The 72,089-nt window shown below is 39.8% G+C and overlaps 1 protein-coding gene and 1 non-coding gene across 2 annotated transcripts; both read right to left on the bottom strand.

Annotated features, from left to right (window-relative positions):
- Positions 1 to 45,497: 45,497 nt before the first annotated feature.
- LOC131536656 (GTPase IMAP family member 9-like) lies at positions 45,498 to 51,966 on the bottom strand. Its single transcript, XM_058769703.1, has 4 exons — positions 51,809 to 51,966; positions 50,445 to 51,149; positions 49,772 to 49,918; positions 45,498 to 46,526 (listed from the first exon to the last, which is right to left on the bottom strand). The coding sequence occupies exons 1-4, from the start codon at positions 51,816 to 51,818 to the stop codon at positions 46,438 to 46,440; spliced, it is 951 nt and encodes a 316-aa protein (XP_058625686.1). The 5' UTR covers positions 51,819 to 51,966; the 3' UTR covers positions 45,498 to 46,437.
- An 18,524-nt stretch (positions 51,967 to 70,490) lies between these two features.
- On the bottom strand, positions 70,491 to 70,562 carry trnaw-cca (transfer RNA tryptophan (anticodon CCA)). The gene has a single exon. It is a non-coding gene; the product is annotated as a tRNA-Trp (tRNA).
- Between the last annotated feature and the right edge of the window lie 1,527 nt (positions 70,563 to 72,089).

Raw genomic sequence — 72,089 nt, 5'->3', positions numbered from 1 at the left:
ATAAACCATTAAAATACAAAGGACAAAAAACACTGACCAGTGTTGCCAACTGCTTTCAACTGAAAGTAGCTAAAACTGGTCACTTAATGTTGCTAGATGACCTCATAAAGGTGAGTTCACTGATATATAGTTATATTTATATAAAATATTAACTCGCCTTTACGACGTCATGGGAGAGTCTCAGGATATAGATAAGGTTTGTCCTAGAAATTGATTTTGTTGCTAAGCTTTTGAAAAAAGTCTCTAAAGGGGTGAGGAAGTCATTAAATCTAGAGATAAAATCACTAAATTGGTAACACTGGCACACCGACTACAACATAAGTTATTAATATTTCATTGGTCCTCTTGTTTCTGCATGTGTTCATAATTTGTTTGTATGACAGCATGGCCAAAAATTATGAGCGCACAATTTGGCATGTTTCATTGCATTATTATCACAAATAAAACAACTGACTCTAAGCAACTATACAATAAGCTTACAAAATCGGCACTTCTTTAAATCTTGCACATTTAAAAAAAAAATTAATTAAGGGTGAAGGCCGGACATCACTTTGGCCACTACTAAATGCCAGGTTATTGACTCTCCAACTGACCGCCAAACCATGCTGCAAAAACAAGCCACTTTTATGAGGATTAAGGGCTTTCCTGGAGTTATTGTTACTCATGTTCACATCATTGCTCCAACTGTAAACCAGGAGACACACCAATAGAAACAAAGCATCAGTCATAATTTGTGATCATTTTGCACAATGAAAAGCATTTTTTTTAAATAATATATTAAAATATTTGTGTCTAAATGATTTTACTGTAGTTACATTAAATGATTGGTGTAGTGCTGCTGTGACTTCACATGAGCAGGCTCACTATTGGCTGATTCAGAGGTCGAGGGCGGCCATTTTGTTGACATCATTGTAGTCCTTAGTTCACAACACTTCAGTGTCACCTCAGTCAACACTTAAGAATCAGTCTTAGACTTTACTGAAAGTTGCTTTTAGCTTCTTTATAAACGTCTCCTACTCTTAGAAAAGTCTTTTTACTAAGATTTTTTTGACACTTAAGTCAAAGCTTAAGACTATTCTTAAGAGTATTTCTAAGGAGTTTTATACACACAGGTCTTGATGTTCAGTGCAAGTAGTCCACTGAATTAGCTTTTCACCAATTTTAATAGATAAAACAACAAATTATAATTTTGAATATACATTTTGTAATGATTTGTAAATCTTTAATAAACAGAAATGCCCATTTCTCATAAAGTGACTCCTGTACATCTTCACATGCATCACTACATCAAGTAATGAGAATGAGGTGCAGTTTAGCAGAACATCACTGAAGAGCAGGACTACACGATTAACCAGAGACTGACTCTGTGAGGACTGATGTGGTGCTTCACAAATATCACTGTCTGCAATGAAACGCCTTTGGTTTAATTTCTGATGTCATGTAATGGTTTTATATCACAAATGTAATGGTTGTACATTTTAAAGTTGTGGTTGCATCATGTGCATTAAGCATTCATTAAGTTAATGGATCTTTGTTCATTTGCTCATTATCTGACAGAATCACTCTCCATTCTCCACTGTTTCCGGAGTGAATTCAGACTATAAAAGAACGACCATCAGCTCACAGACACCATCATCTACTGATGGACATCTTCAAGACAGTCTGATTCAGGTAAGATCATGTGTATATTGTTTAATGTAGCTTTGGGGGTTTCTTTCAGGTCCTTGTCTGAGCCATTTCTCATTTTAGGGGTTGTGTTCAATAATGAGGCGATCAGCTCATAAAAATCATCATCTGTCTTGTAATTGTCATTATGATAGCAAATCATGTTATATCATGTATGAGTTCATATGGTGTTAACTATATTTGTATTTCAGCCTCTGGTGTCACTGATTGTTTGTAGTTAATCAAACTAATTAATTAAAAGTGTGTGCAATTTCAGTTTTACTATCAGCACTGAGTGGAACGACACAGATTTCTGTTTCCTAAAGAAAACAGCTGTGTTCACAAAACAGCAAGAGAATCAGGAAAGTCAGAACATTTGTGTTTTCTCTCAGTGTTTGCAGGTTTCTTATTTGACCGAGGAAGTGAAAAATACTGTGAACAATGAACTAGAAAGCATTTTTAGTATTTTTAGTGTACTTAGGTAGTTGTTCCAAAGCAAGATTTCCACTCAAACTACCCTTTTTCAGCCTTAATTACAGTTTAACAGTCATTACAAATCGTTTATATGACACTGACTGAGTGAACCTTTGAGTGTGTAATTCGTGTTGGAGCTGAACTCTTGTCTAGTCTGAGTCGGATCATGTACGCTCTTCATCTGCTTCTGAGGATTCCTGCAAGTAAAGTCTGTTTATTTGATTTGTCATTGATGTTATTGTGTTCTGTTCACTCCTCTCGTCTTATTTCAGCGTATGTTACAACTGTTGCTCAATAAACAGCATTCACTAAAACTTCTCAGTGAACTCACTATTTCAATCAGAAATGTTAGAGTTAAACTTGGCTACTAAATGGACTAAACCTTTACTCACTTTTGTATCTCAACTGTGTTCTCCATCAGATCAACAGCGTCTGAAGTGTTTTTACGGTGTGGAGTTGAACCTGAGTGAGTAAAGAGCCCTTCAAACACTGCAGTGGAGAATGTGATGCTGAACGTTCTCCTTTGACTTCTCTGTGGAAAAAGAAACAGACAAGTTCTGTCATAAATGTAAGTTGTTCAGTATTTATTGCTTGTTTATTACCCGATTCCAAAAAAGTTGGGACACTGTACAAATTGTGAATAAAAACAGAATGCAATTATGTGGAAGTTTCAAATTTCAATATTTTATTCAGAATACAACATAGATGACATATCAAATGATTAAACTGAGAAAATGTATCATTTTAAGGGAAAAATAAGTTGATTTTAAATTTCATGGCATCAACACATCTCAAAAAAGTTGGGACAAGGCCATGTTTACCACTGTGTGGCATCCCCTCTTCTTTTTATAACAGTTGTAGAGGATTTTTATTGATATTAATCAGAACTACTCAGACATAATCAAGGTGAATTGAATCTTCCAATATATTCTGAAGGCCTTTGTGTCAAAATGTGTACGTGGCAAAGCAAGGCCTTTGTGTCAAAATGTGTACGTGGCAAAGCACATCTGGAAGAAATGAGGAGTCAAGAAGCCTTTCTAAAGAGAGAGAGAGCTTCGGTTTTATTTCGGCCAAATAAAACCTAATGTTTCTGGCATCAAAACTCCAAGTCTTTGTTTCATTCTTCGAACTGCGGGGCGCGACACTTCATTTGGCGTCACGAACAGGATCTGGAAAAGAGCCACAAAGTGTACTGCCGCTTGGAGCAGATTTCGAACAACACGTAAAGGTGGCCACCTTTTTTAATCAGGTAAGCATTTTTTGCTTATATACGATTGTGTTGTTTGCTAAGTCTGTTCTTGGTGGTAAGGTCACTTAAATTTTGCTCTTCCAAAATACTAAATTTAAAGATGAGAACATAAAAAAGAGGAGTTTTTATTCCAGAAAAAATAACTGCATGCATTATCTGGTTTATTGTTTGAGGCCTCGATGAGTAACTTAAACTGAACTGAGATGATGCAGGCAAAATTACATTGCTAGCAATGGTCTGTGTTTATTTGGGCTGGGCCTGAAGAGACGGAGATAGACGTGAAGCAGATATAGTATAGAGAGCGCGCAAGACCTACGATACCGCCCTGATTAAATTAAAAAAGACAAAAAAAAGTTGTAAGTTTACAGGGGTCTGAGATGGGTAGGCCAAAATTCCTGGCAGAATCTTGTTCTTTTACTGCGAAGAGAGAATACAGAGAGGTTACAGTAACAGAACCAGTATTTTGGAGCAGGTGGTTACTCGAGAGAAAAAAGCTTTGTTTTGTTGTTTTGTTTTGGAGAATGTTTGAAACAGAGTCCGTGTCCGAATGCATGTGTGTGTGAAAGACTGAGAGTGAAGAGAAAACACATAAATTCCGATTGGGTTTGGGGAGAGAAGTGTGCCTTTTTCTAAATGGAGAACGGCCGCAGCTCTTGTCACACTCAAGAGGGACTTAGAGGTGTGCATGTTGCTAGGGAAATAGGGTCAATAAAGATTGAATCCAGATGTGTAACAAGATCTTATGTTGGGTGTCTGTGTGAGAGAAAAAAAGCAAGAGGGAGAGAAAAAATTTCTGAGAACAGCGCTGTGGAGAAGACATATTAAGTGAGGAAGTTCAATAAAGAACATTAAAAATAATAAGTGCGCACTAAATAAAACGATAGAGACGAGAGATAATTGAGAAATGAATAAATAAAAAATCATTATTAAAGATTTTATGAATACTATGTGATCATAAAATAAAGAAAAAGCATATAGAAAGTGTACATGCATCAGATATAATAAAAAGGTCATAAAATAAAGAATAAAAAATTAATTGAAAAATAGTGGCAACATTATTATAAAAAATTAATAGATGAATAAAAATATTACACGTGCTTATAACTGAAGACTTCCAAAATTTGTATCTTGTTGTCCCTGGGAGACAGTATGAAGGTTAATCCATCACAGAATTAGAGATTTGGGTTTGAGCTAACCAAATATAACTTGTGTAGCGCAATGTTGAATGAGAGCAAGATTGGGTGACCAAGTTCATAGAAATTTTGAATCAAAAGCTATAGGATATTTAAAAATAATAATGGAATTTGTTGATTAAATAATTAAATTAAATAAAAGGAATTATTTTATGTTGGTTGGGAAAATCCATTCAACATTACTAGATTATTCTGAACCATGCAAATATAGAAGAAAAATTATAATTGATGTCTTTAGTTTACCATACATACTGTTGTAACAGAAAGGATTTTTTTTTTTTTTTTTTTTTGATTATAATACATAATAAAGGTAGATTACTGCTGCTTTCTGCATTTTGCAAAGAAAAAACTGCTTGCTATTTTCCTGCAATGAAGAACTTGCTTTACTAAAAAAGAATAAGGGAACTGCTGTTTTTAACCAGATTACATTTTTTATTTATTTTATTTATTTACTTATTTTTACCTTTTGATTAAGGGGCCATAGAAAGAGATGGTTGAAAATTGAAAATTAGATAAAGAGCTGATTGCTCAGAGACAATTTGGTCACAGTTTACAAAGGTGCAATTTGATTAATGCGGTCTCTGAGTGTTAAGATTTCAGATGGCTTCTGGATCAGTGCCTTGACAAAGCAATGGAGTCGGTCTAACAAAGTGACGAAGAAGCAAAAACAGCTGTAGAGAGAAGGAGAGGGAGGGGCTGATGGATTTCCAGCTACCCGCCGAAAAGAGGAGTGAACACTTCTGCATGGAGAAGAGCTGACTTAAAGCAGGAAAAGGTGAATCTTTCACTTGAGACTTTTCCTGGGTGTGAAGAGAACATCCTGAAATGCAGAAATCTGGCAAGAACAATCAAAATCCAGACTGAAGAGAGGCAGAGAAACAACGGAGATCATACACCACCACAACATCAGGCCTTTGAGTGCCATCACAGACTGACAACCCAGTGCAACAGCTAAACAGCTTCAACAAACCGATGATCTAACCAGAAGCACTTCCATCCCTTCCCATTGTGCGCACAGGTGAAGCACATTTATTTTATCACTTTAGAGACTGTTTCAAAATTTGTTAATCATTTTATTAACTTTATTAATCTTGATTATTCACTGGTCTCACAGCAGTTCTTTGAATTCTGTGTTTTAACTAACATTCTGAATCTGCTTTTCAATAGGTACCAGTCCAGCCTTATGTCTTAAGAAATAAGAAATTTTGACAGACAGAAGTGGGTGCTTGACTCACCAATTTAGGAAAAAATCGAGCTGGATTTGGCATAGTGAGGGCTATTTAATTAACCAACTAGGGAAAAATGCACAACTGAATTATTGACAACAATGCTGATCTCTTTGGGAAAGAAAAAAAAATAGACAAGATGTCTAATAGAAAAATATATATGGCTGATAAAATAAAAATATTGGTCACTCCATTTTGTTTAATGGTAATTTTCTAGGGCTAGATTGCATAAAAAGCATAATAAAAATTACGCCAAAGATCCAAAATCATGAAATCACATATGCTGCCGTAACTGAGGATAACAAGATAGAAATGTTGATGGCCATGGATCCTAAATTATGCAGAGATCTCTAATCCTCATCTCAAAAGTAGCTCATGAGCAATAACAAAAAATTATGACTAAACTTTAAATTAGACAAACAAGTGGCATTTGAGAAATTACAATTGGCTCTCTCAACTGCACAATGCCTAAGACAATTATTCTAAACCAATTAATCTATTAGATTTTGTTTGAGAAAAAGAAAAAGGTTTATACAGCAGTGTTAAAGCAAACCTTATAGTGACTGACGTTGTCCAGTTGCATAATGACATTTAGACACTATGTTGAATGCTACCAGGTCTACGCTCAGTAGAGTGTAACAAAAAACTTCATGTTATATTCAGAATCCGTGGCATTCCACTACTAAAACCATTCAGTTCACAATCAGCTGAAATCTCAAGACAAAATATGTTTTTGGCCAAAAAAGGGGGGTGTGAAAGAGTGTGAAAAAGTATGAATGATGGTGTTGTATGGAGTGAAAGAAGGTGTCTGACGAGACACTGAAACAAATCAATTATTTTGCCAAACAGCTGTATGCAGATTTTAATACAGTATGTGGGCCCACAGGGAAAACAACGCCCAGTAAAATAAAGACCATGGATGGATTCGGTTAAGTTTCCTGGTCAGTACCTAGGTTATTGTTGTGGCAGAAAGAAAAACAGTGCCACACTTGCACAGCGCATTACATGGGAAGGCAAAGCAAGCAAGCTTGCTCTGTCCACCCCACATCTAACTTTCTTTTCAGCATAACATGATGGAGCTGATTATGTCTCAAAAGGATAAAATATTGCCTTTCTGACTGTTAACATAAAGTGGGTTGAGTGTTTTCCAGGTTAAAAGGCCAACACTACTGAGCAAGGTAGGCCTAGGAAATTATCTAGTGATATAGTGGAACTCAGTTTATAAAACAAAGAGATAACTGAATTTGTAAATTGTTAAGAATAAATCTGAAATGAATTGAAAAATTGTAAGGATGCAGATAACTGAGTAAAACCAAATTCTTTATCATATTATAGAAAATAGTACACTCATTTTATTAACAGCAATGGAGTTGTGAGAGCTCAAAAATGGGGCCAGGACAGCCCTCAACCCACATGAGACTTCCACAGGTCACACCAAGAAGGATAACTATCCGGATGAGAAAATGAGCATGCTTGATATCACTAACAAAAACTCTGAAAGATTCCATTTACAGGTGACAGCAGTTCTATCAAGGCCAAGGAATGGTTTGCTCCACCATTAAGAACCAGTGAGTGTGCAGTTATGGCCTCAAGGAAGAATCTTGCATTGATCAGCAAAATAGTTGCAAAGTGACACCTGGGTCCACATCTCTCACCTTAAAATACGCCAACCAGCGTCAACAACCCCACACAGCATGAAGTGAGGGATGAAGGGCGTGCTAGTAACGACCCTCCCTTGCCAACGAGGGAAAGACCATTGCAACGATTCACAAAGAGTCACCCTGGTGAAGATGGAATGAGTGATGGGACAGCTAACGAGATGATCAGAATACTTGGGAGCCAACAAATAGAAAAGAGGAAGTGGAAAGAGAAGGAAACAGACAAGCAGACAACTCAGGAGAAAGTGACGAGGAGAGACGAGTGACACAAGATGAAGGACAAACTGATGACAAATCAAAAAGAGATAAGCAAGGAGCTCACATTCTTTTGTGAGAGGAAGTAGAAAAGTGGAAAGATATCTGATGATCATCACATGCCTAATGCATATTGTAATTCTACAAGCTCGAGCTGAAGACAACGGCAACCAGACTTCCTTTCAATTGCAAACGCAAACGAGAACCAACAGCAACCAGACTTCCCAAGAATTGACTTTTCAGCCCTCAAATGAATCTAGCAGTGACTTTAACGTAATCCAAAATGAACAAGCAAAAGTTGAGGAGGAAAGAATATCTAGACAAAATAGACGCATTGTAGATGACAATTACAACATCACTATCAAAGGCAATTCAGATATATTATGGGAAAAGGCAGAAGATAATAGTTGATATAAATGGGTAAATTACACAGCAGAAAAAGAAGAATGGGAAAACTGCATAGTTTGCCTTGAAGCGAGACCGACTTTATATATTGTACCTATACCTATACACAGTTCTAGTTGCAAAATATTTCATGATGAATTGTTTAAGACATGTCCAGGACTGTCTAATGCAATGGGGTTAGATGTATTAAAAATGGGAAGTAAATGTTTAGTAGAACGAGGCAAAGCGATAAATGTCTTTAGAAACTGTACCCAAAAAATGGCATTTTGCCCATACTGGTGCCAGTTTCTCCAATCCACAACGATCTACAGAGAAGCTACTGAATTGCAGTGTGAACGTACCCGTAAATGGCCTATTATACAAGAAACAAAAATACAAAAGCCGCAAGGAAGAATACAATTAATGGCAGATCAGGAATTTGAATGTTGTAAGAAAAAGGCAAATGTTGACGTAGGAAGGTTTAAAGGAAAGTGTAGCAAAATATGGCAAATACCGCGATGCACAGTTGACAATTTAGTGGTAAAAGAAGGCCCACCACCTATATTTGATGACATTGATATTGCATTGGCAGACATATGGTGGATGTGTGGATTAGAATATGGCCTTTTGACAACATTACCAGAAAATGGTCAGGATTATGTATTAGGGTTATGTTGACACATAAAATGAGTCACATCTCTTTAGAAGAAGGAGAAACAAAAGAAGAGAAATCTAGATCGAGAAGAGCCTATGAAAAAGACCCTGCAGTTTATATAGATGCTATTGGTCAACCAAGAGGTATACCTTATGAATTTAAGGCAAGAGACAAAGTTAAATCAGGATTTGAATCAATATTCATTTGGATTGCACAAAATAAAAATACAGAATGGATCAATTATATATATTACAACCAGCAGAGATTTATTAATTACACTGATGACGCCTTATCACTTTTAGGAGAACAGTTGGATGCAACAAGTAGAATGACATGGCAAAACAGAAGCTTTGGACTATTTGTTAGCTGAAAAGGGAGGAGTCTGTGTTGTGTTTGGGGATCAATGCTATACTTTTATACCAAGTAATACTGCGCCAGAAGGAGATCTGAACTATTGTTTCTTGAAATATTCAATGTATTATAATTTGAATGTGTTTTTATGTTTTTGATACACATAACTGTGACAACCACAGGCAAGCACTGAACCAATTGCACGCTCATGCTTATAACATTGTATTTTACTATAAAGAAAGAAAGGAGACAGAATCTTTTACTCTCTTGTAGTCAAGGGTGGAGAGAGAGACGTTTGGTTCTGATTTTCCTCCAGAGTGCTACCGCATCATTCAGTGGTTGAGGGTAAACCTGTGTGACTTATTTAGACACTAGATAGTGTTAGCTGAAAGGACTGGATTATGAAGTAGCACTCTGGGTAGACATAAACAAATTGTGAGACTTAATGAAGTCTCAAAGGGAGGAATGTAGAGGATTTTTATTGATATTAATCAGAACTACTCAGACATAATCAAGGTGAATTGAATCTTCCAATATATTCTGAAGGCCTTTGTGTCAAAATGTGTACGTGGCAAAGCAAGGCCTTTGTGTCAAAATGTGTACGTGGCAAAGCACATCTGGAAGAAATGAGGAGGGGGCTTTCTCCCCCTTACCATAAAGTCTAGAGGGTCTCTTCTCCTCTGGGACAGATAGAATTACATACACAAGTGAAATGTATGCATATAACTTAACGTTAGAATCCGCCTTAAACGGCTTGTATATAAACCAGAGACAAAGGACAGTCGAGAAGCCTTTCTGAAGAGAGAGAGAGCTTCGGTTTTATTTCGGCCGAATAAAACCTAATGTTTCTGGCATCAAAACTCCAAGTCTTTGTTTCATTCTTCGAACTGCGGGGCGCGACACTTCACAGTCTGCAAACGTCTGGGGACTGAGGAGACAAGTTGCTCAAGTTTAGGAATAGGAATGTTGTCCCATTCTTGTTTAATACAGACTTCTAAGTTGCTCAACTGTCTTAGGTCTTCTTTGTCGCATTTTCCTCTTTATGATGCGCCAAATGTTTTCTATGGGTGAAAGATCTGGACTGCAGGCTGGCCATTTCAGTACCCGGATCCTTCTTCTACGCAGCCGTGATGTTGTAATTGATGCAGTATGTGGTCTGGCATTGTCATGTTGGAAAATGCAAGGTCTTCCCCGAAAGAGACAACGTCTGGATGGGAGCATATGTTGTTCTAAAATTTGGATATACCTTTCAGCATTGATGGTGCCTTTCCAGATGTGTAAGCTGCCACACACACTCATGCAACCCCATACCATCAGAGATGCAGGCTTCTGAACTGAGCGCTGATAACAACTTGGGTTGTCCTTGTCCTCTTTAGTCCGGATGACATGGCGTCCCAGTTTTCCAAAAAGAACTTCAAATTTTGATTCGTCTGACCACAGAACAGTTTTCCACTTTGCCACAGTCCATTTTAACCCTCTGGGGTCCGAGGTCATTTTGGGGCCCTTGAGATGTTTTGACATGCCCTGATATTTGTGCTTATTTCAGCTACTTAAAACATAGTATTGACCAACATGTAATTGTTTTTGTATTCAGCACAAACTTTGCTACAATAATATGTGACCAAGATGGATGTACATGTTTGCATTTTTTACAAAAGTTTTGGGGGAAAAGATTTAGCTGAAATAAGGCCATAAAACCCACACTAAATAGCTCTGAATAAGACTTTTGAGTAATCAGTCTTGTAGCCTAGAATATTTACTTCAAAATTATGTGAAAATCATTCTGCTTACTCATTCACAGAAAACAATATATTGATTTAAAATTTTCAAGACATGTTTTGTGATCGAGGGTCTATATGCGAGGGAGTGGCAATGGCCATGAATATTAAGTGAGTCTCACCTGAGAGACAAAGGGCCCTCCCCTAATGGCCCCTAATGGCCCATCAGTGTGACTGTGACTGTGAGGCAGGTAAGAGAGAATGTGAGGAGATTGAAAAAAAGTTTTTTTTTAATTATTTGTATTTTATTTACAACACAGTATAATAAAAACATACATAATGAAGGTCAAAGACACATTATTGTGCACACTGATCTAACCACAGAGATGTGAACAGACTTTGAGTCACTCCTGCAACAGATTCTGTTCAACAAGTGAAACAAGTAAATCATACCTGATATTTACGTGTTTTATTTAAGTGTTTCTACTTCTTTCCATGGATTCAAGAAGAAAAAAAAACAATCAGTAGAAAAGGAGCTTGTTTTAACATAGAATATCAGTGTAGTTGAACATCTGATGTTGGTGCAGCACTCTCAGAGGAAAACAGTTTGAAGAGACATCAGGATACATCTGGTGCTGGTATCTGATTCAATAAAATACAAACAAAAAACATTTGTGAGCATGTTAATATCAGGAACATCTGTATATATATATATATATATATATATATATATATATATATATATATATATATATGTTTTGTAGCCATAGACTCACACATGCTTTGTACCATCATAAAAAGAGAAAGAAATCTTATATCTGAGAAACTAATTATTATTGTTTAGCACATTGTTAAAATCTATTTCTGAACAGAGTAGGCTATTAATAATAAACATGTACTAAACATACTTAGACCCGTAGCATTCATCATGTTACAGTGTACACTCATATTACTTTTATTGTTTTATATAGAGCATGAAAACATCATAGCGCTGTAAGAAATTTAAATACAATGAATTGCCCCTCATATTAAAAATGTTTTACACTATTTCAAACACTGTAGTCAGGAATTATAGTTTGGGAAAAACCTAACTATGATTTTGTAGTCATATAGTCTAGTATGTATGATTTTATAGTAGTCTATGATATGATTATGTAGCCACAGACTCAAGCATGCTTTGTACAATAAAACTATGTACTTTGTACTATAAAAAATGATATTTTATATCTGAGAAACTAATTATTATTGTTTAGCACGCTATTAAAATCTATTTGTGAACAGAGTATTAATAATAAACATGGTCTAAACATTCTTAGATGCGTAGCATTCATCATGTTGTCGTTTGGGAAAAACCCAACTAACTGTTAGTAAATCTGTTCAAGTTTATGTCACAATAAAACGGTAACTAATGCAAAAAAGAAACATTACTTACTCATCAGATTGCTCTCCTCTACTGGATGAAATCGTGTTCTTCTTTCGAGGGAAATCCTGCCTTTTGCCAATTGACCTAATAAGTTGTAAATTGGTCCTCCAGCTGTTCCTTATATGTACATTTAACTTTTCCGGCCTCTTATTGCTACCTGTCCCAACTTTTTTGGAATGTGTAGCTCTCATGAAATCCAAAATGAGCCAATATTTGGCATGACATTTCAAAATGTCTCACTTTCAACATTTGATGTTATCTATATTCTATTGTGAATAAAATATAAGTTTATGAGATTTGTAAATTATTGCATTCCTTTTTATTCACAATTTGTACAGTGTCCCAAATTTTTGGAATCGGGTTTGTATTAAAGCAGTGTCACACTAGCAGTTGTGCTGCACTGTAAAGAATTTCAGACCTCCCCAACTCAAAATTCTCCAGTGAGTGATTACATCTAAATTTTTCCATTGGCCCAATTGAATTTCTGCTAATTGAATTTTTTCAGTTGTGGCAACAGTCTGTTAACATTGACTCTGAGAAATAATATGTTGAGCCAATTGGAAAAAAACTCAATCTACCAAATTATGGGTCGCTACCAGAAGTCCTCACTGGTGGCGTTTCATTGCAAACGGCACATTTACTGACAGTGACTGGATTCGCCACTTTCGAATGACACAACTTTTATGTATTTGGAGACCACATTACGAAAGCAAACACTTCTCTACGAGATGCTATTGATGCAGAACGGAGAGTTGCAATTACATTGTGGCGCCTAGCAACCAACGCGGTGTACAGGACCATCGCTCAACTCTTTGGAGTCGGGGTTTGCACTGTGGTTCACCAGGTAAACTATTTTTAACACATATTAAAATGCTTAGAAATAGACCAAGTGATGCAAAAAAAAAAATAAAATCTTACTTAAATAATGAAGCAGGTACTGCATTTTAATGGTCACATACCATTCTGAGATAAAATATATTCAAATCGCAGAATTTTTTTGTGAATTTTCATTTTTTCATCAACTATACTTTTAAAATTAACACAAATTAAACATAAAATATAAACATGGTAACAATTTTTTAATAAGGTTCATTAGTTAAGGATAGTTAACATGAACTAATAATGAAGTGTAGTTCTACAGCATTTATGAGTCTTTCTTTGTTAATGTTAATTTCAACATTTACTAATATATTTCCTAAATTAGCTGATGCACTGTGAACATGAACAAACAATGCATTTTCATAAACTAATATTAACAAAAATCAATTCATAAATACTGTTGTACTGCTCAGTTAGTTCGTTACTAAATACATTAACTAATGTTAACAATTGAAACCTGACTTATAAGTGTTACCTTTCTAATAAATATTCATACTCAGATTAAGTAATAAAGTTGAGATAGTAGAGAAAGAAAATATTAAAGAATACTAGAATAGCAGAGTAGAAATATCTTTATTATCTAAATGGACTAACAGTTAATTCACTTTTGTTTGTATCTCAGCTGTGTTCTCCATCAGATCAACAGCGTTTGGAGTGTTTTTATGGTGTGGAGTTGATGGCTGTGGAATGCTGAACGTTCTCCTTTGACTTCTCTGTGGAAAAAGAAATAAACCAACTGGACAAGTTCTGTCAAATGTAAGTTGTTCAGTATTTATTGCTTGTTTATTGAACTATTTTATTAAAGCAATGTCACACTAGCAGTTGTGCTGTGATACTGAATATTCAGAACAACAACATACACTGTAAAGAATTTCAGACCTCCCAACTCAAAATTCTCTAGTGAGTGATTACATCTAAATTTTTCCATTGGCCCAATTGAATTTCTGCTAATTGAATTTTTTCAGTTGTGGCAACAGTCTGTTAACATTGCCTCTGAGAAATAATATGTTGAGCCAACTGGAAAAAAAGCTTGTTATTGGCCCAATTAAATATTTTAAATTGTAGTAGCATACATTTTTTGTTTTACCTAATCTAAAAATGTATATTGGCACATTTATATAGCTAAAGCAACCTTACTGAATTGTTTATTCCCCATTGTCCCAAAAGAAAAGAAAAAAGCAAAAACATTAAATGATGATACACTGAACACTGACACATTTTAATAATTTTTTTCAAATCAAATCTACAACAATATTGTAAAAATACCTTACAATGATAAATACATTGACATTTTCTACACGGTAAAACTTACAAAATCATGCATTTGAATTCTTATAAGATACACAAAGCTGATGAATTGCACTTTAAACATTAATACATTCGCAAACACCATAAAATGTAATCATTTATCTGAGGTTACTTTAACCAGTGTTTAGTGTAATGTCACCTGAATATTACCATTCTCACAAGAAGTACTTTGAGCTCATAAAATGGCATCTTACACTTCAAATGTTTGCCAAAAAATAAATAAATAACAAAATAATCTCATAAGAGGTACTTTGAAATTGAAGGGTTAGTTCACCTAAAAAATGAAAATTCTGTCATTACCCTCATGTCATTCCACATCTGTAAGACCTTTGTTCATCTTCAGAACACAAATGAAGATATTTTTGATGAGATCTGAGAGCTTTCCGTCCCTCCATAGAAAGCCATGCAGCTTACACATTCCAGGTCCAGAACAGCAGGAAAGACATCATTAGAGTAATCAACGGGACTCCATACCTCAATTTTAGGAAGCAACGCAAGTGCTTTGTTTGTAAATAAATAAATAACATTGATCTGCAACCCATTAGGGGAAGCACCACCACACTTTGGATATTATTTTCTTTCTTGCATTGCTTCATAAAATTTAGGTTAAACCACTGGACTCACACTGAATAGTTTAATGATGTCTTTCCTACTCTTCTGGATCTTGAATGTGTAAGCTGCATAGCTTCTTATGGAGGGTCAGAGAGCTCTCGGATTTATCAAAAATATCTTAATCTGTGTTCTGAAGATGAGTGAAGATCTTACAGGGTACGACATGAGGGTGAGTAATTAATGACAGTTTTGGGTGAATTAACCTTTTAAATCCTTGTTGTACTCCATGTTGAGTGCATACAATAATCCAAAGAGTACAATAAATACATTTACAAAGTCTCCTAAGTTGTGAAGCACCACCTCCTCTTCCAGGACAACGGACACATTCAGCACACTTGACAGGGCTCTTGAAGTGCAACTGCTGCTGCTTACTATTCCAGTTTTCACTGCAGTTGTGTGGTTCTCCAATGGCTCTGTAAAAAAAATATAAAATAGCAATGTCAATATAAGTCTACATATAACTTCAATAACTTGCGCAGCCTGCATTACACAGAGCCACGTCACACAAATTACATCTAAGAGCTCATAGTATTTGACACTAATATGGGATTAACATATTCAATAAGAACTGAGTTAAATACTCACTTACACTGTGAAATTCATAGTGGTTCCTTTATAACACTTCTGACTTCTGACTAAACGGTGCCTTGTAAGCTCAGACCTAGCAATGGGAACAAAACAAATGTTACAGCAGAAACGTTTTTCTTGGGTTTCATACATTTAATATAATAATCATGAAGTGAAATAAAAATAATTTAGTTCAATAAATAGTAACTTTAGGTAACCGAGAGATAGGGGTGTGCGATATTGACAAAAATTATATCTCAATATTTTCTGAGATTTTATTGATAACAATAATTAGATGATATTTTGATATTCTGCATATTCTGTGTGGTGGTCACTGGTTAGTTCACAGCAGTGATAGAAATATTTTTTTTCCCAATACGTTTAAATTGAGTTTTACCTTTTATGGGCATTTTTACCTTCATAAAGCCATTTTTGTAAAAGTGTGCATCATCTTTTGAGTGAAATTCTTACATTTTAGTAGTCAATTAGAGTAAGACATTTGTGCTGTTACCAAGCAAATGAAATCAGTATCAACAAAATTCATCTTTGCAATGCAGCGGAAACACAGAAGCTGCATCTGAAGTGGCATTTAGAAGTATTTACACACTGTTTAATGGAGGACATGAGCCATTTAACCTACAATTACAACTGCATAAATAATGTTCTGATATTTTAAACATTAAAACATTGAATACTGATATTTGGAATTATTTAAAAAAGATACTTTGAATGTGAAATGAAAGCCGCCAGTAGGTGGCAGCAAGTCACTGTTAATAAGTGAGTGATTGCGATTGAACCGAATCATTTAAACAGTTCATTCAGGAAGGACACACCGACATGTTGCTCAGAGACACAAATTGTAATTATTTTTGTTGGTGAAATAGAGCAAAAACAGGCATACTGGTGTCTAAAATGTACGTCCCTTAATATTACCATCTTGTGTATTGAACTATTGTATAAAATCAATATCACATTTGTTGCTTTGTGGAAGTAAAAACGTCACTCTTCGTGTGATATTGATTAACTATTTAAAATTATATAAATTAATACATTTTCTTCCCCATATCTTGAATTTTGAGATCATTCTAAATTAATTTTAATAGACTGAATGGTGCAGTGAAAGAACGCACTATAATGCGCACGCGCACTAGTCTAACCTTCATCATGTAATGTATGCATGCAGTCTGTAGGTGTGTTTTGTTTGGTTTTTGCGATATACTCATGTCAAACCCCACATCGTTAAAACAACAATTATGATATTATCGCAGAGGATATATAATCACCCACACCCCTACCAAGAGATCAGTATGAGCTAAACTAGGTTATTAACGCTAACATGACACCGTTATTCTGCAAAATACAATGTAATTTATATAAAATGTATTGTGTCCTAAAGTAGAACATTCGGAAACTCGGTCTACTTCGTTTAGCGAATACTTATCAGAGGTGGTAATGTAATGCCAACATTTTTCGTTTTTATGTCGAAATTACTGAGACCTGCACTCTGTTTAACTTAAACATGACTTAATAAATACAAAGCTCAGTACTCACCATAACTTTAACGATAGAAAATCCGTATGTAAATGATGTTTGTCGCTCCTCAGCATCGGCTCCGCTCTCTCGCGCACCGTAATTTGAATCCGCCAACGGTTTCTCTCAGGCTCATGCGTACACGCGTTTTTTGCTGCAAGGCTTGTTGGGCAAACACAGATTTTTCACTTCTGTTGATACAGTGGGTACGGAAAGTATTCAGACCCCCTTAAATTTTTCACTCTTTGTTATATTGCAGCCATTTGCTAAAATCATTTGTTAATTTTTTTTCCTCATTAATGTACACACAGCACCCCATATTGACAGAAAAACACAGAATTGTTGACATTTTTGCAGATTTATTAAAAAAAAAAAAAAACTGAAATATCACATGGTCCTAAGTATTCAGACCCTTTGCTCAGTATTTAGTAGAAGCACTCTTTTGATCTAATACAGCCATGAGTCTTTTTGGGAAAGATGCAACAAGTTTTTCACACCTGGATTTAGGGATCCTCTGCCATTCCTCCTTGCAGATCCTCTCCAGTTCTGTCAGGTTGGATGGTAAACGTTGGTGGACAGCCATTTTTAGGTCTCTCCAGAGATGCTCAATTGGGTTTAAGTCAGGGCTCTGGCTGGGCCATTCAAGAACAGTCATGGAGTTGTTGTGAAGCCACTCCTTCGTTATTTTAGCTGTGTGCTTAGGGTCATTGTCTTGTTGGAAGGTAAACCTTCGGCCCAGTCTGAGGTCCTGAGCACTCTGGAGAAGGTTTTCGTCCAGGATATCCCTGTACTTGGCCGCATTCATCTTTCCCTCGATTGCAACCAGTCGTCCTGTCCCTGCAGCTGAAAAACACCCCCACAGCATGATGCTGCCACCACCATGCTTCACTGTTGGGACTGTATTGGACAGATGAGCAGTGCCTGGTTTTCTCCACACATACCGCTTAGAATTAAGGCCAAAAAGTTCTATCTTGGTCTCATCAGACCAGATAATCTTATTCAGGTGTTTTTTAGCAAACTCCATGCAGGCTTTCATGTGTCTTGCACTGAGAAGAGGCTTCCGTCGGGCCACTCTGCCATAAAGCCCCGACTGGTGGAGGGCTGCAGTGATGGTTGACTTTCTACAACTTTCTCCCATTTCCCGACTGCATCTCTGGAGCTCAGCCACAGTGATCTTTGGGTTCTTCTTTACCTCTCTCACCAAGGCTCTTCTCCCCCGATAACTCAGTTTGGCCGGACGGCCAGCTCTAAGAAGGGTTCTGGTCGTACCAAACGTCTTCCATTTAAGGATTATGGAGGCCACTGTGCTCTTAGGAACCTTAAGTGTAGCAGAAATGTTTTTGTAACCTTGGCTAGATCGGTGCCTTGCCACAATTCTGTCTCTGAGCTCTTCAGGCAGTTCCTTTGACCTCATGATTCTCATTTGCTCTGACATACACTGTGAGCTGTAAGGTCTTATATAGACAGGTGTGTGGCTTTCCTAATCAAGTCCAATTAGTATAATCAAACACAGCTGGACTCAAATGAAGGTGCAGAACCATCTCAAGGATGATCAGAAGAAATGGACAGCACCTGAGTTAAATATATGAGCGTCACAGCAAAGGGTCTGAATACTTAGGACCATGTGATATTTCAGTTTTTCTTTTTTAATAAATCTGCAAAAATGTCAACAATTCTGTGTTTTTCTGTCAATATGGGGTGCTGTGTGTACATTAATGAGGAAAAAAATGAACTTAAATGATTTTAGCAAATGGCTGCAATATAACAAAGAGTGAAAAATTTAAGGGGGTCTGAATACTTTCCGTACCCAGTGTATGTATAGGGCAGAGATCATTTATTAATCTGAGCTGAATATTTGTATGTATAAATACATAGTAAATTAAAGATTTGAATATTTAAACTATCAGAATAATTTTCATTATCAATTACAAGTTGCCTATATTTAGATCAAGACTACCAGTAAATAACACTTTTTGATCCTATTGGTACAACACAACAAATATAGACAGCATACAGACGAGTTGTCCGCTGGGTCTGTGGTGTTCTGTGCACATCAAGCAATGGCTGTTGTGTCAGACATTAGAAGACTTTATAAAGGAAGGAGGAATAAAAGGTCACAATAAAAAATAATCACAATCACAAATTGTTTTACTGTATAAAAACTTGTTTATGAAGTTTACATCATATATATATATCTCAAGCAGATCTGCATTTATGGTTAATTCAATTCAGTTTTATTTATGCAGCACTAAATTATAACAAATATTTCATAGCACTGATAATACCCAACTCAAAACACAACATTTCAACTTTTAAAAAAAATAAAATAAAATAAAATTATATATATATATATATATATATATATATATATATATGTAGATGTACCAAACATATACTACCAAAAGAAAAATATAGCATCTGACACATTTAACAATCTTTCAGTCCGGGTATCACATGTTGTTAACGTGTGTTAAATCATGAATGCTGTGCTAGACACACGCCAGCAGCCTGATCTTGTTGATCCTCTGGAGGGATCTGGAGAGGAGCAGGTGTAGCGGAAGACAGACAGTGCTGCGTTCTCCTGGAGCCTGTGGTGACCTGCAGTATTCCTCTCTCAGACGGGAGCAGCAGACACAAGTTTAGATCACATTCACTGCTGACCATGCTTCTCCACTCGGCCTCCATCACATCTGCATCTCCATCAGGAGTGAAGCTGCAGTCCAGTAGAGGTGTTAATAACAGCTGGCCTCCATCACATCTGCATCTCCATCAGGAGCAGAAGCTGCAGTCCAGCAGAGGTGTTAATAACAGCTGGCCTCCATCACATCTGCATCTCCGTCAGGAGAGAAGCTGCAGTCCAGCAGAGGTGTTAATAACAGCTGGCCTCCATCACATCTGCATCTCCGTCAGGAGAGAAGCTGCAGTCCAGCAGAGGTGTTAATAACAGCTGGCCTCCATCACATCTGCATCTCCGTCAGGAGAGAAGCTGCAGTCCAGTAGAGGTGTTAATAACAGCTGGCCTCCATCACATCTGCATCTCCATCAGGAGTGAAGCTGCAGTCCAGTAGAGGTGTTAATAACAGCTGGCCTCCATCACATCTGCATCTCCGTCAGGAGTGAAGCTGCAGTCCAGTAGAGGTGTTAATAACAGCTCCTCCATCACATCTGCATCTCCGTCAGGAGCAGAAGCTGCAGTCCAGTAGAGGTGTTAATAACAGCTGGCCTCCATCACATCTGCATCTCCGTCAGGAGCAGAAGCTGCAGTCCAGTAGAGGTGTTAATAACAGCTGACCTCCATCACATCTGCATCTCCGTCAGGAGCAGAAGCTGCAGTCCAGTAGAGGTGTTAATAACAGCTCCTCCATCACATCTGCATCTCCGTCAGGAGCAGAAGCTGCAGTCCAGTAGAGGTGTTAATAACAGCTCCTCCATCACATCTGCATCTCCGTCAGGAGTGAAGCTGCAGTCCAGTAGAGGTGTTCATAACAGCTGGCCTCCATCACATCTGCATCTCCGTCAGGAGTGAAGCTGCAGTCCAGTAGAGGTGTTCATAACAGCTGGCCTCCATCACATCTGCATCTCCGTCAGGAGCGAAGCTGCGGTCCAGTAGAGGTGTTCATAACAGCTGGCCTCCATCACATCTGCATCTCCGTCAGGAGCGAAGCTGCGGTCCAGTAGAGGTGTTAATAACAGCTGGCCTCCATCACATCTGCATCTCCGTCAGGAGCAGAAGCTGCAGTCCAGTAGAGGTGTTAATAACAGCTGACCTCCATCACATCTGCATCTCCGTCAGGAGTGAAGCTGCGGTCCAGTATAGGTGTTAATAACAGCTGGCCTCCATCACATCTGCATCTCCGTCAGGAGCGAAGCTGCGGTCCAGCAGAGGTGTTAATAACAGCTGGCCTCCATCACATCTGCATCTCCGTCAGGAGCGAAGCTGCGGTCCAGTAGAGGTGTTAATAACAGCTGGCCTCCATCACATCTGCATCTCCGTCAGGAGCAGAAGCTGCGGTCCAGTAGAGGTGTTAATAACAGCTGGCCTCCATCACATCTGCATCTCCGTCAGGAGTGAAGCTGCGGTCCAGTAGAGGTGTTAATAACAGCTGGCCTCCATCACATCTGCATCTCCGTCAGGAGTGAAGCTGCTGTCCAGTAGAGGTGTTAATAACAGCTGGCCTCCATCACATCTGCATCTCCGTCAGGAGTGAAGCTGCGGTCCAGTAGAGGTGTTCATAACAGCTGGCCTCCATCACATCTGCATCTCCGTCAGGAGTGAAGCTGCGGTCCAGTAGAGGTGTTCATAACAGCTGGCCTCCATCACATCTGCATCTCCGTCAGGAGTGAAGCTGCGGTCCAGTAGAGGTGTTCATAACAGCTGGCCTCCATCACATCTGCATCTCCGTCAGGAGTGAAGCTGCAGTCCAGTAGAGGTGTTCATAACAGCTGGCCTCCATCACATCTGCATCTCCGTCAGGAGTGAAGCTGCAGTCCAGTAGAGGTGTTCATAACAGCTGGCCTCCATCACATCTGCATCTCCGTCAGGAGTGAAGCTGCAGTCCAGTAGAGGTGTTCATAACAGCTGGCCTCCATCACATCTGCATCTCCGTCAGGAGTGAAGCTGCAGTCCAGTAGAGGTGTTCATAACAGCTGGCCTCCATCACATCTGCATCTCCGTCAGGAGAGAAGCTGTAGTCCAGTAGAGGTGTTAATAACAGCTGGCCTCCATCACATCTGCATCTCCGTCAGGAGCAGAAGCTGCGGTCCAGTAGAGGTGTTAATAACAGCTGGCCTCCATCACATCTGCATCTCCGTCAGGAGTGAAGCTGCAGTCCAGTAGAGGTGTTAATAACAGCTGGCCTCCATCACATCTGCATCTCCGTCAGGAGTGAAGCTGCGGTCCAGTAGAGGTGTTAATAACAGCTGGCCTCCATCACATCTGCATCTCCGTCAGGAGTGAAGCTGCAGTCCAGTAGAGGTGTTAATAACAGCTGGCCTCCATCACATCTGCATCTCCGTCAGGAGTGAAGCTGCAGTCCAGTAGAGGTGTTAATAACAGCTGGCCTCCATCACATCTGCATCTCCGTCAGGAGTGAAGCTGCAGTCCAGTAGAGGTGTTAATAACAGCTGGCCTCCATCACATCTGCATCTCCGTCAGGAGTGAAGCTGCAGTCCAGTAGAGGTGTTAATAACAGCTGGCCTCCATCACATCTGCATCTCCGTCAGGAGTGAAGCTGCAGTCCAGTAGAGGTGTTCATAACAGCTGGCCTCCATCACATCTGCATCTCCGTCAGGAGTGAAGCTGCAGTCCAGTAGAGGTGTTAATAACAGCTGGCCTCCATCACATCTGCATCTCCGTCAGGAGTGAAGCTGCAGTCCAGTAGAGGTGTTAATAACAGCTGGCCTCCATCACATCTGCATCTCCGTCAGGAGAAGCTGTAGTCCAGTAGAGGTGTTAATAACAGCTGGCCTCCATCGCATCTGCATCTCCGTCAGGAGCAAGCTGCGGTCCAGTAGAGGTGTTAATAACAGCTGGCCTCCATCACATCTGCATCTCCGTCAGGAGCGAAGCTGCGGTCCAGTAGAGTGTTAATAACAGCTGGCCTCCATCACATCTGCATCTCCGTCAGGAGCTGCAGTCCAGTAGAGGTGTTAATAACAGCTGGCCTCCATCACATCTGCATCTCCGTCAGGAGCGAAGCTGCGGTCCAGTATAGGTGTTAATAACAGCTGGCCTCCATCACATCTGCATCTCCGTCAGGAGCGAAGCTGCGTCCAGTAGAGGTGTTCATAACAGCTGGCCTCCATCACATCTGCATCTCCGTCAGGAGCAAGCTGCAGTCCAGTAGAGGTGTTAATAACAGCTGGCCTCCATCACATCTGCATCTCCGTCAGGAGCGAAGCTGCGGTCCAGTAGAGGTGTTAATAACAGCTGGCCTCCATCACATCTGCATCTCCGTCAGGAGCAGAAGCTGCGGTCCAGTAGAGGTGTTAATAACAGCTGGCCTCCATCACATCTGCATCTCCGTCAGGAGTGAAGCTGCGGTCCAGTAGAGGTGTTCATAACAGCTGGCCTCCATCACATCTGCATCTCCGTCAGGAGCAGAAGCTGCGGTCCAGTAGAGGTGTTAATAACAGCTGGCCTCCATCACATCTGCATCTCCGTCAGGAGTGAAGCTGCGGTCCAGTAGAGGTGTTCATAACAGCTGGCCTCCATCACATCTGCATCTCCGTCAGGAGTGAAGCTGCGGTCCAGTAGAGGTGTTAATAACAGCTGGCCTCCATCACATCTGCATCTCCGTCAGGAGCAGAAGCTGCAGTCCAGTAGAGGTGTTAATAACAGCTGGCCTCCATCACATCTGCATCTCCGTCAGGAGCAGAAGCTGCAGTCCAGTAGAGGTGTTAATAACAGCTGGCCTCCATCACATCTGCATCTCCGTCAGGAGCAGAAGCTGCAGTCCAGTAGAGGTGTTAATAACAGCTCCTCCATCACATCTGCATCTCCGTCAGGAGCAGAAGCTGCAGTCCAGTAGAGGTGTTAATAACAGCTGGCCTCCGCTGCTTCAGATCTTCACACTCCCATCATCCAAAGCCTTATAAACACACCACATGACAAAAAATTGCCAATTAGTTGTACAAACAATGACACTAAGCTGTAACTAGAGTTGATGGTTATAATATTAGCATTATTTAAATAATTATGTTCACTGATTTGGTAGTTAGCAAATGTTAAAAATCAAGTCTTACGGTGCACAGATTTTCGTGGAGCAGCATCTCTGAGGATCTGTGAGCATCATGTCTCCCGCCGGCGGCCGAACACAGGCGGACCGGGACCCGATGAAGCTGCTGTGCACCGAAGAAACCGCACCGAGTCTCACTAGGCTCTTGCTTCGGCATCCCATGTGGAACTCATATCGCCGGGATGATGATAATCCTCCGGTGTAAAGTGATCGTTAAACTACACACCACCACGTTTCTCGAAGCAGATGCATCAGTGAAGTCCCGTCTCTTCAGCTGCACAAACGCACCGAGGCCCGGAAGATACCGTCCTATTTCTTGTTAGGAAGCCCGTGGACTCGATGTCCTGACAGGCTGGAGTTAGTGTTACCTCCACAAACACAATTAACCATGACGACGATAAATTGAAATAAAAATAACTCTCGAAAACACACTGACTCGCGCCCGCTCCACTGAATACCAGCAGAGCGCGGCACACGACTCCCTTATGTGACGTAATATGACGCGATGTTGGGAAAAAAGTGGTTTTTGAGAGCTGTCAAGGAAAGGGTCACTTGTTCTTCTAAATTTGTGCACTCACGTCTTGTAAAACATTTTCAAATCCTGCATTCATATGGTATTTTCATACAAGTTTATATATTCATTTGGAATTTTTTTTAACCTGCAATATGCACTTTAAGCATTATTAAGCAAGGCAATTGATCATTTAATCAGTGCTTGACATTACAGTGATGGTTCACCCAAAAATTAAGAAGATTTTCATGATTTGCTCTCATTCGTGTTTAGGGCCGCTGCTGGCCAAATGGGTGCCCTAAGCAGTATTGTATTGTTGTGCCCCCTCCCTCAAATATTATGGAAGTAAACAAAAATACCTACTATAGGGGTCAAAATAGAACCTTAATAAAATATAAAAGTAAATAAATAAATAAATAAATTGTAATTAAATTGTATTATTTACAATTACAGTTCATCTATATGTCATCTATAGCAGTGGTTCCCAACCACGATCCAGGAGGCCCGCCAAAACTTCAAAAGTTTTTCAAAAGTTTTCCATGTCTCCTTAATCAAACACACCTGATTCAGATCATCAGCTCATTAGTAGAGACTCCAAGACCTGAAATGGGTGTCAGACAAAGGAGAGATGCAAAATGTGCAGTGTTGGGGGGCCTCCAGGAACATGGTTGGGAACCACTGGTCTATAGCCAAAAGGTGGCCAAAAATGAGAGATTAAGTGGATATTTGAATCAAATGTTGGGTCAATAGCCTATTAGACAAGGACTTGATCGTCCTGTAAGTGTAACAGCAGCAATTACCAGGCCTTTGGCTCCCTTTGCAGGCATTTGTAATAACATGTAATGTTGATAAAAAAAACAAAACAATGGACACCATCACACAATTTGTAATGGTTTTACTGGTTATGGTAATTGGTCCCCTTCTAAATCCTAATGGAATATGTCCCAAAACACACTACAGAATGTTTTTTAATGGTTTGTAATGTTTGTAATGGTATTTGTGATTAATTTTTTCAGCAGGGTTGCCTCATTGTTTTTATATAATGCATTTTAAGTCATTTTAAAGGCTGTTGTTGGCTTAGGTTTGTTTTTATAACCACAAAAATGTTATCTTAATACTTCTTTGTATATTATTATTTGAAGTAACACAACCATGGTTAATTTGTGGTTCCCATGGCTACAAGAACCATGATTTTTTTTTTTTTTTATGGTTAAAACCATGGCTAACTTTTGTAAGTGAACATGGAAACGCTGAGAGAATATTATATAGACGCGTTGGTGGTGGTGAAATTATTACCGACATTAAAACATGTTATTGACCTCAACAACAGGATTTTGAATGTAGCCTACCTGAAAGTGACGCACGGGCTTCGTTTTCATCTTTTTTTCCTTCTCTTGGCACTGGTGTTGTGCCCATTTTTCGACCCCCTGACAAATTATTACCCCTCTTGTTGAAATCGCTATATGATTGCCTATCCTAACCCCTCCCCCACACCTAACACTAAACCTACCAATACCGGGGGGGAGGGGGTAATAATCTGGCAGGGGTCAGAATTTAGCACAACACCGGATTGCTGATGTCTTTTCACGGGCATAGTTATCCATCAGTTATGCCAACAATGCACTTGCATCACTTCATAAAATTGAGATTAAACCACTGGAGTCACATGGATTACTTTAACGATGTCTTTCCTAGCATTCTGGGCCTTGGATATTTAAATTGCAGTGGCTCTCTATGGAGGGATAGAAACCTCTTGGATTTCATTAAAAATATATTTGTTGAGGAGGGACAGAAAAGTCAGATTTCAAATAAAAATGTCTTCATTTGTGTTCCAAATAAGAATGAAGGTCTTAAGAGTGTGGAACAACATCAGGGTGAGTAATTAATGACCGAATTTTCATTTTTGGGTGAACAAACCCTTTAATGCATAAAGAAGGCTAATGTGCATAATTCTACATAATACTTAATTTCTTACCTATCACTTTTGCCCTCTCTTCCTTCAAGGCTGGTGGTGATGTACCAGGAAACTTCACTCCTTTGTATTCCCCAGTTTTTGTCACTGCATCATAAACACAACTCGTGTATGGGCCCATTTCTGCTTTTAGGGCGGTCATGTTCCAGAAGCATTTTCCAGTGCTCTCGGTAGCTTGACAGATAGTGGTTGTGTCTTTCTGGAACTCTTTGCGTAACTCTGTTAGCTGGTTCAGTGTGTCACACATGAAGTGTAGGAACAAGACATTGTTGATGTTATGCAAGTAGTTTGTTACTTGCTTTGCCCGTCCCACAACTGTTGATGATGGTTTTGGTTTCCTTTCCACACTCAGCAGGTCTTCAAAATGGGCCACAAAGATGTGGTAACTGTCACATAAAATCTACAAAAACAAACAACAACAAAATAAGGTCCATGTGCCTGCTATGTAGTAGGCTGTGTACATCACTCTCTTCATTTTTTCAAACAAAGCCTGCTCCATTTTTTGCACTCCTTGGACAACAGCTGGTACTGGTGCATTAGGTTCCTTTACCCTCTATCTGTGCAGCACTACAGTACTGGTGGTGTTTGCTTTTGTCATGGGCCAGAAGTGTATCATGCCTGAAGGCATCTGTCCCCGTGACTAATGAAGATGAGCTGTAATAGTCAAGTCAAGTCAAGTCACCTTTATTTATATAGCGCTTTTACAATACAGATTGTGTCAAAGCACTTAACAGTATCAAATTGGAGGATAGAGTGTCAGTAATGTATAATGATAAGATTAAACACTCAATTTTCAGTTAAAGGCATTTCATTATTGAATTCAGAGATGTCATTGTCTAGCTCAGTTTAGTTTAAATAGTATCTGTGCAATCAAATCGGCGATAATCGCTAGAAATTAAGTGTCCCCAACTGAGCAAGCCAGAGGCGACAGCGCAAGGAACCAAAACTCCTCTGTGACAGAATGGAGAAAAAAACCTTGGGAGAAACCAGGCTCAGTCGGGGGGCCAGTTCTCCTCTGACCAGACGAAACCCGCAGTTCAAAAGTTTATATTTCTATTTTAATTTTGTTGCAATTTCTAACAATAGTAGTATTATGTAGTTAGGTATTTTATTATATTTTAGTTATTTTGTTATTTTGGTTGATATATCTAGGGATATATCTCTGGGGGTCATCTGGGTGTCCTGGTCTCCGCTGACGATCAGGGCTGTAGACATCATCTCTTGGTGCTGATCCACCATCTGATCGGATACGGACTGAGAAACAGACTAGGAAAGAAACAGACAAATATTAGCGTAGATGCCATTCAACTTACGATGTAACGAGTACATCGTGTGTTATGGGGAGTGTTCCCGGTTCCGGTTGATCTAATTAATGCAGCCTAACAATCCTTTAACGGATTTGAATAATAGAAGCGTATTAATGCGTTATGTGTAAGCCAGGCTAAAGAGATGGGTCTTTAATCTAGATTTAAACTGACAGAGTGTGTCTGCCTCCCGAACAGTGTTAGGTAGACTGTTCCAGAGTTTGGGTGCTAAATAGGAAAAGGATCTGCCGCCCGCAGTCGATTTTGATATTCTAGGTATTATCAAACGGCCAGAGTTTTGAGAACGCAGCGGACGTGGAGGACTATAATGCGATAAGAGCTCGCTCAAGTACTGAGGAGCTAAACCATTCAGGGCTTTATAAGTAATTAACAAGATTTTAAAATCTATCCGATGCTTGATAGGGAGCCAGTGCAGTGTTGACAGAACCGGGCTAATATGGTCATATTTCCTGGTTCTAGTAAGGACTCTAGCTGCTGCATTTTGGACTAACTGTAGTTTGTTGATCAAGCGTGCAGAACAACCACCTAATAAAGCATTACAATAGTCTAACCTTGAGGTCATAAACGCATGAATTAACATTTCTGCATTTGACGTTGAGAGCATTGGTCGCAATTTAGATATGCTTTTGAGATGAAAAATGCAGTTTTACAGATGCTAGAAACATGGCTTTCAAATGACAGATTGCTATCGAACAGCACACCTAGGTTCCTGACTGATGAAGAAGAATTGACAGAGCAGCCGTCAAGTGTTAGATAATGTTCTAGGTTATTACATGTGGGGTTTTAGGTCCGATAATTAACACCTCTGTTTTTCAGAATTTAGCAGTAAAAATTATTCGTCATCCAGTTTTTATATCGACTATGCATTCCGTTAGTTTCTCAATTTGGTGTGTTTCACCGGGCCGCGAAGAAATATAGAGCTGAGTATCATCAGCATAACAGTGAAAGCTAACACCATGTCTCCTAATAATAACTCCCAAGGGTAACATATAAAGCGTGAAAAGTAACGGCGCTAGTACTGAGCCTTGAGGTACTCCATACTGCACTTGTGATCGATATGATACCTCTTCATTCACTGCTACGAACTGATGGCGGTCAGATAAGTACGATTTGAACCATGCTAAGGCACTTCCACTAATGCCAACAAAGTTTTCTAGTCTATTCAAAAGAATGTTGTGGTCGATAGTGTCGAACGCAGCGCTAAGATCCAGTAGAACTAATAAAGAGATACAACCACGATCAGATGATAGAAGCAGGTCATTTGTAACTCTAATGAGAGCAGTCTCAGTACTATGATACGATCTAAATCCTGACTGGAATTCCTCACAGATATCATTTTCTCTAGGAAGGAATATAATTGTGAGGATACTACCTTTCTAGTATCTTTGACAGAAAAGGGAGATTTGAGATCGGTCTGTAATTAACTAGATCTTTGGGGTCAAGTTGTGGTTTTTAATGAGAGGCTTAATAACAGCCAATTTGAAGGTTTTGGGGACATATCCTAATGACAATGATGAATTAATAATAGCCAAAAGAGGATCTATGACTTCTGGAAGCAGCTCTTTTAGTAGTTTAGATGGAATCGGGTCTAACATACATGTTGTTGGTTTAGATGATTTAACAAGTTTATACAATTCTTCCTCTCCCACAGTAGAGAATGAATGAAATTGTTCCTCAGGGGATCTATAGTGCGCTATCTGATGCGATACTGTAGCTGACGGCTGCAAGGATACAATTTTATCTCTGATAGTATCGATCTTGGAAGTGAAGTAGTTCATAAAGTCATTACTGCTATGCTCTTGGGAAATGCCAACACCTGTTGATGCTTGATTTTTCGTTAATTTAGTTACTGTATTGAATAAATACCGAGGGTTATGTTTGTTTTCTTCTAGAAGAGACGAAAAGTAATCAGATCTAGCAGTTTTAATGCTTTTCTGTAGGATAGGGTACTTTCCCGCCAAGCTAAACGAAATACCTCTAATTTAGTTTTCCTCCAGCTGCGCTCCATTTTCCGGGCTGCTCTCTTTAGGGCGCGGGTGTGCTCATTATACCACGGTGTTGGACTCTTATCCTTAATCTTCCTTAAGTGTAAAGGAGCAACCGCATCTAAAGTGCTAGAAAAGAGAGAGTCCATAGTTCCTGTTACATCATCAAGTTGTTCTGAGCTATTGGATATGCTGAGGAACTGAGATAAGTCAGGAAGATTATTTATAAAGCAGTCTTTTGTGGTAGAGGTAATGGTTCTACCATATTTGTAACAAGAAGTTGGCTTTACAGCTTTAGCTATATGGAATATACAGGAGACTAGATAATGATCTGAGATATCATCGCTCTGCTGCAAAATTTCAACGCCACTGACATCAATTCCATGTGACAGTATTAAATCTAGAGTATGATTTCGACAATGAGTAGGTCCTGACACGTGTTGTTTAACACCAATTGAGTTTAGAATGTCTATAAATGCTGATCCCAACGAATCTCTTTCATTATCAACATGGATATTAAAATCACCAACGATTAGGACTTTATCTGCAGTCAGCACTAACTCCGATAGAAGATCAGAAAATTCTTTAATAAAGTCTGTATGGTGCCCTGGTGGCCTGTATACAGTAGCCAGTACAAACATCACAGGGGATTTATCATTAACACTTGTTTCTTTGGATAACGTTATATGAAGCACCATTACTTCGAACGAATTATACTTGAAACCTGGCCTCTGAGAGATACTGAAAATATTTCTATAAATTGTAGCAACACCTCCCCCTTTACCTTTTGGACGCGGTTCATGTTTGTAACAGTAATCTTGGGGTGTAGACTCGTTTAAAGTAATGTAATCATCTTGTTTTAGCCAGGTTTCTGTCAAACAAAGCACATCTAGTTTATGGTCAGTGAACATATCATTTACAAAAAGTGCTTTTGAAGAAAGGGATCTAATATTCAATAAGCCAAGCTTTATCATGTGTTTATCTGTATTATATCGTTTTTTTATTTGTTGAACATCAATTAAATTGTTACTATTACTTTGGTTTGGATGTTTTCTGTATTTTCTAGTTCGGGGAACAGACACAGTCTCTATAGCGTGATATCTAGATGAAAAAGATTCTATGTGCTGAGAGTTAACTGACTTTGGTGACAGTAGAGTAATACTTTTCACTTTCCTAACCTCCTCTCAAACTCTCCACCTCATTTGGCAGGGGAGTGTAAAAACATGCACAAATGCAAAAGTTACTACCCATGAGTCCTTCTGATTACACACACACAATTATGTATCTTTAAAAATTTTACAGTATACATTTTAAAAATTAAGGCTCACTATTCAGTCAGTTATTTTTAAGTAATAAAAATAGGCCCAAGTGAACAATAGCCTTTAAAATAACTTAAAATATGAATTAACATCGTGCAAGTCGTAATTTTAATGTTAAACCATTGCCATGAGTGGAATAATAATGTGGATGAATTTATTGAAGAGGTCGCCAGCAGTCTTTGTTACACTTTACATCACGATCAAATCCTTATTTAATATTTTCTAAACTGCATTTAAGAGGTCCTGTCACTCTCACGCTCCTATCCTTTTTTTTATTGTATTGATTACAGTGACTAATTTCTTGAACATCGCAACGTGTACAACATCAAAACATGCAAATTCGAAGCGGGTTGGATTTCGATTCTGAAACTGCGAAAGACAGCGAGACACCGCTGTATACTACTACTTGTTCATCGGATTACATAATTTAGTAGCACGTGCGAATAAAATGATTCTGTCTAATTTATGTGTGACAATGTGTGTACACGTATATCGTTAAGACCCATGGGATTGCATTTTCCATGACTGAAGCGTTTTTTGCGTTTGATGCTTTACCAGGCGCTCGACTGGGCTGCAGAGGCTTGAGAAACATCGCTTTTTAGGAAATTAAAACTACGTGCTTAGCTGTTGCTGCCTGAGGTAAAAATACAATCGGATTCTGATTGGTCAAGTTCGCTTCCAATCCAATTTTGTTACTGACTATAACGAAGGCTATATCACAAATACAGGCAGATATTATTGTTTTTGACATTTTCAAATTACATTTTCAAGTAAATTTTTCTTTCACTTGCCTGTCCATAACATTCACTTGTTCCGGACAAGCGGACAAGTGTTAATGTCCAGCCCTGAATAACTCCATGTTATTTATTTTGATTAAATGACATCTACTGGAAAAATGAAGAGTATAATGGTTCGAAAATCAACTAAAAAGCAGCAAAAATTCATGCAACAAGATATCTAATTTTCAGCAAGCAAATTTTCTACATATTGAACTGTGCTGCGTGCCACTGGACTCGGAGGGTTGCAGAGCATTAATATGTTCTCTCAGTTATTGGGTTCTGATAGATGACCATTGCAATCAAGCTAATGACATCAGCGGCTGTGATGAGTGACCGGTGGCAGGACCATTACTGTTATTATTACTTTTATCAATATGAAAGACTAATATTAGCTTAACTGAACTGTTATTGTCATCAGCTTTCATCCATACATAATAATTGTAATCATTTTTAATAATTCATCTAATTTTACATGTGACACATTGTTCACATTTGCACTGAAGGCCCTCAACTCTCACCGCTACGGCATTAATTTGTGACACATTTATATTTAATTCCCTACCAACATATTTCACTGAACTTAGTCATGTATACACCTTTACTTAAGCGTGCAAAGCTGGGTGATCCCGCAGGTGCTGCATCACATTTGATGTATTCGATCCTTTAGCAGCAACCTTTCACGGCACGTTTTGCAAATAGGTGATCCGTCATCTTCAATGATGCCCTGGTCATTCTTGAGTACCCAAAATAATCCCAAACCGCCCACTTCAGGCGCTCTTGGAGGAAACAGAGTTTGGCTGCTAGGTGCCTCCACAGTTAATCCAGCGTGCCTGTGAGCTCCGTGTCTCTTATAAACTCAGAACTTTAGACTGTCGCAGCGCTGGCATAAATGTGTTTTCATTTTGCACAAGATGCAACATTTCTGTTCCGTGCAACACAAACGCGGTGTTGCGGAGCCTTTACGATTAATTAACCGTGACTAATTAAACCGCGGTTAATAGTGAAATCGGTTAATCGTTGCATCCGTGACGGTTCGGTACGAATACATGTATCGTGCCACCCCTAATATATATAAATAGGCACTACTTTGCAAGACAAGACAAGACAAGGTGATGTAGTTGTTGCTGTTAATAAAGAATAGCACTGACAGCAGCGATTGTTGTCCCTCCTACATGTTTATGTTTATGGCCTGCCTAACTCAGAAACTCAAGAATCAGATCAATCTCTGAGTAGTAAATATGACTTGAGAGGCTGTTCATGTCCAGTTTGCTTATCCTTGTGAAGGAGGCATAAGCGGGGACGATCGCTCTCGGGCTCGGTGCATAGTGCGAGTACACCCTTAATGTTATCACATTGTACCAAGATTTACTGGCTCTCGTTCACGCAGGGTAGGGCTGAAGAGAGCAACCATACATTTGTGCTGTGTTTTACTTTCTTTCTTTTATTTTCATTTATTCATTCATTTATTCTTCATTCATTCTCTCATTTGATTATTCTATTTAATTATATAATAATTTATAATAATCATTATAGTCATTTATATGCCCATTGTCACGCCCCTGGACTGTTTTTGCTCCCCATGTGTTCCCTGTGACCCAGTTTTTCCCCTGTCTTGATTATTAATTGATTCCAGGTGTGTCCCCTTAGTTCCTTGATTGTCCTGTCTTTAAAAGCCCCAGTCCTTTCAGTTAGTGTTTGTTGGTCTTTGAGTGTCTACCCTGCCTGTGTTCCCGTTTGCTCTCCTTCTGTGAATCCCTCGTCTCCTGGTTCCTGTGCTTCCCTTGAAGCTGTGACACCCATTTCATTGATTCATTAATTGATTAGTCATTTATATTATAGTTGTTTTTTACTATTTTCCACTGTTGTTTAGTCTTATGACCGTGTTTCAAGGGCTGTTTGTCTTCATGAATGAGCGATACGAGGGAATGTTTATGGAAACTCAAGGTTTATGGGATGTTGTTTTGAAGCAGTTTTGGTATAACAGTACTTCTGGATACCAAACAAGACCTCCTGTTAGCCCCTGTTGGGTATTAGAGTACTTTGCTGATGAGTTGTTCTGGTCCCAGCCAAAACAGATATTTTCTGACGGCCGGATCATAATTGATGCATGGAGGCATGATCTGACAGTAGTGAATCTCCATCGTCATTGTCATCTGAAACAGATACAGCTAACATGATGGAGAACATCATCAAAAAAGAATTGTCCTCCTGCTTTATTTCTGTCCTGAGATATTGAATGTCAAATAAGACTGATATGAAACATTTCTCTTGAGCACTCAAATTTTTCATTCATTTTTATCAGCTATTTCTCAGCAGGAGAAAGTCCAAATGAAATCTTTTTTGACTCTGCTTGCTATGGTGTTCAAGTTATTATTTTGTGTAAGTCACTCAGAAGAAACATCAACTTCACTGCGGCAAAAATGCCCTCAGTGCTTAAAGGGTTAACCAAGAATTTTGTTTTGAAATACTCTTGTTTAAAAAAAAAAAGCACAAAAGAACACTTGTGGTGTACCTGGTCAAAAATGACTGGCCTATAAAAATAGCTTATGAATCTCTTATTGTGCTATATAATCACTAAAAATGAGATTCAATCTGGACTGGTTTTGTATTCATTTTTGGAACTGATTTATTGTAGGCCTTATTGATCTTGGCTTTATTGGTCAAAATTGACCATCCATTGAAAATGAATGGGGAGATGAGGAATCTGAGAAGTATTCAGTGTTCAGAAGCATGTTCATGTTCACATGGGTATTTGTGGCTCTTCCAAGCTTTTTGTGTAAAACAAATATCCTTATTTAAAACGTTATAAAGCAAAACGATGAGCTTCCGTGCGACGGCCATGTGTTTCTTCTGTGATGTAGAACACCATGCAGCGAGGCGTTAAATCACCTGAACGATAGAGGAACGGTATCCTCGTTTTATAAGACGTTACTGGCTGGGCTAAAGGAAGGCTCCCAGTCAGATCTTCCAGCGTGCAAAAGAGATCTTCAGATGGATATCACTGTTGAGGAATCAGAGCAAGCTTGGCTTTCAGATCAAACCCAGTCTATCAATACTACAGAGAATATTCCTTTGTCTGTGTCTATTGTATATACGTACATGTTTTTTTTCAGATTTCAGACAAATTCTTTCACGTCATTATGGAGTATTGTTTGTAGAATTTTGAGGAAAATAATGAATTTAATCCATTTTGGAATAAGCCTGTAACATAACAAAATGTGTAAAAAACGAAGTGCTGTGTTTTTGGACGAATCTCTTGAATGAATGATTCAGACATCAGATACACTTTAACAGTCACTGGTCGCCACCTACTGGCAGAATGTAACACTTTCAGTCTTTATTTATTTCCAATTATTCATTTTGATCGCAACAGCCGCAGCATCAGAGTCTATATCCGCACTATAAACTCTTATCCCAATACTTTCATCAATATTTAATGCTTGCAACACAGAAATGTAGCCTACCGTGTATTCTGTTTGTGTATCTGTTTCAAACATAAAGCTTTCACGATGAGCGCAGCTCTCTCTGGACTGGATCAGCCGCTGCGGGAAAACAGGGAAATATTCTGATGTGATTGTGATTTCAAAGGTTTAATAGACACAGCGATAGATAGATAGGAATGGTCAGATGATAGATCTGACATTGACCTTCAAGTCCTCTGCATCAGCTCTGGACTCGGTAGCGTCGTCCAGCAGAGTGCCTGTTTTCTGCAGCCACGATCGCAGGTTCTTGAAGTGCTTCTCAACACTTGCACCACAGGATGGACTGAAGAAGACCTCTGCAGCACTGTGAACCATGGCATCCAGTGCTTTTACAGCGCTTGCAGTTCTGAGGGCACCAAAGACATGCATTGCCAGGTGGGAGTGGTTTGTAGCACTGTGGAAAATAATATCATAATTGAATTCAAACGTGAAATTATGTACTGCAAGTTAATTTACAAGACTAACATGACAGCATTAATGGAAATGACTTAACTTATGTGTACTAAAAGCCCATTATGCCCTGCATGTAAGTCTTGCTGCTATATTAGAAATGTACTTAATGCATCATCATTATTCTATACATTTCGCAGGCAGAACTGATGGAGTGTAGTGTCAGGTTTTTTTTTGGCAAATGACAGGCATATAACCTGCATTAATACAGTTGACCCATCACAGGTGACCGCATGCCCTTCCAAAGCACCTAGACACATCTGTTTGAAATGCCTCGAGAAACATGTACCTGAGGCTGTGGTGTGGTGTGGTCTCAAGTAAGGTACGTGGCAACAGGTGACGGAGATGAGGTTTTGTGTGGATTTCTAACCACCGACTCGTACACATAAGACGGGAGGTGAGCGCATTGTGCTGCCAGTCACATCGAGATAAATGATGTCCTCCTGGCATCGTTCCTGATATATCTGTATACTGCTTTGTGACCAAAGTAGAACCCCGTCTGGGTGTAGCATCACTTTCTGGAGTACCTCATCAGGACTGATTGTTTTCTTTTGCAGCGTTATTTGAAGGCTGATAATTTCATTACTGTGCTGGCGGCTTGTCTTACGTGCTTCCAGTGAAATGTTTTTCAAGACATTGGGGCTCGGAGCAACATCCCTACAGCCGGACTCCGTTACGTCCTCAGGTATTTTGGCTATATTCTCTAGAAACATTGCTCGTGGGAGCTGTTTTTGTAATTCCTTCCCTAATGTTTTTCTGTCATTTGCTCTGACAGGTCTTCTTCTCAGTTCAGTGCGATTATGTATGCACTGGTCTCCCTGAAATTCTACTTGTTATTTTCATAACAATTTGTGTCAGGAGTCTGGTTTTAAAGCCTGTTAGTGAAACAAAGAAGTGCTCACCTTGTGAAATGCTCTTAGCAGTCTAAAGCGATTGTTTTAGTGATTGGAACGGTAAGTGCATTGCACACCTGTCCCCAAACGCCGTCTTCACATGTGACATTATCATCAAAGTTGATGGCATTTTTTTTTTCAGGAATTCAACAGACTCCACAATTTCCTCGACTAATATATGTTTGGTTTTGTTCAATTGAGAAAAAAATCCATTAATACAATTAAAAACATAGCTATTGGACATAGTTATTGAACTGCATTTTCATGGATGGATGGTACGTTAAATGACTCGCCCCAAACACCCTGAATGAGTGCAAAAAAAAAATTACGAAGTCATTACAAAGAAAACATACATGTTCCTGCTTTAGGCCTATATACTGCTCAAAACAGTGCAAAAGCATTGAATCAGTTTTCAAAGTTATCATCACTGTGATTTTCACATGATAGCGTCAACGAGCATCAAGAGTTTCGGCAACTGATTGATCTTAAGAGTGGCCTAGTAAAACGTATTTAATGAATAATAAATTACTGCATTACATAATCCAGACCTCACAGAAAAACGGTTCAAGATATCCAAAATTTGCCAGCAATTTAGTATCCTCAATATGTTGACATATTTGGTGTGAATCGCCCAAATCACAGAGGAGTGTATCAAAATGCAGAGTCTGAATTTTCAAAAAATCCATATTCAAAGCAAAATAGCCGACTTGCTGCTGGTCAGAGATAATGACTGTAAATTAGAAACATGTCTGTCTATATGAGATCAGTATATGTACTGAGTTTGGTGACTAGATAAAACTCACCCCCTCACACTTTAGTCAGAAGGTGGCGCTACAAAGCCGCCCTTTTCTCTCTCTTTGTGTAAGTCAAGTGGCATCACAACTAAGAATGCTAAGTGGTTCCAAAACCCCAGAAAATAGTATTAAAGTTTGATGAGTTGCTAAGGCAACAGTATTTGAGATATCTAGAAATCTTTACATTTTTGGGCTTGGCTTGGGCCCTAAATATAATGGCAATCATCGTGTTCCAAGCACATAACGACAATACTTTAATTCAGTTTATTTATTTAAATAACCTGTTTGTCACGGTATGTGGTTGTAGGTAAGCACACGAACACGAAGGAGTAGACGAAAGGAGTTTTAATAGTCATCAACACATAATTCATTAGAATAACATCAAACTGAGACCAAGAACATAACGAATCTGAAGGCTTATAAAGGACAGGAAACAAAGGAGCAAACGAGATGAATAATACACAACAGGTGATATCAATAAACAATGATAATGACTAATGAAGACAGGAACTACCAAATGAGGGCAAAATGGAACTAAACAGACACATACACGTGACACTGTTAAAGTTAATTAAAGTGTGTAATCGTTTTTAAAGCAGGAATTTATTAAAAGAGACTTGTGAAAGTGTCTTTCTTCAATAGACAGTACTCATTTAAAAATATTTTCATTACAAGACATTTAATAAGACATTTACGTTACTTAACCTTGCATCAATGTTTAAACATTTCCTCGCACATTGTTACAGTGCATGCATTGTTTTTCTACAAGTGAATGATGCTATATACCACTTTCACAGACAATTAAGCTTCCAGTCCTTTAACAAGTTATCCGGTAAATCCCTCTCGTGGAGGACAGCAGCCATATCTGTCCAACTTTGCATGTATACATACTAAGATTGAACAGTTCATTTCTTTAAGCTCAATACGTTATGTAATTTATAGGTCTACTTTATTACCCTACACAAACACAGAAGACAGAATCGCACAGGTGAGCTGACTAAACCACTGGTTAATTAAGCACCATGGACAGCACCAGAGATCTGTACACGGCACATATTTGTGGCTTCACAGTTATGAGGCATGGTCAAGGCTAATTAACATATTTGATGTTTTGGGAGTACAGGTCAGAGAGAAGAAAGCTTCCAATGGGCACATGAACTGAACGAGCTTTACGAAGAAACATTGATGAGCAGTGACAGACACGCACTACAGCAGTATTACATTATGTGATGCAAAATATATAACCGTATTTACATATAGAAGTTATCTCAATGACATTTGTATTGCACAAATTGATGTCCACCAAAAATATTTCTGTGTCCAAAAAATGCTCGATGGATAGCCATACGCACAAAGGGAATAGAAATGGAAGTCTCTTCTGGCCATTGTTCACATCTGAGAGCAACTAACTACAACTTCAGATCAAGAGAGATGTTTGCACCATTGTGCAGCTTCTGTCATCTCTTCTGCCTGAAACAGAAAAACAGGTAAGTACTTTCATTCAAAGAAAACACAGCACATGGACTGAAGTCTTCAAAGGATGTTTATTTTGTAATAAAACATGGGACTTTCGTGACATGGAATGCGTGACATTTTGACAAAATGTTCTATCAATCTGAGTGGGAACTGGACTGTAAAAACTACGATATTATATTAATGATTAACTGAACGTATGGTTAAAACAGCATATTTATGATTTTTTTTCTCTGTGTGTGTGTTTGCAGGAGGGGGGAAGCGGAGGTGTGTGAGCTTTATGAATGTAGAGACACAACAGTATGAGTTTGGGGGGGGGGGCTCTTATTTTGTACTTCCACATCAGACAGTCCTGAAACGACACACTGTGGCCAGGTGTACTCTCAATCTGAGGTGAAACTGGTCTGTGCAATCCAGACCTTTTATTTTTATAACTTTTTGAATGTAAAGACGCAGCATATTCTTTCTCTTATTTTGTAATATGAGTATTGGGGTGCTTTTATTTTGGAATTCAACATCAGACAGTATTTTTTATTTTATTTTTTTTTACATCAGACAGTTACGGACTGAGTTGGGCATAAACATAATATACGTAGACGCCTCATAGACTGGCGCTGCCTATTGGAGCTCACGTACAGCGCGGCCGCCATCTTGGATGGGTCTCCAATGCGCCCCTCCTGCATTTATTTCTACTGAGGAAGGTGTATCCCCAACTACAATAATCATAACTCCTCGAATTTTTACCGGATTTTCACACGGTTTGGTTTGTTACAAACGGCAGAGATTTAGTTATGATACAGGACACTGTAAGACATTGAAAAATACGTGCTTTCATGCTAAAAGACTTTGTATTATGCTCTTTAACAAAGACATATGGTAGGCTATGGCATATTGATAAATGTATAAATGAATGAATTTTATATTTTAATAAAGAAACAAGTTTGATTGTTCATTTGAATTTATTTCTCTCTCTCTCACTCACACACACAACCCTTCTGTTGTCAGTCCTCTGTCATGTGTTCCCGCCTCTTGTTTCCATATTTGGTCTTGTTCCTGTCCTTGTTAAGTGTGATTATTAGTTTAGTCTTGTCCAGCCGTGTTTCGTCTAATTATCTGTAATTGTCATGTGTATTTAGTTCCTGCCTGTTTAGTTAGTTGTCGTCTGGTCTACTCGTTATTCCCCAGTGTTCCTGTCTGTGTGAACCTTGCCTTGCCTTGTCTTGCCCTGTCCTGATGTCACCATTAAAGACTGTTATTTTGAAGTTTATCCTTGTCTCTGTGTTCCTTACCAGTTCCTGCTGTAATGACGTTACACGTAAGTAACGTTAGTTACGATGACTTAATATTATAAATGGTAAAATAACCAAAATTATTGTTCAATCTTACTTGTGAAAGGTAATCCCACGCGATCTGGTATCAATGCTGTGCCGGTTATTGCAACCGTAAACTGCACAAAATACGGGCATAGTTGCTCGCTCTCCGTTGCCTCCGGCGCTAGCGTAGAGTGAGGAGACCCAACCAATATGGCGGCGACGCTGGATTACGTTCCAGCACATCATGAGGCGTCTACGTATATTATGTCTATGGTGTTGGGGGGAAAAGAGCACTGCATTCAGATCAGTTCTCTGACGGTTTTACCGTAATAGGCAGTTTATGCGCGACCCTCAAAATAACGTGGCAGCTGGCTCAGACCAGATTCGTGACAATATGTTACTACATAGGAATGTTTGGGGTGTGAGTGTGTGCAGTTTATGTTGTACAACAAAATGCCAAAGTATAGTTATGTTTAACACAGACCAGAATATGAGATGCTCCCCTCCCAAAAAAACTTTCTATTAATCAAAATGAATATTATTACAACATCAGGAGCAATAATCAACAATGATTCTGTCATGATTTTGCAGCTTCTCTCATCAAGGAGTTCCTGTGTTTCTCATTTCTAGGCTATTTACATGATGCAGTTTTTGTGTAAATACACATACAGTAGATGATCAGCATTAAACAGCCTGTGTAAATCATTTTAAATGTAGTCTATATATTGTGATTGACTGAAGAAACTGGTTATATTTAAATATTTGACAAAAACGACAGAAACATTTAATAAGGTAATTATATTACATAATATTGTTATAAAAATTGCCCTTACAAAGGTAAACAATGCTCCTGGAAGTCTATTCCGGGGCAAATATTGCCCCACAATGGAGAAGTTAATTCCTGACCCTGGCAGAGATTGAGAGACAGAGAGAGAGAGGAGAGAGGTTTGAATGTGATCAGGTCATTCAGGGCTGTTCTGGGCTTTAACTACAAATACAACATTAGGCTGAGAACAGGCTTTTATTCAGATCTATTTGAGGCTTGTGTTGTCCTGTTTGCAATTGGCTGAAAAGGAAAAATACATCAAATCAGTCCACAGTTTTATGATAAGCCATCAAATCTTTATAATCTAGTGATGATAACTTACTCTTTGTAAATGAGTAGTGAAATTAAAGAGAGATGCTTTAGCTCCATCCCTATCCTGACAGTCTGACACGGTCTTGACAAAGTGCTCACATTGTGCTCATAACACAATTAAGTTTATGATATAAACTACAATATAAGTTAAAACTTAAGAATTCATTTAAACTTTGATTTCTTATAAAGTCTCAGCTTTCACAGCTAACTAGCGACATCGCTAGCTATTAATCACCTAACACTGGTGGCTAATTAAGCTGTCAACATAATGCTAAAAATGACCAAAACACATCCAGAAACAACTGTTCAGTCTTACCTGTGAAAGACAATCCCCCGAGATCTGTTTTTATTAATGTGCGACGGTCTGTAGATCCCCAAACTGCTGACGAGTCAGGTGTGTTTTCTTCTGTCCCGGTATGAGATTTATGGAGAGTTGCCCGCACCAATATGGCGGCGGCGTTGACGTGCGGTCGAGCGGCCAATGAGGCGTTTGGGTGTTTATTATGTCTATGGCTGTACCCTCATCACACAACGATAGATAACCCTCCGCACTACGATGACGGGAAGAAGTTGGGGTCAAACCTTATCACATGATTAATTTGCGTGAAAAAAATATTAACACGTTAAAATTTTTAGATTAATCGCATGCATTAACGCGTTAACGTTGACACCCCTAATATGTAGAAGTGGTGGTGTTACAGAGGAGGCTCCCGTACCACCTCCTCCGCACCACCAGAGGGAGCCTTCTCCCGAATATTAGCATTCCTTCTTGCCTCGTATCTGGGACTGATTGCATTCCACACCTGCACCTCATTTACACACAAAAGAAATAAGCTTCCACAACAGGGAGTCCAACAAAACTGGTAAGAAAAAAAAAACACTTTTTATTACAAATATACAATTTTTCTAGCCTATTTTTACTGCACCACATAGAGTGTGTATCTGTTGCTGTATCACAAAGAGCTAATGGTTACAAACCTGATAAACAGGTGGAGGACCACCGCCGCCTGAACTGTCAGGCTCTACTAAAATGGTCAAAGACATCATTGGGGCAGACTCACCTGTCCTGGCTGGCATCTCTGGAGCTGAACCAGAGGAACAGCATAACACGGAGTAAGAGAGCGTTATTGTCTCGCATCAGCATAAAATCTAATCAAACTTATCACTGCTATGAGAATAAACCATTTTAAAAGATCACGACAGGCATAATATATGACAACAAATAATAGTGTGATATTCGTTTCACGCATTAGACTTTCCCAGCAATCTCCGGAGAAGCAGCTTCAACACCGACAGAGCGCCAACAGTACGCCAAACCAACCAGCAGTCAAGTGAGGTTTTATTGCTTCTTTAAGGATTATTTTTAGTTTATTGTTAATTGGACTTTGAAAAGCCTCAGTATTATTTTAGACTATTTTATATATTTTTAAAACACTTGTGAATTGCAGAACAATGCAAATACAATCTTCCTTCGCTACGAGAAGAAGTGCTGGAACTGCAGAGAGAAGTCCTACAGCTACAAAAGACCAAACTGCAGTTAGAGATTGAAAAACTCAAAAGGAGAAGAAAATCAAGATCTATACAACTTCATTCTTAACAACAAACTTCTACAGCTACAAAGCGAAGGAAAGTAACGATGCATGAAATTGATGAATAAATGCATTCTATGACCGTTTTTAAAAGTGTTGTGTTTTTAATGTAATTACAAGAGCAAATATATTAATAAAATAAATATATACAAACCAAATAACAATATATAGCTACATTGTTAAAAAAAAAAAAATGTATACTCCTAGCAATACTAACAAATAACTAACAATTTTAATAAATTTTTCATTTTGTTCTATATGTAGACTTACATTTCATTTTTTTTACAACTACTTGGCTAATTAAAGAACGCATTCACAATTGCATCTCTGACAGCAAATCCAGCCTGCTGGAAATTTTGTTGCAGAATTGCTTCATGACCCTCTGCTTCATCCTCCTCTTCGAAGGTAAAATACGCCTTCGACATGTTGAAAAGATCTACACTGGCCACAATAATTTTGCAAGCCCTTGACGGCTCAACGCGCAGCTCGCTGTGGAGACAGTGAAATCTGCGTTTAAGCTGTCCGATCGTCCTCTCAATTATAGACCTTGTGTGTGTCAAAGCGTTGTTGTATCTTTCCTACAGGTGAAAAAAAGGTCATCATTAGTATCAGCAAGCCACAATATAATTTAATACACTATTTTATAAAAATTAGTAAGGCAACATATTTTTAACATTACTTTAACGTTAAGCAATATTATTATTATTATTATTATTATTATTATTTTTTTTTTAAGTACAGGATTCAAATCTGTTTTTTTTTTACTTCAGCTTATGTAATTTAAATGGAATGATTTATACATCGAAGTTGACTGTTGAGATTATTACATGCCTGTGCAGCAGTAAGGGGATTCATGAAGGGCGTCATGAGCCATGGTCTGCAGGGGTAACACTGTCCCCGAGCAGGAGACCACTGTGGATTCCAGCCTCAAAATCTCTCCTGATCTTGCTCTCTGACAAAATCCTGGAGTCGTGTGTACGTGTACTCCCTGGCCACAATGCAACAATGTTTCTAATTCTGGACAGATGGTCACACACTAACTGCACATTAATTGAATGCTAGTTTTTTCTATTCACATATTGATCTTCGTGCATGCGGTGCCGTCAACTACACCACCTATTCGAGGAAACCCCGCTTTCTGAAAAAAAGAGGTTTGAATGGCATCCTGTTCTTGATGAGATGGAAACGTCACGGTTTGGCTTAAATGACGGCAAAGGGCCCCTGTAACCCGGTGAATAACTCTGCTTACAGACGATTTATGAATGTGGAAAACATCTCCCACTACAGACTGGAAACGCCCAGATGCAAAAAAATTAAGTGCCATAAGCAACTGTAACACCGCTGGTAACGAGTGGTTGCGCTGGGTGACATGGTTAAGGTCGTCTTCCAGTTTGTTAGCGATCTCATAGATTGCGCGACAATCAAATCTATATTCTCGCAGCAGTTTTTTGTCATTGAGATGGTCCAGTGGGTTCACTCTATCACGAAAAATTCGCCTCAGCACATTAATATCTTCAACTGGATCCATAAACTCAGCCATGTCATCAAATTTGTGTTCGTGAAACTCTTAAGGTAACGTTTTGTCAACCTTAGACTATACTTAGGAAAATGACAGTTAAGGGGCTTTATGCAACACTTAACGGTTTTTAAGGGCGAACTTAAGGGAAAATTACACTTAAGGGGCTTTATGCAACCGGGCACTGGTCTCGGGGTAAGAAAACCTTGTCAAACAGCACCTACATCAGCACATGTTGTTTGTGAGGGTTTCAAGAAGAATTCTCCTCGCTCATCCAAAAACAAACTCCAGCATATTCAGTTATCAGACACGACTGGAACTTCAAATGGCACTGGCTTCTATGGTCAGATGAAACTAAAACATGAGCTTTTTAGCAGCAAACACTCAAGATGGGTTTGGTGAACACAGGGATAAAAAGTACCCCATGTGTACAATGAAATATACTGCTGTATTTCTGATGTTGTGGGCCTATATTTCTGCTGGAGGTCCTGGACATCTTGTTTAGACACATGGCATCATGGATTATCAAATATTAACAGATAAAAAATCAATAAGTGACTGACTCTGTTAGAAATCTTATAATGGGCCATGTTTGGATCTTCCAACCGTACAATGATCCAAACACAAACCTCAAAAACAACACAAAGATGGGTCACTGAGCACAAAACCAAGCTTCTGCTGGCCGTTCCAGTCCTCTGACCTGAACCCTGTAGAACATGAGTGACCTGAAGAGAAGAAGCTGTGAATCTAAAGGGTCTGGAGTGATTCTGGATGAAGGAATGGTCTCTGATCTCTCGTCAGGTGTCTCTAACCTCATCAGGCATTATAGGAGAACATTTAGAGCTGTTAAACTGGCAAATGGAGGTTTCAAAAAGTATTGAGTAAAAGGGTGCCATTAACTGTGGCCAATGTGTATTAGAGAAAAACATTTATTTCATAATGATATTTCCCCCCATTTTAAATTCTTATTATCAATGAAAGGTTAGATTTTTGTGATTTTTTTTTAAATAAAAGATCAAAAGGATTAACAATGCAGATTAATTTTCACAGTCTTCTTTGATCATATTTACCAAGGGTGCCAATAATTCTGACCACAACCATATATATAATTTCAGTGGAAACCTGGGAAAACAGGGTTTTGAATTAATTATTCCATTTATTTAATAGAAAAAATCAACATTTACTCACATTGTTCCTATACCCAAAGAGCCTGAAAACAAATAAATCAAGCATAGCTGGTAATCAGATTTAGTAGACTTTCATAGAACACAGTCTTTCAGCAGCTAGTCCTGATGAGTTTAAATTGCATATATATTGAATGATTCAGGAGAGGTCTCAAAGCTTCTACAGATACATAATAAAGCATTAAAGGATATAGTCAGGAAAGCCATTTTAAGGTTTTTTGTAAGAACAACAAAATAGTTAGTAAAACTGACATATGTAAGTAAAGATATATGTGAATGATTCATTGATTCATTCGTCACTCCAGGGACAGAAACCATGAATCTGTGTCTAATGAGTATTTATAGTGAAATTTAAAAGATAATAGACACTTGGATTACTAGTACAAAAATAATCACTAACATAAAAATAGAGATTTGTATTTAAAGAAAACATTATAATATGACATAAAATGTAATTATATATTTAGCATCCATTTAAATTTTGTAATTTCTTTTTCTTTTTTTTTTAATTAAGACCTACCAGAGTCCATTTATATTTTATCTCAGATTTGAAGGAATTTCAGAGTAATCGTAATAACATCTGCATCCAAAAGATGACAATGCTTTTCGGTCCCCGTCACATGCACGGATGGTTTCTAACGGCAAAAAAACCTGAAGCTCAGATAAGGAATTTGTAATTTTTTTATGTTGCGCTGACACCATTTTGATTCACATATATGATATAATATAAAGCAGTATTTGCTGATAAAGTAAACTGTTGTGTTTGCAACAGTTTGAACTTAATGTTCCTGCACTGACAACAGGCATGTCAGATAACATCCATGAGGTCTTTAACTGCTGTCTTCGTCTGCCTCTGACATGTTTGAACTGTAAGCAGAGCTTCTCACGAACATTGTATCAGACCGCTCATCTCCACTCACTGCAATAAAATAAATAAATAAATATTAAATGATACACAGTGTGACACTTTCTGACATAATTTAATATACAGTGAGGAAAATAAGTATTTGAACACCCTGCTATTTTGCAAGTTCTCCCACTTAGAAATCATGGAGGGTCTGAAATTGTCATCGTGGGTGCATGTCCACTGTGAGAGACATAATCTAAAAAAAAATCCAGAAATCACAATGTATGATTTTTAACTATTTATTTGTATGATACAGCTGCAAATAAGTATTTGAACACCTGAGAAAATCAATGTTAATATTTGGTACAGTAGCCTTTGTTTGCAATTACAGAGGTCAAAGCGTTTCCTGTAGTTTTCACCAGGTTTGCACACACTGCAGGAGGATTTTGGCCCTCCTCCACACAGATCTTCTCTAGATCAGTCAGGTTTCTGGCCTGTCGCTGAGAAACACGGAGTTTGAGCTCCCTCAAAGATTCTCTATTGGGTTTAGGTCTGGAGACTGGCTCGCCACGCCAGAACCTTGATATGCTTCTTACAGAGCCACTCCTTGGTTATCCTGGCTGTGTGCTTCGGGTCATTGTCATGTTGGAAGACCCAGCCTCGACCCATCTTCAATGCTCTAACTGAGGGAAGGAGGTTGTTCCCCAAAATCTCGCAATACATGGCCCCGGTCATCCTCTCCTTAATACAGTGCAGTCGCCCTGTCCCATGTGCAGAAAAACACCCCCAAAGCATGATGCTACCACCCCCATGCTTCACAGTAGGGATGGTGTTCTTGGGATGGTACTCATCATTCTTCTTCCTCCAAACACGTTTAGTGGAATTATGACCAAAAAGTTCTGACCACATGACTTTCTCCCATGACTCCTCTGGATCATCCAAATGGTCATTGGCAAACTTAAGTCGGGCCTGGACATGTGCTGGTTTAAGCAGGGGAACCTTCCGTGCCATGCATGATTTCAAACCATGACGTCTTAGTGTATTACCAACAGTAACCTTGGAAACGGTGGTCCCAGCTCTTTTCAGGTCATTGACCAGCTCCTCCCGTGTAGTTCTGGGCTGATTTCTCACCTTTCTTAGGATCATTGAGACCCCACGAGGTGAGATCTTGCATGGAGCCCCAGTCCGAGGAGATTGACAGTCATGTTTAGCTTCTTCCATTTTCTAATGATTGCTCCAACAGTGGACCTTTTTCACCAAGCTGCTTGGCAATTTCCCGTAGCCCTTTCCAGCCTTGTGGAGGTGTACAATTTTGTCTCTAGTGTCTTTGGACAGCTCTTTGGTCTTAGCCATGTTAGTAGTTGGATTCTTACTGATTGTATGGGGTGGACAGGTGTCTTTATGCAGCTAACGACCTCAAACAGGTGCATCTAATTTAGGATAATAAATGGAGTGGAGGTGGACATTTTAAAGGCAGACTAACAGGTCTTTGAGGGTCAGAATTCTAGCTGATAGACAGGTGTTCAAATACTTATTTGCAGCTGTATCATACAAATAAATAGTTAAAAAATCATACATTGTGATTTCTGGATTTGTTTTTTTAGATTATGTCTCTCACAGTGGACATGCACCTACGATGACAATTTCAGACCCCTCCATGATTTCTAAGTGGGAGAACTTGCAAAATAGCAGGGTGTTCAAATACTTATTTTCCTCACTGTATATGATATTAAAATGCCACAATTATATTTTCTGTGGCAAAGAAGCCACAAAAAAATATTCTAAACTAAATTGTATTACACAACTGTAATTTCAGTAATACTGTAATAAAAAAGTTAGTTTAAAGTACTGGACACAAATCAATATACTCACAAGACATGTAAACAAATGCTGCAGGAAAATCAGTAATTAAGACGATGTACACAACGGCACATTTACACTGACCCCAAATTTATGGAGTGAATGTCATTCAGAAAGGGTCTCTCTGTGTCAAATCAAGCAAATTTCTGAAATTTCCCTGGCCCAAATTTTGGATTTTCATAATATTCTTCCTGAAGAAAGACAAACATAAATAGTGATAAAAGCCAAAATATTAAATGTCATTTAATGGATGTATATTTATTTAATGAGTAATCCACTATTCTGTAAAGAGGGTCAAAATGACACTTTTAACATGAGATTTCGAGCCAAATTAGAGTGTAAAAATGACTTTAGAAAGAAGATTATTTTTACAGAGATTGGTAGGTTTGTTAGTATTGGTAGTAATTCTATTGACTTTAACCACCTGTGTTGTATTATATAACAATGGATGACAGTTCAAAAATGGGAAAACATACTTTTTGTGTCTTTTTTTCTGAGGTTTGCATGTCTGTAACTCAAGAAGTATTACAAATATCTTAATATCCTTTTAGATTTTGGTTCTCAACAAACATTTTTTTTGGTATCTTTCTTTTAAAAAGGAATGTTTGAAGAACAAATAATGTTGAAACTAGAAATGTATCTCATTTCCATCTATCAAAGCAATTACATAGACATTATTAATAATTTTTTCTTTTCAAGTCCCAGTCCCAGAGATATGGGAATCCCAATGCAACTCAGTGTCCAAATTGTTTAATTTTATTCAACATCCCCCTTTAAGTACAGTAAGTGTCAGCCGTATGCAAAGTGACCCACATCTGCTTTTCAAACACTGACATTGAGTAAAATTCGGAAATGGAGTTGCATTGGGATCCCAATGTCTTTGGGACTGAACTATATAGGGCCATATAAGATTATAAAGATACATTTCTAGTTTCAACATTATTTACTCTTTAGATGTTACTCTTTATAAGAAAACAATATCAGCTGCATGCAAAGTGATCCACACTTGGTTTTTGACCACTGAAGTGATTTACAATTTAACAATTATCTTATGGAGCCACATTAAAACCCCTGTATATCTCTGGAACATTATAGGGCCTTTGTTGAAAACCAAAATCTAAATGTATATGAAGATATATTTAAGACCTCTTGAGTTACAGGCATGCAAACCTTAGGGTAAAAAAGAACAATAAAAAGATTGCTACATTCAACTGGTTTTACTAACAGATCTACCAATAAAATAATGATGCTGCCATCTTTCTAAAGTCATTTTACCCCCTCCAATTTTTTTTTTTTTTTATAAATATTGGATTACTCAGTAAATATACATCTGTGACATTAAATGTTTTGGCCTTTGCTAATTTATATATATTTTTTCTTAATATTTTGGATTTCACTATTTTTGTTTCATACATTTAACAAGTCACAAGATAAAACAACAACAAAATGGTACTCACTAAAAGGTGACGGTACTTCCATGCTCTTACATCTCTCGAGATCTGAACCATCCACAAAGCTGAAGGGTGAATATGATCTGCTGGCTGCTCCTGTACTGTAAGCAGAACTTCCCAAAGACCATGTGTTTGACTTATCAGCTCTTCTCACTGAAATAATAAAGTGTATAAGAACAGCGTAACAGATTAATGCGTGCTAAGGGACTGGGTTCGGACCACTATCAGGAAAGACAAGGATAATGGTTATAGTCCATTCTGATCTGGTCCTCTCGTTAACAAGACCACAACAATACTGCAAAGAGATCACAAACTACAGCATTTCAGTGTCACCAGTCTAGTGTATAACAGAGAGGAGATGACACAACAATCATGCTTGTTTACTTAAGACAGTGAGTTTACAGTTTTCACATAAGATGCATTATGTTGTTATATTTTAACACTGCATTGTTCCTACGGCTTAGGTAAAGATATTTGCACTTTTGAAATCATACCCTACGAAGAACAGGATTAAGAAATGAAAGCACTTCTAATCTTTCAGTAACTGCTGAACTCTTTTAGTCCATCTGTTGGGGGGTAGCTGTTAAGGATAACAGTTGTATTGTTGGTGCTGTGATTCAAATGTTCATGATTTATTAAGATGTTCAGTGTGTGTATCTACACATATCTGTTGACTCACTCATCTGAGATCTGATGTCGTCTCTCTGTTTCTGCATTCTCCTCATTCGTTCGTTTGCTCTCTCTTCCACTTCTCTTCGTCTCTTTTTCATCTCCTGTAAAATCCTTCCATCTATTTCAAAATGGCAGCCTTTGTTTTGTGCCACGGTCTCCTCGATCTTCTCCAGCAGCTCCTTGATCTGAGTGTGGTCTCTCCTGTTCTTATTGTTGAGAACATGATACCTGTTCCCACATCTGTCCACCAACCACCGGAGATCCTGGCCTTCGCTCTCAATGTACTGCTCTATAGAGGTGTCTGACAGAGAGTCTCCATAAGTGAACAGCACTATAGCGTGACTCCAGACTCTCTCGCCAAAAAGCTCCAGATGCCCCTGGAATGCTTTTCTGTAAGTCTCTTTAAATGTATTATCCACACGTATGATCAGTAGTACAGCGTGTGGTCCTGGAGGACACAGAGACACACTGAGCACAATCTCCTGCTTCAGTAGCTCAGGACTCTGCTCTACAGTGTAAGTCCTCCACCATCCTGGAGCTTCGATGACAGTGAGGTGTCTGTCTGCTGCTTCTCCATGTCTCCTCACACACTGAGCAGATCTCTTCAAGTCAAACTCCTCTCTGCCCAGGATGCTGTTTCCTGCTGAACTCTTACCAGCTCTTTTACTCCCCAATAACACAATCCTCAGCTCTGAGAGGTATCGGGTGTCACCTGTAAAAATGAAGAACAAAACACACAGTGAAGGGGTAACTGGGATTACGTCTACATATGAGTGCAATGTCAACTACTCATTAAAAAAAAGTCTAACACAGGTGTATCCCACATGAATTTGGCTGTCAAATCAGAGTTAAATCAAAATTATTGGTGGATGATAATTATGAATTACAGATCATTTATTTTGGGTTGTGGGGAATTCCTTAATTTCATTGATCTGAACATTAAACAGGTTTCAGAACACAGATTATGCAAGACTAAAGTAATGTTTTCAAAAATTATATATTTTTTAATTATTTATTTAAAATGTACAACTGAGAATCTAAATCAATTAATAAATGCGTGTACACACCAGGAAAAGATGTATCATTGCATTGGCTATTAGCGGCAGCGAAAATATGACTGTATTATATTTACATTTATTTGACAGGTGCAAATAAAGCCAAAAAAACACAATTGTGACTGCTCATATTTAATTTAAAATAGTTATTTAAAAAAAAAAGCACAAAGTGGAATAAAAACAGACCAAAATGTCTCGTCTGTATAGACCAATGTGAAAGTGAAAGCAGTAAGAGTATCTCACAGAAACCGGAAACATGCTGGCAACATTTATAATTTCATAAAAAATGGCCTTCTATTATGAGTGAAAAGCTTACCAAAGTCCATTTTACTTGATATATTCTTGTCACAGTTGGAGCTCTAAAGTAAATAGTTCCACCAGAAATCTCATTGCTTTCATTTGCAGTGTGCTTTCAGAGCATGCTCGACACTCACTTCCTGGTGCTTCAGAACAGGGACAAACAGGGGGCGTGTCTATAGAGCTAAAGCTGGCGTCGATACTTAACTCGCACTCAGGGCCGCTGCTGGCCGGATGGGTGCCTAAGCAGGATTGTATTGTTGTGCCCCTCCCTCAAATATTATGGAAGTAAAAAAAAAACCTACTATAGGGGTCAAAATAGAACTTTAATAAAATATAAAAGTAAATAAATAAATCGTAATTAAGTTATATTATATTATTTACAAATTACAATTGTAGCTCTAGACAGTTACCTACGGCTATGATTTTATTAATACAGTTTTCAGATTTCAGAAATCACACAAAAGAAAATTAAGCAGTTTTACTAGGATAAAACCATAGTTAATTTTTGTAAGGGTTGTGATGTCCACATGTTTTTTGTAGAAGAAATTATAGAGGCTGTGTCATCTATAGCAAAAAGGTGGCCAAAAATGAAAGATTAAGTGGATATTTGAATCAAATGTTGGGTCAATAGCCTATTAAACAAGGATGTGATCGTCCTGTAAGTGTAACAGCAGCAATGACCAGGCCTTTTGCTCCCTTTGCAGGCATTTGTAATAACATGTAATGTTGAAAAAAACAATAGACACCATCTCAAAATTCGTAACGGTTTTACTGGTTATGATGAGACTTGTGTTGGTTTTAATGGAAACATAATGGACTCTGTTGGTCTCTAATTGGTCACCTTCTATTGAAGAAGCAGACTGCTACTGAAGAAGCAGAAGAACAGCAGAAGAGAACAGCAGTCTGTAAGTGTTTTGTCTTGTTTTCTCATTAGATTTCAGCGCAGTTGTTGTTGCTAGGAAACTTTGTTTTGCATATACTGTGTTTTACCGTGGTAAAGTGAAGTCGCATTTGTTGCCGTGGGTATCGCGTGAATTTCCCAGTTTCACTTGGCTAAGTAGTAAGGCCTGTCCCTCTGACTTCTAATACTTTACTCTCTATTCCAATTGGTCTCTGGAACTGGCAGTCTGCTGTAAACAAAGCAGACTTTATTCCTTCTATTGCTACTCACTCCGGTCTCAAACTCATGGCCCTAACTGAGACTTGGATCAAACCTCAGGACACTGCCACTCCTGCAGCACTCTCCGCTAACTTCACTTTTTCCCACAGCCCTCGCACACTTGGGAGGGGTGGAGGTACGGGTCTCCTTATCTCAAATGAATGGAAATTTGATCTTCTACCATCTCTTACAGGCAGCAGTTCATTTGAATCTCATGCAGTTACTATTACACACCCTGCTAAAATCCACGTTGCAGTTGTGTATCGTCCCCCAGGTCAACTGGGTAACTTCTTGGAGGAGCTGGATGTATTGCTGTCAAACTTTCCTGAGGATGGTACTCCTCTGGTACTGCTCGGCGACTTCAACATCCACCTAGAAAAACCCCAGGCTGCTGACTTCAACACTCTTCTCACTTCATTTGACCTCAAGCGAGTGTCTACTATGGCTACTCATAAATCAGGTAACCAACTGGACCTCATCTACACACGCTACTGCTCCACTGACAACACGTTAGTTACTCCACTGCACACCTCAGACCACTTCCTCATCACTTCTAACCTCACACTAACTCCGGACACAGCACATACTCCCCCCCCCCACAGGTCACCTTTCGCCGTAACCTACGCTCGCTCTCTCCCTCTTGCCTTTCCTCAATGGTTACATCTGCACTTCAGCGCTAGTTGTTGTCTTGTAGGCAAACATCAGTACCTTGAATTTGATGCGAGCGGCTATTGGTAGCCAGTGCAACCTGATGAAGAGAGGGGTAACGTGAGCTTTCTTTGGTTCATTAAAGACCACTCTGGCTGCTGCATTCTGGATCAGTTGCAGAGGCTTGATAGTACTTGCGGGAATGCCTGCCAAGAGAGCATTACAGTAGTCCAGTCTGGAGAGAACAAGAGCTTGGACGAGGAGTTGTGCGGCTTGCTCGGACAGGAAGGGTCGAATCTTCCTAATGTTGTATAAGGCGAATATGCAGGAACGGGCCGTTGTAGCAATATAGTCTGTGAAGCTTAACTGAGGACCTATCTGAGAGGTAAGACTCAAACCACGGGAGCGCGGTTCCTGAGATGCCCATCTTTCTGAGAGTGGACAGGAGGATCTGATGGTTAACTGTGTCAAAAGCCGCAGACAGGTCCAATAAGATGAGTACAGAGGATTTGGAAGCCGCTCTTGCAAGTCTCAGGGCCTCTGTAACGAGAGTAGGGCAGTCTCAGTAGAAGCCCGATTGGTTGTTGTCCAGAAGATTGTTCTGCGCAAGAAACAAAGAGAGTTGGTTGAACACAACTCGCTCAAGAGTCTTTGCAATGAATGGAAGAAGGGATACCGGTCTGTAGTGTTCTAAAAGTGCTGGATTTAGAGAGGGTTTGTTAAGCAGTGGGCATACCCGAGCCTGCTTAAATGCTGTTGGAAATGTACCAGTGTGAAGAGAGGTGTTGATAATGTGAGTAAGCGCAGGTATGACTGAAGAAGAAATGGCCTGAAGGAGGTGAGTGGGGATAGGATCTAGTGGACAAGTAGTGGGATGATTGGAAAGGATGAGTTTTGAAACTTCCGTCTCCGAGAGAGGAGAGAAGGAGGTGAGGGAGTGTGTATTAGTCGGTATGAAGTTATCAGTTTGTGGTGTGAGGAATTGGTCACTGATGGTTTTTGTTTTATTTGTGAAGAAAATTGCAAAGTCATCGGCTGTAAGAGTTGATGAAGGAGGAGGGGGAGGAGGACAGAGAAGAGAAGAGAAAGTTTTGAAAAGTGTGCGAGAGTCTGAACAGTTGTTGATTTTGTTGTGGTAGTATGTTGTTTTAGCAATGGAGATGTTTGCAGAGAAGGAAGAGAGGAGTGACTGATACACACTAAGGTCAGCAGAGTTTTTTGATTTGTGCCACTTCCTCTCTGCAGCCCTTAGTTTAGCTCGATGTTCACAGAGAACAGGGGGGTAGAGCGGGGTAGAGCGTGCTGGGTAGAGCGGGGTAGAGCGTGCTGGTCTGGATGAAAGGGGGCAAAAGTTGTCCAAGCAAGATGTTAGAGTGGAGCACAGAGTGTCAGTAGCACTGTTTGTGTCCAGTGCTGAAAACTGGGAGGGTGAAGGAAGTATTGACCCGAATATAAGACGACCCTGATTATAAGATGACCCCCCTTTTTCCAGATGTACCTTTTGGAAAAAGGCTTTTTGAAAACCAACTTGTTTTTCTCTCTCTCTCTCTCTCTCTCTCTCTCTGTAAAACACATTTTTTCTTAAATTATTTTCATATTGCATATTTCTCCTATTTTTGTTTTGAAAGTATGGTATATACTGGTAAAATGTACCAAAAATGACATTGAAAAATGTCAGTAGTAGGGTGAGCAGATGGAGAAGCAGAGGTGACAAAACAAGAGGTGGCAGAAGCACAGGTCACAGGGGCAAGAGGAGCAGAGGAATTATATAACATTTAGGCTATCCATATCATAGTTGCCTACCAAAATTTTATTATCAGTAGAAGTGAAATCTTGTTGTAGTCTTCAAATCTGGGCACTGTCTTATGTTTTAAAATCACTTACAGAGGAAGTTTGTTCCCATCAGGCTAGCATGATAATCATGAATCGTGCTGCAGTAAGATTTTCTTTACAACACACATTACATATTTCATGGCACACTCGTTTTATGCATTTTTGGCGCCACCTATTGTTGTGGGTGTATTACTGACATGTCAAAGTCTGAATATAAGGGTCATTCCACCGAATGGGTGACATTTGCTTCCAAAACTCTTAAAATAATAATAATAATAATAATTTTCTATATTTTTTAAAGACTGAATCTAGTAGTACACATATTTAACTATACAAAATCTGTATTGGTCAATCTCAGGTAACTTTATTTAATTTTTTACACAATTTTTAAGTGGAAGATGCATGCATTTTTCTCAGTCCTGTTACCAAAATTCTATTGTCTTTTAAAAAGCATGTTTAAAATATGTCAACAAATTCCTTAATTTCCCCCTCAGGCAGGTGTTTATTCTAATGAAATTGTTGGTTTCATGGTCAAAAAACATTATTTTATCATAAAAAGTCACTGTTTATCTACACAAGGTGTATTTTTCTAAAGTACACAAACCCTTTTTTTCATTATAAAGGCGACTCAAACCTCAAGCTTATCAATTTTCTATGATGCAATTTATTAAACAATAGGATCAATTATGAACCAAACTTAATTTAAAAAATAGTGGTTTAACTTTATTTTTAAAGAAAAAACTATTTAGTAACAGGAATGAAACTGGTAACAGGAAGGAGTATCCATTATATTAGTATACAGGTTTGACTACACATGTGAGGTGTTAATGATACAGTGAAAGTGTTGAACATCAACTAGTGAGCTGACCTCGCTGCTAAAAAAGGCAAAATCATGTTTCTATTTAAATGTAGTGGTCTGTTGAGGTTTTTGTTGGGGTTATGTTTAGGGGTAGAGGACAGGTTATAAGATAAGATATAAATAACTAAAAAATAATCAATATTAAATTAAAATTAATATTAAAAATAATAAACTTAATTAATATCTTTTCAGTTTTTCTGTGGATATTGTTTTCTTATCACAGCTCACACTCAAACGCCATTCCATATATGAGTCTAATACATAATTGTCACAGGACAGAAATCATACATTTTCTGTCATAATTTCAGGAAAGTAATATAAAACAACAATGTAGGAACAACCATAGGTTTTTATCTGGGCAAAAGCATTGTCTCAGTTTGGATAGAAGGCCAAAACGTTGAGAAAAATATGCATTTTCAAATGTAGATCTAGATTAATATGGATGTAGCCTAATATTTACATTGATAAATCTGATGACACCACTCACTCCTGTTACTTTTACTCAGTTACTATATATAAGTATAGGATATGAGTAACAGGACTGAAAGTAACAGGATTGAGATTTTAGGATAAAATTAGCAAATACATAAAATCTAGCCACATTATGACAAAATTCAATTATGAGAATGCTCAGCAAATTATAGTGATTCACAAAGATCTGTATTTTTAAAATAAACAAATAATATCTAAGAAATAATTTAGGTAACAGGACAGTATATTTATAATGACACTCCCAGCCACCGTTACAATATCATCAAATATACAGAAAAGAAAATAAGACCACATGCTTTCGGTCATTTAATTGCCTTCAGAAGATCCAGATGTTGCAATATTATGTTGAAAATGTGTCTTGTGGAATTTTCCCAGTTTTTTAGAGGGGGGAATGTGTTGGGGTAACAGGACTGAGTGAAAACACGACTAAAATGTGTATTTTATCCAACATATTAACAATTTATTTTGAAATAAATGTATTTAAAGCACAGATGGGATATGGAGGTACACAAAAATGCAAAACAGAAAATATTTCTGAAGGATTTTAAACATTATATTTAATGTTAAAATGTAGCATTAGACACTGGGGACATGTACAAATGCTATATTTTCAGTGTTTTAGGTAGTTTTTAATGATTTTTTAAATTATATATTTTAAATTTACAGTTAGATTAATGTGCAGGACACTTTGTTTAATAATAAGTTAATTTTTATTTTTTCGCTAGCTTGCTATGAATGAATGTTATATAATTAGTAGGCTATAACATTGTTATACATTGATATTGTATTCACTTTTAATTACTTATTTATGTGCTACTACTATGTTTGAATATATTATACACAAATGTGAAGTGTGCTAGAATTTGCTGATTTACTAATGCTATCTATATACAGGATTTTTGGTAACACTTTATTTTGATGGTCCCTTTTGAACATTCTGTTGACACTAAGTAATGTTGCAACTACATGTCAGCAAACTCTCATAAGAGTATTAGTAGACTGTCTGCTTCATATCTACTAACTCCTTATTGTGTTGGTCTCCCAACAGATATTCTACTGACTATAAGTAACTTTGCAAGAACGTGTTAACTTAATCTAACACTAACCCTACCAGTCAACTAATACACTACTAACACTCTAATGAGAGTCAGTAGAAATGTAGGTGCAGCATTACTTATAGTCAATAGAATGTGTTAAAGGGACCATCAAAATAAAGTGAAACCGGATTTTTATAGTAGTGAATTAAAACTACCCATGTTGATATGGTTATACCATGTACTGAATAGATACAAATTTAAATGTAATAGTTACAATTTTATTTACTCTAGTAATGGAAGATGGCTTCCCAACACAGAAAGCACAGGGCTATGGGCGGCGAGGCGAAAGTTTGCTGCTGTAGGGGTCTGGCCTTCTGATGACATGACATGTACCTGAAGGTAAATTTAGATAAAGTGATGTGTGTACAATTATACAACATAAAGCTATGTCATATTGAAAGGGGTCACATTTTTATGATTCAATATGATGATTATACAGCTGGGCAGACAGCAACTCCTGGACAACTCACACCCCGCAAGCCAGCTTTGACTATGGCATCAGTACGTAACGAGGATTTACTGATACTGATATTTACATTTTTAACGTATTCAAATATATGCATTTTAATTTACAAGGCTCCTCTTAAGATGACTTTTTAAAATACTTTTTTTCGGTTTATAAAGCCACGGTTCGGTGGGTCTCAGGGTGCCGCTTTAACGCCAAACTTAAATGTGGGCATGTAAAGGATGGGTTGATGTGTTTTTCTTTTTCATGTGTGCTCAACAGATGAACTGTGGGAATGGAATTTAAGGGGAAGACTTTCAAGGTTGTAATTGGTACTAAATAACACCACTGTCTCTTGGGAAGATGCAGAGAGTCTATTGCATTGACCTTCAAGATAAGGTTGGTACTGTTGGTGCTTGAGAAGTACTAGGTGCAGAATTCTGACGCTACATTGATGGCGAAACCTCAGAGATATTGCCAAATAATAACTCATCTCTTTCTGTAATTAAGACGAAGTGCACCCAATTGAGATGGGGAGCGAGCCTGGCCAGTGTGCTTTCTCTCTCACCTGGAGGCTTGTTCTTAAACCGCACCTAAATGATAAAGTATAAAAAAGGGGGTTTCTTTCAGAAACAGTGGAAGCTCAGTTGTGGGATAAGCGCGCATCGCCTGGCGTTCTCAGACGAGTGTTGGTCTTCTACTGTGACTGAAATGGGCTCCCTGGTCTTTTGAGAGTGAAGATGATGGCACGGCTCTGAGGCTGTATATTGTTCTATTACTCAGCTTGGGGTTTAGTTTTAGTGTATGCTCGAATTTGTGTATTATCTTTTATCCATTTACTCATGATCATTCTTATATTATGCACTGGTTTATGATTCTTCTTCTTTGATGTGTTTATATTTGATTATCATTATCCTTTTATGCATTTACCTTTATCAGTATTATTGATATCAGCTGTGTAACAACAATAAACAGTTGTATTGATTAGTATGGTGTATGGGCCTTTTATTGGCACCTCCTCTTGCTGATTAGCACCACACTTGTCTCACATCAGTTATGAAAACAGAAACCATACTAAAACACTGCAGGAAGCCTGCAAACAAGGTAATGTAAAGAGAATGACAGTTTGATTTTTACAGTCATATAATCGTGTATTGTGCACTCTTATTCTTGTTATGCCTGGGTATTCTTTTTAGGCTGCTGTTATTTTCATTTCATAAAGATATGTTGAAATTATGTTGTCATTACAGTAATTCCTAATAAGGACAGATTAATATTATATATTATATTGTAAACTGTGGTCATATTCTCTCAGCCCATCAGTTGCACTTCTGATTCTTCTGCCATGTCCAGCACTGTCACAAGTGCCATGACGAGGAGGACACCATCGCCTGCTCGCAGTCCAAGGATCTACATTCAGACCGTCTGTTCCTCCCTCTCCTGTGTCCACAACCACCTCCTCGACACCATCGGTAGCTGCTGGAGCTGTGAGAAACTCTTCAATTAAGTGGTTTTCTTCACAATGATACTTAACTTCAAATAAGTGTGTGACTTGCAATCATGTATATGTATTTGCCTTCTGTTATTCATAAAGGACGTGTCAGCTGCCGCCTCCTCCTCTGGTACCTCCTCTGCTCCTCTTGCCCCTGTGACCTGTGCATCTGCCACCTCTTGTTTTGTCACCTCTGCTTCTCCATCTGCTCACCCTACTACTGACATGGAGATTGCTCCTGGTTCAGAGCCCGGCTGGCTGCCTGCAAAGTTGATGGGGACCATACCACCTCAGGATCAGAAGTGGATTTCATCGGGTCTGTGGTAGAACAAGCGGCTGCGCACTGACCTGAAGCTGTGGTATGATCCACCGGAGCCAGCACTCATTTATCATCAGACCCCGCTCCAGAGCGTCTCTTGTGGATGCCGTACCACCTTTGGCGGGTCAGGCTGTGTGTGGAAAACAGCTCACAGGTTATGGAGCCCACAAGAGAGCCCGCCATGTTTTGGATGAGGATAGGTACTACCTGATGATCACGAAGACTCTCTGGTGCAGTTCAGCTAGTTGTAAAACGAGTTACGTTTCCAGCAGCAAGACCATCTTGGACCAGCTGGATCTGGCACACAGAATGGAGCTCCGACTGATCCTGACACGAAGGTGAGTATACTGAAATTATTTAGCCTGTGTCACAGATGTTTGTCATTCAAACACACTATAAATTAGCATTTTTTTTGGTCTCTTTTTCACTTTGTTTCTTAATACAGATATGCCTGTGACATACGGGTGATTCGTTTTCTGAGGGAGAGGACCTTGGGTAATAGCCCCAGATGCTTGGTCAGGCAGCTGAGGGAAAATCACAGCGAGGAGTAGCTTAAGCGTGTTTGTCGCTACCTCGGCGCATGCTCGGACGTCGCTGTCCAGCCAAGCCTGCACCCTGTCTGTCACGGTTCTTAAATCCCATGCCTTCTCCTTGTCTCGTGCTCGTTGTTTATGTGTGTGTGTGTGGGCGTGACGACTCATCGGCGCTGATCACGCTCCAGCTGATTTAATCACCATCACCAGCTGCAGCTCATCACACCACCTTTAAATACTCACCCATTTCTCATCTCCTTTGTCAGATCGTTGTTTGTGAGTCTCCGGTTGTGTTGCCGTCTTCATTTCCAGCCTGGTGTCTTCGTCGTTCCTGTTTCGTGTTTCCTGTGGATTATCACTCTGGATTCGTCACCTACCATCAGCACTTCTCTTCACGACACTCATCTGACCATCGACGTCCCTGCATCACTATCCTGTTTTCTTTCTGAACTGTTTCTATCGTTACTATCCAATTCAATAAACGGAGAGTTACTTGCAACTTGTTTCCGCGTTTTCAGTCATGACAGAACGATCTGACCAACAGATGGAAGCAGCGAGTAGCTCTACCGGATCGCTGGAAGGATTCGTGAACAGCAGCCTACTTCGTATGGATTCCCAGGAGAAGAATCTCAACGATACAGCTCGCGCTGTTCAGGCTCTAGTGGTGCAGGTGTCCGAGCTCACCCAACAGCTCCAACATCTGCGAGGTTCCACTGCGCCCCCCGCACCGCCGGTTCCCCTACCACCACCAGAGAACCCCTATCAGGCGGAGCCCCGCCTACCAGTTCCAGAATCATATGCAGGTGAACCCAACTACTGTCGAGCATTCCTAACACGATGTTCCATGCATTTTTCTCTCCAACCCAGAACATTTAATAATGAGCGGGCCAGGGTCGCCTTTGTGTTAACACTACTGACTGGGAAAGCAGCACTCTGGGGAACGGCGGTGTGGGAGAATCAAGATCCGTGCTGTTCCTCGTTCCAGGATCTCTCCGCAGAGATGAGACGGGTGTTCGATCGGGCCCTTGCTGGTAGAGAGGCAGCAAGGATGTTGGCCGATTTACAACAGAGAGAGAGGTCCGTATCGGATTTTTCGATCGAGTTTCGGACCCTAGCGGCGGAGAGTCAATGGAACGAGGAAGCGCAGTGGGACATGTTCCTGCATGGGCTGGCTGACCGCGTCCAAAAGGAGATCTATGCCATGGACCTTCCCACATCTCTCAACGACCTGATCGCTCTGGCATTAAGAGTGGACGCACGGTTGTCACGAATGGATCGCCGCTCACAGCCCAGTCGTCCCACCGGAGGGACCGAGGGCCAACGGTTTGGAGGCGGGGACGCGGTCAGCCCTGTCTACGATCACGAGCCTATGCAGGTGGGGCGAGCTCGGCTTTCCCGGGAGGAGAAGGAGAGGCGGAGGTCCCAGGGCCTCTGCATGTACTGTGGAGGAGCGGGTCATTTTGCCTACAACTGTCCGTTAAAAGGGGTCAGCCCGATAGTAAGTATGAGGCTACTGTCGGGTGGGATCTCCGCCGAGAAGACCTCATCCACATCTACTCTCCTTCCGGTAAGACTGAGATGGTCAACTCACCTTCACGACTGTCAAGCACTTCTGGATTCTGGGGCAGAAGGTAATTTTATGGATTACACATTTGCACGCAAACTCCAAGTTCCCCTCAGTCCCCTCACACACAAGATCGCAGTACACGCTCTCAACGGCCAAGAACTCCCCACCATCTCATTCATCACAGAGGACATCACCCTCATCACATCAGGCAATCACACCGAGACTATTTCCTTTTACATACTGGACACCCCCCTTGCACCCATCGTCCTTGATCACCCCTGGCTCACCCGTCACAACCCTAAAGTGGACTGGCAATTAAAATCTGTGTCGGCATGGAGCAGTCATTGTCATAAGTCTTGTCTAGTGTCTGCCTGTCCGTCTGTTTCTGTCCCTGTGTTTCAGGAGGAGGCAGTGGATTTATCTAACGTGCCCACAGTACCTGGACCTGAAGGAGGTGTTCAGTAAGTCTCGGCTGCTTCTCTTCCCCCGCATCGTCCCTATGACTGTGCCATAGAGTTACTGCCAGGTACATCTCCGCCTAAAGGCAAGTTATATTCACTCTCTGCTCCAGAGAGGGAGGCTATGGAGAAATATATTTCTGATTCTCTAGCAACAGGGTTCATCCGTCCTTCCTCTTCTCCAGCGGGGGTGGGGTTCTTTTTTGTGGGGAAGAAGGACGGGTCTCTGCGACCTTGTATTGACTACCGGGGGTTGAACAACATCACGGTAAAGAATACTTATCCTTTGCCGTTGATGTCTTCAGCCTTCGAGAGGTTGCAGGGAGCCTCTGTCTTCACAAAGTTGGATTTACGTAATGCTTATCATTTGGTTCGCATCAGGGAGGGGGATGAATGGAAGACCGCCTTTAACACTCCCAGGGGGCATTTTGAATACTTGGTTATGCCTTTCGGGCTATCCAACTCTCCAGTGGTCTTCCAAGCACTTGTCAACGACGTGCTGCGAGACATGGTCGATCAGTTCATATATGTCTACCTGGATGACATATTGATTTTTCTCGTCTCTCCAGGAACACGTGCAGCATGTCCGACAAGTGCTCCAGAGGTTGCTAGAGAATGGGCTTTTTGTCAAGGCGGAGAAATGCGATTTTCATGCACAGTCTGTTCCTTTTTTAGGTTACATCGTGTCGACTGAGGGAGTACGCATGGATCCTGAGAAGATTAAGGCTGTGGTGGAATGGCCAAGCCCAGATTCCCGTAAGGCCCTACAGAGGTTTCTGGGATTCGCCAATTTCTACCGGCGTTTCATTCGCAATTTCAGCCAACTAGCCGCGCCTCTGACCGCCTTGACCTCCCCCAGAACGACGTTCAGGTGGTCAGACGCAGCCGAGGCTGCGTTTACCAAACTGAAAGGCTGCTTTGTTTCAGCCCCCATCCTTATTACCCCTGATCCTTCACGTCAGTTCGTGGTGGAGGTCGATGCGTCAGAGGTGGGGGTAGGTGCAGTGCTATCCCAGCGCTCTCCCTCAGACGACAAGGTGCACCCTTGCGCGTTTTTGTCTCATCGTCTGTCCCCAGCCGAACGCAATTATGACATTGGTAACAGAGAGTTGTTGGCAGTCAAGTTAGCATTGGAGGAATGGCGCCACTGGTTAGAAGGGTCGGGAGTACCTTTTATCGTCTGGACCGATCATAAGAACTTGGAATACATTAGAACGGCTAAAAGATTAAACTCCAGGCAGGCTCGGTGGTCTCTTTTTTTCGGTCGTTTTGATTTTACTCTCTCGTACCGCCCGGGTTCCAAGAACATCAAACCCGATTCTTTATCACGTATTTTTGACCGTTCCGAACGCCCGTCTACTCCCGAGTGCGTTTTACCTGAGACCATATTTGTCTCTACACTCACATGGGAGGTCGAATCAAAGGTCAAAGCGGCCTTAGAACGCCTCCTGCACGTTGCCCACCGAACCGTTTATTTGTGCCTGAGGAGTTACGGTCCAGCGTTATTCAGTGGGGACATTGTTCCAATGTGGCTTGTCATCCAGGAGTCAGTCGTACTAATTTTTTAGTCAAGCAACGATTCTGGTGGCCTCTAATTGCTCGTGACGTTCACAATTTTGTCTTGGCTTGCTCAGTCTGTGCCACTGGTAAGTCTTCCAATCGACCCCCAGATGGGTTACTTCAACCGCTGCCGGTGCCTTCGAGACCCTGGTCCCATATCGCTCTAGATTTTGTCACCGCCCTCCCACCCTCCCAGGGTCACACGGTAGTTTTGACCGTGGTGGACCGGTTCTAGAAGGCAACCCATTTCATTCCCTTGCCCAAATTACCCTCAGCCAAGGAGACAGCGTTGATTGTCGTTGACCACGTCTTTCGGTTACATGGCCTCCCAATGGACGTGGTTTCCGACAGAGGACCCCAATTTGTGTCCAAATTTTGGCGAGAATTTTGTAAGTTACTGGGGGCGACTGTCAGTCTGTCCTCAGGGTTCCACCCCCAGAGCAATGGTCAAACTGAGCGAGCCAACCAAGATTTAGAAAGAACGCTGCGATGTATGGTATCCAAGAATCCTTCCTCGTGGAGTCAACAACTTTCTATGGTGGAGTACGCCCACAATACGTTACCAGTGTCATCCACGGGCCTATCTCCGTTTGAGTGTAGCGAGGTTACCAGCCACCAATTTTTCCTAGTCTGGAATCCGAGGTCGCGGTCCCCTCCGCCCACGCCGTCCAGAGGTGTCACCGCACTTGGACTAGAGCCCGTGAGACTCTACTCCAAATGGGGTCACGCACCAAGGCCAAAGCCAACCACCACCGGTCTAGGCCTCCCGTATCGTCGCTGGTCAAAAGTGTGGCTTTCTACCAAGAACATTCCTCTCCGCTCCGTGTCTAATAAACTTGCACCCAAATTCATTGGCCCGTTCACTGTCACCAAGATCATTAGTCCGGTGGCAGTCCGCCTCAACCTCCCTCCAGTGTACAGGAGAATTCATCCCGTCTTTCATGTATCTAAAATAAAGCCCGTTTTTCATTCACGTATTAATCCGCCGGCCCCAGTTCCCCCTCCGCCGCGACTCGTAGATGGGGAACCTACTTATTTGGTCAATCGTATTCTGGACTCAAGACAGAGGGGACGCGGATTTCAGTACTTGGTGGACTGGGAAGGTTACGGTCCGGAGGAGAGAAGTTGGGTACCGGCTAGAGACATACTGGACCACACCCTTATTGATGATTACAATCGACAGGTAAGGGAGCCTGGGAACGCCAGGAGGCGTTCCTAGGGGGAGGGGTACTGTCACGGTTCTTAAATCCCATGCCTTCTCCTTGTCTCGTGCTCGTTGTTTATGTGTGTGTGAGTGGGCGTGACGACTCATCGGCGCTGATCACGCTCCAGCTGATTTAATCACCATCACCAGCTGCAGCTCATCACACCACCTTTAAATACTCACCCATTTCTCATCTCCCAGTTCCAGGACCCTCCTGAGCCAGTGGCCGTTCCTTCCCACCGGTGGATGCTGGCTGTTTATGGCCAAGACATCTTAAGCAGAATGGATCAAATAAAAGCCAGCTTTGGCAATATATTAAAAATGGATTCCACAAAAAAGGTAAATATTTTTTAACTCTTACCACTGTAAAATCCTACCTCACAAACAAAAGTCTAAAATACAACATTAGCAGAAAAGACATGAAAAATGAAATTAATGCTTTGTATATATATATATATATATATATATATATATATAAAATAACATTATTTCAGTGTTTTACATATTTATTTGGGCATTAGGCACTCACTGTCTGTTCTGTGTGATCACAGATCACCAAGAAGCTGTCAGTCTTTGCCAAGGGCTCACATCTGTGAGCAATGAGCTGGGCCAAATCCTCGTCAGTGTCCTGACTGCTCAGGAGGGTCCTGCTCGTGACACCACGGCTGCTGATCTCATCTGCAGGTACAGCAATGCTGGTGTGGCTCCTCCTCAGCTCCTCTATGTTGACTGTGAATGTTGTCGGGACGGCACAGGACAGACAAAACTTAAAGATTTGGTGGGTGGCCAGACCTGGTTGTAAAGCTTGACATATACCACTTCATGCAGCAACTGGCATCTGGGTGTACAAATGATGCGCATCCTCTTTACCCCATCTTTATGTCCAGACTGTCAAGCTGCATTTTTGAGTGGGACAGTGGAGATGTTGCCTTGCTGTGTCAAGCTAAGAGGGAACAATTGAAACGAGAAGGTGTACCTGGGATCACTGAAAAGCTAGTGGACCAGCAGATAAGCAAGGAGGAACTGGCATTGCACTGCAGGAGGCGGACAAGAGAGGAGAGGCAGACGATCATAATGATTGAACAGCTTCTTAATGAGCTCATGGGGGTAAAGGGCAGAGACTATCTTGGTGTCCCTCTCTTGGACCACGAGAGAATGCAGCACATATGGCAAACCCAGAAGAAGCATGTGAAGTGATTCAGGATGAAGCAGGTGTCCTCCTGTACACTGTGACTGGCACCACTACCAGAGGAGGCACTGTCCTGCCAAACTACATACGTGCAAGAGGGTCCACATCACTTGAATCTGAACAGGTTCATTCCAGGTCAGTATGAATCACTTTTTATTTATCAGCAAGATTACATATTTGCAGTTAAACATTTTATTATTATTAGTAGTAGTAGTATTGTTATAGTTATTGTTATTAATATTATTATTATTATTATTATCCTCTAAACGCTGACACAGTCTGTCCAAACACAACAAGTTAACCTAACAATATTGCTCATAATTGTACTATCTTAAGGAACCAGTGCCAACAGCCTGAATTTCCAGCTGTACCTCCTGGAGGGCCTTTACAGATGGAACCAGGACCGTGAAGCTGCATCTCTGGCCGTCAGGGATCCATCGCTGCTCAGCTACTACAGTGTCAAGGTGCTTGGAAGGAAGCTTGTCCCCTCTTTTCAGCCACCTTCTGTTTACACTGGTTAGTTTAAGCTGTCCATCAGGAGGCTATTTTCTATATCCATAAAACAGAATGATCTTTTTATGAATTTTCTGAAAAGTAAATTGTCCTCTCTTCTATGTTCTTGTCTGTTCCAGGGGAGCTAATAGGTGTAGATTACCTATACCGCCAGACAGGGAGGGCCTTGCAGGATGTCCAGCCTGACTCAGAGGAGACGGAGAAGATGCTGGAAGAGGAAGATTTGGAAGATGAGGGCTTTGAAGATTCTGGTTTGGACCCAGCTGTTGGGCTACTGGACCCGTTCCCTGGTCCATCACCTGCCACCACCAGCTCAGCCGTCATTCCAGCTCCCACCCCTCTCCAGACCCCTGCTGGACCTTCACTACAGCTGCACTTGAGCAACAACTGGTAATTATGCTCGTCACGTGTGTTTATCATACTGTGTCAGTGGACTTCTCAGTTGCTCCGGATAATTTAGACTTTTATTGTACTATAATAATTATTATTATTGTGTAATAATAATAATCGTCATCTTCATTGTATAATAATATTTAGAAAATGTATTTGTATATCACTTTTCAAAAACCAATCACAAAAAAAATATGCAACGCAATCATGAAATAAACAGAGGTGAAAGACAATGAACAAAAATCTGAAGAATACATAAATTAATAAAAGCATAATGCAAAAGATAAGCTCTAATTGAAATCCATTTTATAAATATGTTACATTGTCCAGATTGGGCATGCTTGTCCCGGCTCTGCTGCTGCTAGTCCCTCTTCACTGCCATCACCCATCACCCCTGCAGCACCACAACAGCTGCTAGGTCTGTTGTGACATGTAAACAGTTTGAAAGATGTTCTATTTTTCTGCCTGTGATATTGTTTTTATTTTATTTTTATATATTCCTATATTTACCAGGCTGTGGATGATCGCAACATCCCTGAGATGGACGGAGTGGACAGCCTGGCAGAGTATTTGGTGGGACTGAGGAACGAAACTGGACAAACTCTTAACTCCCAGCAGGCCAGTACCATCATAGCTCTGTGGCAGAACCTTCTACCATATGACCAGCAGCGTGTGGCGTACTCTGCACGGCACCAGTCACGTCTGACAACAGGACGCTTCAGGTGCTCTAGAAAGAAACCTGAATTTACGCCAGGTGTGGAGAGCATGACACGTTGCGTGCTAGGATCGACAGGATCCCCTGCCCAGTGGCCAGACTGCTGTCGTCTGGTAGAGTGCATTTTTGTAAAACTCTGTGACATCCATAAAAGTCCAAAAAAACAGGGTAAATATGCACTGACTCTAATTCTCAGAGACTACAGTAAGATCAGACAGCTGATCCTGGGTAATGGTTTGATGTTAATCAAACAACTCTCATTCAGTGGCACAACAAGCGACTGAAGAGGCAGGAATGTAATATTCTGCTGCATGGAGTCAACTAGCCTGCCTCCATTCCTGCTGCTCCAGTACCTCTCCCACCAGTACAGGTACGCCTCACTGCTGGCCCTCAACATCAGTACCACTTGCCTCAAAGTACAACAGGACCAGCAGTGGACAAGAGGAAGTCTGCAGCTCCGGCCCAACACACCCATTCTCTGCAGTCCGTCTGCCCAAGGTTGCCAGCTCAGAGGCAGTTGTTCCCTCAGCAGACATCTCCACCTACCCCTGCCCCTTTGCCTACTGTCTCCAGCCCCAGCCCTGCCAGTGGCCCACTCGTGTATGTGTTTTTGACCCTACAAGTCAATGCATACAAACGGATTGCTCCTGCTGGCCCCCTTTCCTCTCCACCACCTGCCCGGAGGCCTTACAATCGGAAAGTGGACAAAAATAAACGCAGTCAGTGCCAACAGCCCCGCAACAAAGAAAGTGGCCACGGTCAGTATTATGGGTACATATATGGTCCTCGAAATGCTGGTGTTCTACTCGACCAGTGGATGGAGGAGATGCGGAGGAAGAGGGCAGATCTTTGTCTCATACTGTGTAGATGTGTAGTGGAAATACTTCAGTCATGTTCTATTAGTTCAATATTCATCCCATATAACAGGTCTGCATTTAAAAAAATCAACATAACAGAAATAACACACTGTATATTACTGTTTTTGTGTGAGCTTTGCAAGGTGTGTTGATTTTGTTATTTGTATATTTTTTTTCCCAGATGACCAGAATCTTCTACTTTTATTACTTTGTGTATTTTGTTTATTTATTTATTTTATATTTGTATTTTATATATAATTCTTCAATTTTTGTATCTGTGATATGCTTACTATGTGTGAGAAAGAAAGATTTTGTAATATATTTAAACAGCAAGGCCTTTATCTTTATTGTGAGCGACGCCTCGTGGTACCATCACAAAGAGGCTCAAAATCACTCTCCAGAACATTCTCGTTCACCATTCCTGGCTGGTGGAATGATCTTCCCACCCATATTCGGAGTACTGGATCCCTGTCAATCTTCAAGCAACAGCTGAAAACTCATCTCTTTCGACAGCACTTGACTTCAACCTACACATAAAAAAAAAAAAAATCTTTCTCCTTACTTATTCCTTCCCTTGCTAGCTTGTACTTATTTAAACAATGCCTGAGACTTGGTGTTACAAGCACTTCCTTTGTCGGATTGCCTCTTCAAGATGAATCGCTTCATGTGTTCCCCAAATTGTAAGTCGCTTTGGATAAAAGCGTCTGCAAAATGACTAAATGTAAATGTAAAATGTATTTATTGCCAACAGTCACTCAGAGAAAACAATTACAAACTTTCAACTCTAATTCCTTTCATTTTTAAATTAGTTTGCTTGAGAAAAAATACCCAATGTAAAACACATGCACACATACATGCAAACAATACATATGAATATATTAATAACTTTTTATACATTTTAGTCAAAACAAAACATACATGTGTAGGTGTCCGCTAGTGCAACTAATTGATAGAAATATTTCTTGCATTGCCATGTAAATTAAGTTAATTATTAATATTTGACTGTATGACATTCGTAATAAGCCATTGTCCTATTTGTATCAATTAATAAGTGATTAATTAAATGATTGGTAATATTTCCGTTAGAGTTTTTGGTTAGAGATGCGTGCTCCAGACAGGGATCGAACCGGCAACTTTTGATCCACAGCACAGTAGATGAAGTGCTGGCTATCCTTAGGTCACTGGTTCGATTCCGGCTCGAAGGAGTATGGTTTTAAATTTGGCAAACACGTTTCCACATTTTCTTCTGACGTCGTGTTGCCAGATGAAAGAAGCCCATAGGTCAAGATCCAAATCTATCCCGTTACGCAACGGAAGGAACGTTTTTCATATTAGACTTCACATGTGTGACGTCAAGAAGACATCTCCTGACCCCGACGTGATTTGAACACGCAACCTTCTGATCTGGAGTCAGACGCACTACCGTTGCGCCACGAGATCTCTAACATCCGGCAGCTCTGTGATGTGGTCATGGAGGAGTGGAAGGGGACTCCAGTGGTGACCTGTGAAGCTCTGCTGAACTCCAGACCCGAGAGGGTTAAGGCAGTGCTGGAAAATAATGGTGGCCACACAAAATACTGACACTTTGGGCCCAATCTGGACATTTTCACTTAGGGGTGTACTCACCACTGGCCAGCGGTTTAGACATTAATGGCTGTGTGTTGAGTTATTTTGAGGGGACAGCAAATTTACACTGTTATACAAGCTGTACACTCACTACTTTACACTGAAGCAGTGTCATTTCTTCAGAAAAGATATAATAAAATATTTACAAAAATGTGAGGGGTGTACTCACTTCTGTGAGATACTGTATATAGAGAGTGATGAAGTATTTTGCTCCGTCTACACAAAGATCGCTTCACCCCAACCTCTTCCTCGTCGGCTTTCCCCTCGTTTTCCCAGCAGCTTCATCAAGACCAGGCTTGCTCTGCGCTGAGTGATGCGGGCCGAGGAGAGGAGAGGAGTTGAAGCCCAGGATATCATAGTTTTGAATTTTTAAATTAGTTTTTATTTTAATATCGTTTTCAAATTTCCTATAATTTCAGTTTAGTTTTAGTTAGTTTCATTAATGGTTTTGTTAGTTTTAGATTAGTTTTTATTTTGTGAACACATTTCTATTTAGTTTTGATATATTTTATATATATTATATAATTATAGTTTAACAGAGTTAATGAACACTTCCAGTGTAGACCAAACCAAGACGTTTCATTTAATTTAGTTTGCAGTTTACAGTTAACTCTTGTGCAAACCTCTTAATAATGAAAATAAAATAATTCTTTACAATTCAACAAAAACCAAAAATATGCAACGCATACAATTTAGGCTATTAATTCATATTCATGTTCATATTCATTCATATTAAAGATGTAATCTTGTTTAATATGTCAATAGTTTACAAACAACAAGCTAATCAAGGTCTTCAGAGTTACTAGACCGCATCAGGCAGTTGAGTTTGTATCAGGGCTGGAGCTAAATTCTGCAGATCAATGGCCCTCAGTGCTGGATCTGAGGAAACATGGACAGTGTGCACATTGGGACACAGGCTTGTTCTTTGCAATCGTCCATTTTTGTCCATCTGTGTTTTCAATGCATTCATTTGTTGGATTTTCTGCACACTACATGTCCCGTCTCCCTCAGTGAACGTACACAATAAGAAGAAACAATCTAAAATGCTTTGAAACCTCATACTACTCAAAATTAAATGCGATATGGTGATTTAAATGATGTTTGTGCTTTACTTTGACGAGCCCCAGCGCTCATGCGCTTCAGATGAGCAACACAATCAATCCCAGTAAAGCCTCTTTTACACAACACGGCCAGCGGTGAAAACACAGCGCGGCTATCGCTTTCTCTCATTTTGGGTGCGTTTTATTCAGTCAAGTCGGTGCTCGTGTCATGGATTGTTGTAGCAGCTGTCCGGGCGGCTGGTCTCAGACGATCTTGGAGGTGAAGATGCTGGATGTGGAG

This window comes from Onychostoma macrolepis, chromosome 03 (assembly GCF_012432095.1).
Source record: "Onychostoma macrolepis isolate SWU-2019 chromosome 03, ASM1243209v1, whole genome shotgun sequence".
In the NCBI taxonomy this organism is placed as follows: domain Eukaryota; kingdom Metazoa; phylum Chordata; class Actinopteri; order Cypriniformes; family Cyprinidae; genus Onychostoma; species Onychostoma macrolepis.
Note: the sequence above shows the minus strand (reverse complement) of the source record. Positions and strands in the feature narration are given on the sequence as shown.

Excerpts from the sequence above, each read along its gene's own strand:
- LOC131536656 (XM_058769703.1), bottom strand. Across the intron at positions 49,919-50,444 it reads CGACATCAGATCTCAGATGA|TGAGAAGAGCTGATAAGTCA; the intron begins GTGAGTCAACAG and ends TTATTATTTCAG. Across the intron at positions 46,527-49,771 it reads GGAAGTACCGTCACCTTTTA|TGAGTGGAGATGAGCGGTCT; the intron begins GTGAGTACCATT and ends ATTTTATTGCAG.